Raw genomic sequence first — 65,687 nt, 5'->3', positions numbered from 1 at the left:
TAAACACTAATAATTGCATATTTCATATTGAGCAATATTTTAACACAAGTTATTTAAATAGGTCTTTTATTTAAATGTAGTAACCCAATCAACCCATACTATTTTCGGACCAATTCATAAAATCAGCCCACATTTTAACCCATCTTAATGCCCAATCCACATTTAAATGCCAGCCCAATATTTTAAAAACGGACCAGCCCATTACCTAAACACTACCCGACCCGACCCGGTCCAGCCCATCCCCTATTTTTCCTTAACCCTAAATCCCTAACCCCCCTTCATTTTTTCCGCTGCTTCTGTCTCTCCCTTTCCCCTCCTCTCTTCTCCTTCAATTCCTTTTCCTCCATCTTCTCCGCTCCCCCCACTCGTTCCTGTCCCCCCCCCCCCCCCCACGCTCCTCTGTCACCCACTCATCCCTGTCCCCCGCTCCTCTCTCTCATACGCTCCTTTTTTTTTTTTTTTCTTAAATCAAATGAAACCCTATAAATCTGTGGCGAATAGAATTGCAAAAAGGGGATTTTTTGGGGGGAAGGTGAAACCCCCCTCAAGAAAGAAAAGATTTTCGGATGGTAAACGCCCCCCCCCTAAGAATCAAAGCTTTAGAAATGGAGAAATCCCCTGAAAATAGAGCTCTCTGAGTCATCCGAAATCCCCCTAAAAATAACAAATTTGCAGTGGTTGTGCTAATTTGAAAACATCGAGTCCAAAATATTAGAATATTTGTTTCCTGTTTTTTTGTCTTCTTTGTTTGTTGTTGTGAATTCGAGCATCGCAAACTCTGGCTCAATAGTCTTCGAGGTAGATATCGAAACCTTCGCCTCATTTCGCTGCACCCGAAGAAGGTAATTTCCCCTTCCCCTTTTATTTTCTGTCTTATCTGTTTTTTAATCGCTATGTAGTTTTAGAACAGGCTGATTAGTTAGATTAGTTTGGTTCAACGGATAGTTTGTTTGTATGTTGATGTTAATTCGGGCTTAATTAGTTTGTATGATGGTTTAATTATCGAGTTTGGCCCTGTTTATGCAATTACATATGCTATGTGTGATAACTTGGATTTAGTTAATTCAAATGCATGAGTTAATCGTGCTAGTTGGTTTAAGTCGCATATCGTTACATAAATCTGGACAATTAGTTTGCAGGATATTTGAGCTTGTTTAAGTGTTTGTTGTTAGGTTAGGCATGATTAGTGGTTAAATTTGTGATTGATTTCTGTTTGCTTCTGATTATAACACAAGTTTGTTTAATGCAATCCAATAATGACATAGTAATATGGAGGGCTGAAATTGTAACAGAGAGAAAGCATATCCAGTTTGTACTATGATAAGGGCGATGGTTTGTGGACAAGATAAATAAATCTGGTCTAAAATTAGCATAAGGTAAAATTGATGTGTTGTTCGGAGCTATTAACATCATCAGTTTCAGTTTCTTGGGCTTGGTATATATTGTCTTAAGGAGGTTAGATGTTGTTTCAGATTTAAACAATCTAAAGATGTCTTTTGAACATACTTGACCACCTGGCAGCCTTGATACATAGACATTGATCCCTATTTCTCCCCACCTCAACTCCCTATTCCTGTCGATGTGCAAATTGTTCATTTTTCACACCATCAGTCTAAAAACAGATCTGTCCTATTCCCTTGTTATTTTGGTTTTAGTTCCTATATAATAATAAGTAGTTTGTTCTGTGTTTAGCTATTTAGTTTGCCTTGCTTAGTGTTGAAATTGGTAAGAAACTTGTATTCAGTTATTTAGTTTATTTTTGCTTGGTATGGCAGTTTGGTAAGAAGCCGTATTTAGCCATCTAGTTCGTTTGCTTAGTATCGTAGTTGGTGTGACATCATGTTTAGTCATTAAGTCTATTCTGCTTAGTGTTGTAATTAGTATGAAATTTACATCCAAAGTGTCCTAATTTGTTTGCTCAATTTGAAACTGTAATCATAATTGAAGTAGAAAGATCCTTCTGTTTGCTTGGTATTTGAATCATCTAGCCAGCTTAAGTTAGCTTAATCCAGTGAAGCCTTGTATGATAAGTGATTTTATAATTAAACATGACTGTAAAACACTTGTGTTTCCTGGGAATCTGAATCTATATGAATCTGTCATGTTTGAAAGTGTTCTGTTCATTGCATTCATTGCTATTCACTTACTAATCCTGCTGAGTTTAATCTGCTTAAGCTCACTTATGAACATTGTGTGAATCATATGAGTATACATCCTTAGGAGATATTCGTTTAAAATCTGTATGAATTGTGAATCTGTTGCATCTGGTTTATATGTGGGAATCATGCTAGAAGTATTTATGGGTTCATTCTAGGTTTTCATTCCTAGTTAACTTGGTTAATGATCAGTTAAACATGTATAGTCACTTATTGCTTTTCTAATTGTTTATGTTTGTTTAATTGAGTCCAACTTAAACCAATATAAACCTGTCTAGGTCATTCAGGTTTATTAAAAGCTTGTTTTGGATGATTTCAGCCTAGCCAGTTGTTATATCCCGCATTTTTTTACGTCGGATTATTTGTAAGCTGAGGTGGGGCCCACACATCGAGATTTTTTTTGGACATCTGAAAAGTCATATGAATCACATATGTGAAGTTAAACACAACTCAAGAAGGACCCTTGGGCCAAATCAAAGTGGAAGTCCTCCAAACGAATATTTTTAAGAAAACGTTTTCGGGTGATCTGACTTTTAGGGGCAAAAACGGTATTATAAGTTTGGAATTTGGAAAAATACCAAGAAATAGAAGTTGTAGCTAATTGAATTAGCTTTCCAACCATAGGTCGTGGGTTCTCAGGTGACGTCGGTGCAAGGAGATATGGACGTTTTAAGGTCGAAAGGTCAGTGGGCTAGGCCCAACTCGGGATCAACCGAGTTGGCCCAAAAAAAATAAAAATGAATTAAGGCCCAAAGAGAGAAGGGTGGCCGGCCAAGCCTAAGGCCCAAACCATGATTCTAATATTTCCCATGTGCTAAAATGAATATAAGGGTCATTTATCCATTAGAAAGTTCTTGAAACATAGAAGAGAAAAACAAAGCAACAAGAAGAGCAAATTAGAAGGCCATACATGGCCATGACCCAAGAAAATTCACCCCTTAAAATCTTCTCCCAAAAATTATTTTCTTGTGGTATTCCTACTAATTCAAGGGTCCTTTACAACTTGGTGTAATTATTTTGGAAGAAAGAGCACTTGTTTCTTCAAGTTGACAACTTGGTCAAGTGAAAAAGATTGTTGAAAAAGGTAAGAATTAATCCCTTTTTATTATGTTATGAAGGTTGGTTTATGTTGTAGTATGTAGAAATGAGTAGAATTTATGGAAATATGGAAGTTTACAAAGTGGGTGTGCAAATATGTAAGTGGACATATATGTATATTGTTGTATAAATAGTATGAGTTGAATTTTATGTTGTATTCTAGTTGTGGTTATGGTGAAATTTATATTGGAAATGGAAGAAAATGGTTCAAGTTGGCATGGAAAATTATTGGAAATAGTTATAGGAAATTATGTGATTTTAATGAAGTTTTTATGTAATTATAGAAGTGGAGTTTTAAATGTGAATTATTATGTTAGTTGGTGAATTTGGAAGGATAATAGTTCATATTGGCATGAAAGATTGGTTGTTAAGTGGTTATGAGAAGTTTTGTGATTTTATGGTAGATTTATGTAATTATGAAAATGAAATTATTAAGGTGCAAATTATGATTATGGTTGATGAAATTGGAAGATGGAAATATGTTATGAATATGTAGATTGAAGATTAGAAGTTTTGGATGGATTATGGTTTTGGTGGAAAGTTTGTATATTTTGTATATCTTGTGAATATTTGGTAGAAACGATATGAAATGCTTCCGAAATATATTGTAATGATCTTGATTAGTAATGAATGTAAAAACATTGAGATTGGTTTGGAAATGTGAAGTTGGAATGAAAGCTATTGCATTATGTTGGAAAGAAGACTAGTTGTGTTATATTGTGTTTTGTAGTCATGGTTGTTGTCATTGTGTTGATAGTTTGGCCGGGTTGAATTCCCGGATTGTTGTTGATTAAAAATTGGCTAAGTTGAATTTTGGGGATGGTGTATTTATAGGGGAGATGCTGCCCAAATTTTTGTAGACAAGTATTGGTTAAGATTGAAATCTTAAAGCCTTATAATTAACATTTGGTAATTGTGACCAAATTGTAGATTTTGGCGAACTTGAAACTTGATTTTGGAGACGTGTATGAAGCGGAAAAGGTATGTAAGGCTTCACCCTTCCTTCTATGGCATGTCTTAAACGTAATAAGTTGGGTACGAGCCTCGGGGACAACTCTATTTCCCGGAATCCGCACTTAAAGTTTCCCCTTTTTCATTCAGTAGAATTGAATTAGAAATTGTGTAAAATATTGGAGAAACTTCCTAAACATCTAGAACTGGCATAAATATGACCCGACTACCTTAAAACCCTCACAAGTGACGTCATGAAATATAATGTACGTAAATTTGGTACGCCGCCTCATTTGACCCGAGGTGGGCCCATTGTTCCCGGATTTTCCCTATTGCTCCGTTTGACTTATTTTGGGAGTAGAATCCAAAGGAAACTTTTGATCCTCGTTCCGATTATCAAACGATAAGTACTGTACCATTCTAATGGAAATATGTATATGTATATAAAATATGTATATGTATATAAGATATGTAAAAGTATATAAGACATGTATATGTATATAAGATATATATATATTTATAAAATATGTACATGATATACGTATATGTATACGATGAAAGATCCAGAGCGCTATAGACGCTGATATATGTATATGATACACGTATATGTATATGATAAAAGATCCAGAGCGCTATAGTCGCTGATATACGTACATGATACCAGTATATGTATATGATAAAAGATTCAGAGCGCTATAGACGCTGATATATGTACATGATGTATGCATATGTATACGGGGAAGATGGGAATAAGGACAGAGCGTTATACACGCATATCCACCTGATCAGTTGGCATTACATGACATGATATCGTCCCGGACGCGGGATGTGTATTTATGGCTAAATGGATCGGCTGTCGACGCCTCGGCAATATGACATGTTCTATTTTTATATATATATGAACAAGAAAAGATTTTCAACGGAAAGCTAAGCTATGATATGATACGCTATGCCATGATATGATACGCTACGACAAGCTATGCTATGATATGATAAGCTATGCTATGATATGACAAGTTACGCTATGGCATGATACACTATGACACACTATACTATGACATTGACATGATATAACACGATACGACATGCTGTAGTAAGACATGACATTACACGATATAATATGCCATGATAAGACACGATAGGATACGACCTGATATGCCACGATAGGATACGACCTGATATGCCACGATAGGATACGATAGGGCACGATAGGACACGATACGACAAGATACGACATAATATAAGTTCTATTTTCTACGTTCATGGAGGGGAAACGTTTTTAAAAGGGAAAGACAAGCCATGCATGATAGCCGCCCAAAAAGGGGGCCTTCCTATGTACAGGTTACTTTCTTGCCTCGTTATATGTCATGTGACTCCATGATATTATTAATCGCACTCTATGTTATTGCTTGCATTGTCTTCCATGCCTTACATACTCGGTACACTATTCGTACTGACGTCCCTTCTTGTGGACGCTGCGTTTCATGCCGCGCAGGTCAGCAGACAGGTGGACGTGATCCTTAGAAGCTCTACCAGCCGCACTTGACAGCGCTCCCGTTGTTCCGGAGCCTCACTCCAGCGGTACTATTTTATGCATATACATTCGGGCTTGGTAGCACCCCGTCCCTTTCTATGTATAAGTGTACTATGTCTAGAGGCTCGTAGACAGATACGTACAGTCAGTCAGGTACAGATATATGTATAGTGTTTTGGCATGTTAATATTGTTGTACAAGGTAATAACGGAGTTTATTAGTTTATGTTCAAGGAAAAAAAATGGCTCGGTTTACACGGCTTGCTAAGAGGTACAGGTAATACGATAGATAAGGGGTGCTCGGTACAAGTATCGGGTACTCGTCACGGCCCCTAGTCGGGTCGTGACACCAATATCAATGGTCTGTGTTGTTAATTCACTATCGGGTTTAGTATCTGAAGATCTCGGAATATGTTTCTGTAAAGGGATACAAGTATTTAAACTCAGTTCTGTCCCTTTTGTCTGAATTCTATATTTTAAAGAAGGAAGTTCCAATTTGTTGAGGTTGTTGTCTTCATACCATGATTTTTGTCACTCCCCTGATTTGAATGAAACTTACTTGCCATGGTTTTCATGCATGATGTTGCCTTCCTGTGTTTGTATGAAATCAGTTAACTACTCCAATTCCTAAAGAAGGTCGCTGCTTGTAGTTTTTATGCTAACAGGTGGTTTAAACATAGACTCTGTCCATATCTCGCTAATTTCCACTCTTTGGTTAAATAAGAGTTGATGTTATACCTATAAGTTTCGATTCTGTGGAATAAGGTTATGTTAGCTTTGCCTATTATCTAAATATGAGTCAGTATATTACCATGCTATTTGATAAATCTTAAATGTGTTTGATGTGGGAGCCTGCCAAGCATATGGATGTAGTGAAGTTTCATGTATTTGTTTATCTTGTTGACTGTTGGTTCGTGTATATTAGAATTCATTGCATTCTAATCTGAAAAATACTAAGCATATCCAATAATGGTAGAATTATCTCAAATACCTTGGTCTATGTCCTATGTTGTTTTGTGTTTCTGTTGAAGTATCCCCATGACATATTTGTTCCTATATTCTCGAATGAAGCACTCTATTGGTTGAATTAGGACTGAACATAACTGGGCCTGAAATCTGTCCCTTAAAATTGAGAAGGACAGTTTTCCTTTTTGTTTCCAAAATTAAATCGAGTGCAGTCTAGTTTAGGTATGAAGTTTGTTGTTCGACACTATACTGGAGCTTAAAATCAGTCATAGGATTTTTGAAATGAGATAGTGTATGGTCATTAAACAGTGTTTCTTTAATGCATAGTTGAATTCATGCGTTTAAATTTCAAAATTTCCTTTTTTCTTTCATTCGTTAATGATTGATAAGTATCCTACTCAAGTGTTTCTGAGAGGCTCGTTTGAGTTTTATATTTTGTATGTTTAATACAGTTCATTGACCGCTTACTAACCCTTTTCCTTTCATTTTTTTGCATGACCATCGCATACGAGTCCGAGGGACTTGTCTCCTTTTCCGCATTCGGTGTTGGGTCAAGGCCCAACATTACCTCCTCTCGGGTCAATCTATACCTACAGCAGATTAAAATATTCTGGGCTAAGCCCAACAGCAGCAACGGACCCGCAGCAACATATAAAAGAAATCTGCTGGGCCGAAGCCCAACAGTAAACAGTTTCCAGCAGTCCCAAAACGGGCTGGACCCATTTGACATTATTTGCTCCTTTATTTTATTTTCTGCATTTAATTCATATTATGCAACTGACTCTTTGTTTGTTTTGTTTGTTAACTTAGATGAACCTTAATGAGTTAGTAGGTTTAGTTTTAGTAATGGGTGGTTAGTTTAAGGAAGACCAACAATTAATTCCATAAGTTATTCTCTTCTTTTTACGTTTTATTTTGGAATAATTAATTTGCAAAATGGCATGATTTTATATTTCGAGTTAAGAGAATCGTATTTTATTCTTACTATCCTAGAAATTTCAAAACATCATTAATATGCAAACATAAATTCAAACACATTTTTTAAACTCTTCAAATTTTTTAGTCAATCACGCATATTCTTCATTAAGCATAGTTGATAAAGATAATAAAAAATGGATAAAGGAAATCTATTAGCTATTTTGTATTTTTTATTCACACTTCTAAAACTCAAAGTCAATTAATACCTCATTGCTTAATTTTTTATTAAAACATTGCATAAATCTGCATCTTCTTCTACTTATATGTAAGTTATCATACTTTGTAAACTTCATTTTTATTATGCTACTTTCTTTAAATCTATTAACAACTATTATAAATTTTATTCAAATAGTATTTTAAGATTTTCTTTTATACAAAGTATTAGTCTTATTTTAATAACCTTCTTATTTAAGCCTTAGCAATATGTATAAGTTTTATTTTAAGCAGTTCATATTTTTTCTTTTGAAACATTAGTAGCATTACAAGCCCACTTCTTAAAATTTAAATGTTACATCTTTAACTTCAATTAATTAACCTAAGTTTGGTCGGATAACCGTAAGTTAACGGATTCTAAAGGATGCCTAACCCCTTCCCTTTAGGATAATATAGAGCCCTTACCTAGAATCACACTGGTTAAGCAGACTATTAATTGAGGTTTAGTTTTAACTTTACCTTAGTTAACATTTAGATGTCCTAGTTCATCGTTAAATTAATTAGGTGGCGACTCCTTAAATAAAAAATAAATAGGAATCACCAAAACGTCATACTCCTAAATTTAACTTCCGGGTTAAAATGGGGTGTGACAATAGGAATACCCACTGCAGATGCAATTGAAAAAAGAGTTTCCTTCACAAAGTATGTAGGCAATAAATTTGGGAAGTAAATCTGTGCCATTGTCTTTGATGTTTCTTCATCAACCTTGAAATTCGAATCATAGATCAATGGTCTCATTTGGTACGAGTATCCCTCTCTATCTTGAATGTAGTATACAGGCTTTGATGTGAAATTCACAAAGTCTTCAAAAAGACTTAATCTGATAAGCACATGGCGGTTTCTTAGAAAACCTGTTCTACACTCACCTTTTATTCCACATTGTGCAGGGATTATCAAATGAAGTTGTTCAATATCTGGCTGGCCATATGAGAACTTCCCTACCACAGCATACTGAATAATTTCAATGACATTCATCTGATCAACTTCTGCTTCAGTGTATTTAATGTATGGCACCCCATGTAGGAAAGTTACTGGTTTCATTGGAATTTGGGGCAATGATTGTATCTGACTATGTAATGAATCATTCAAGGTTTTTGGTTTGAACAGATCTGAATATTGTAATGGATTAGGATTGATTTTTGGAACAGTCGTAGTTAGTGAGGGTTGGCCAGCCTCCATCGTGGACTGGCCACCGGCCATCACTTATTCCACAATCAAATCTTCCCTTTGACTACACAAATCCTTCCTTTTCTCTTAAGGGATGCAGATGAAAAAAAAAAAAAAAGGAAGTTGCATAAAGGCAGTTCAGTTAAGTAACTTACTTGACATTTAAGCTGGATGTTTGTAAATTGCCATATTAGAGACCCAAATTGCCTGGACTTGAGAAATTTGATGAAATGATGATGTTGGGTTTCATATGGCGCTTTCTTTATCTCTCTGTCCTCGATCGGAGATCAAGCCACCAGCTGGGATATTCGTGGATCGACAACCGGAGAAGATGATCGGATTTGGATCTAGTTTTTTCTGTTCATTTTTCACTGTTCACTCTTGTCTAAGACACTCAAATAGAACTACTCAATATCCTTACTAATCGTAAAATGTCGGAATATATCCACCATAGCATTCTTATGCCATGTGGATAATTCTTTTTTAGAAAATTTCAGCTTCACTTGCCTTTTGGAAAGTGAGTTCACACATTTAGTTCAGGTGTATTTTGCAAACTAGATAGTGATAGTTTAGGTAGTTTTCTCAACAATCTTCTTATAGTTTATGTATGAAACTAAAAAAAAAGTGATAGTTGAGGTGTGTTTTTGACCCTTATCTCTTATACTATAAGAATTATTCACTTTTTTATTATTCACCTTTTCATCAAGAGAAAAGATCTTTTCTATTGGTTGGAAGGAAATAAAACCAAATTGGTTGTCACTTAACTCGTTATACTATTCCGGAAGAAATCCAAACACGACAGTCATCACTCTTGTACTCGTATTTTCTATAACTGAGAGACCTGGCCTGTCCAGATGACAAAGTTCTACAGGATTTTTTTCTCCTAGAGGTGTCAACTTTGAGGTAGTGGGAAAAACACGTAATTAGACAATACTATAATTATATTTAGCAGGTAAATGCTACGTATTAAACATTACATGGCAAGTTAAGTGTTTTATAGTAAATCAAATTGCTATGTTTAAGGAAACTTAGACGTGAATAACACCAATCCCTATTTTTTTGTTCATAGTTGTTACCGATTCTTACTTCACTTCCTCCATATTCTGAAATATTTTTTCCCATAATGTTTTTCCTTACCTTTTTTACTTCCTCCATATTTTCATCTTCAATCACAGTTTTCATTCAACACGTTGGGGAATAACAGTACAATAACTTTAGTGTTAATTTTATTATATGTAGTATAATAAAAAATTTATACTGAAATAATATTCGTATAATTTATTACACCTTTTATAATAAATTAGATATAACTCATGTAATTTGATTATGCAATATATAAAAATTTATAACCTCGTATAATTTTAATTATATGTTTGTATAATAAATTATATTCTATATATTGAAGGTATTATTTTATCCTGTATATGTGGATGATCATTGTGGTTGGATTCTAAAGTCATCAAGCCTTGATACATTAAATATATTTAGTCTAGCGTAAATCCTCTGTAACTTGAAGCAATTAAGAAAGAAAAATGGAAATGAATGGATAGATGATCAATCTCAGATGGAGAATGTATAGGTTGAAAAAGAGATGGAAGTGACAATAATATAGATGTTGGGTTAAAGAAGAGAGACAATGATAATAAAAAGGGTTTATCCATTAAAGAAGAAGGATAAATGATACTCCCTAATTTAGGGGGATTTTTTTTCCTTATAATATTTAATCAATTTGTATAAATATAATAAATAAGTTCTTTTTGATGAATTTGAAAAGTTCTGTTTTTTACGTGCTAAATTATAATACAGTGACCTATAGTGTAATTTTCTCAATTAAATATTATCAAAATCATATTTTTGCTCAACTTCAAAATTATCTCAGTATTCAAATGTTAAAGTTCATCCTTGAGAAAAGTACTGTAGTTTTCACATACATATGGCAAAATACACTTAACACCACCAAAGGATGTGGTGGGATGAATAAGATTTCCGCACCCTTAATTACAAATGTCGCATTCGAATCTTGAGAATGGAGAAACTCCTAATATGGAGTTGTACCCCATGTAGTCTTATGCACGGGAATCTTAATTAATCAGCCAGTGGTTATCGAATACTAGATGGTTATACAAAGAAAAACATGACTTCAATCATGCCACACAAAATAGCTTATACGCCTTTTGGACTGGTTACAGATCACTGCATTACAAGCACATCTACTCATTATCTCTTATCTTTTCCGGGTCAATATCTCTATATACAGTTCTAAATCAGCAGGTGTCAGGTTCTTGGTACTCCCCAGAAGGTGCAAGAGCTGGATTACTTTCCCCTTCTCCAGCATTTTCATTTCTTACCAACCGCCCTACCCCAAAACCCCAGGACAAAGAAAGAAAGAAACCACCATCGCTTTTCTATTTTTCTTCTCTTCAAATAGCAATCTTTCATGGAATTATACCGCCTATAATATCAAGATTGGTGTTTCAGCCAAGCATAAAACATCACAGATGTGGACCCCCCCCCCCCCCCCCCCCCCCCGCTTTTCTTCCGCAGACGTCTTCCTGTCTGGGATTTTTGAAAGATAAGATCTCGAATCAAGCTTTAAATGCCATTCAATTACATTACATGATCCATCAGCAAACTGAAGTCGAGCTACCCCATGCCACAACATGTGTCGAACATTTGGAATCTCATCCATTCAATAACCAAGACGATCATTCAGTGAGGTGCGTCCATCACCTGATTGTCCTGGTAAAAGTGTCACAAAAATTAAGCAAAATTGTCAACAAAAAAAAAAAAAGTTGAACATCCATTAGTAAGCAACTAAGCTTAAGCATGAACCAAAAAGGTGGACTTACCTTCAGGAGGAACCCAAGAATCATAGTCCTTCTCAATCTTCAGAAATGGTGGTCTCTCTGGACCAAGAACCTTCTTCTTCTTTTTCTTTTCCTTCGTGGTTTGACTTTCATGGGATACATCGTGTCCGCTATATTCCACTTCATCATCAGTAGAATGGTGTCTTTGAGAATGTCTCAACAACAGAGCCACCGCATCTTCCGCTTTCATATCAGCTCCAGAGGATTGTTGAGAATCTTTGAGTTCAGTGACATCAGACTTCTCAACTTGCTTGCGCTTCCTTATTATTAATCCAGGAGCTGCACTTTCAATTCCTGATTCGGCAGTCAACTGTGTAACATCTGGTTTTACCAAAACTTTATTCCTGTCTTTATAATCGACAAATTGATAATTTTCTTGAAGTTCTGCCTGTCGTTCAATAACTGTCTCTTGTTTTTGCTTTTCCTCTACAGCACCAAGCCATTGGGGCTTACTAACAGTGTACACAACATTTTTACCATCAGCTGCATCAGTGCCAATCTCCTTTGTTTCTTGACTGGATGTAGAGATTGCATCAACAGTGTCCTGTTTCTCTACCATGTCCTTAGGTTCTGCTCTGTCTTTTTTCTTCTTCTCAGGTGGAGGCTGCTGATGGGCATCAGTTGTGACAGTTTTGGTCAAACTGGTCTTTGGTTCTTGTACTTTCAGCTCCCTCTTTTTCGCAGCCTCACCAGTAGGATCAGCAATCTTTAGCAAGTAAAGTACCCTGTCCAACTCTGTTTGGAGAGTGGAGAGTTCCTTGTCAAGCTTTTCCTTCTTCTCAAGAGCTGGCATCAAGAACAAAAAAGAAAAAGCCTCAACAAGAAGCTCATGCTAAATTCTGTCAAATATCTATCTTTTTTTTTTTTTTTGAGAAGCAATTGTTTTTTGAGAAGGTCTGTCAAACATCTATCTCAATAAAGGAGTTCAATACAATTCACGGGACACCCATTCTTCCACTGTCAGAAATGATTCTTTGCTTAATTGAATGCTCATACACATAAATATGTAAGTGTTACTGGTGGGGAAGGATGCAGCTACACTGTTCAGCAGATATGCCCGTTGACAACTGAATAGAACTACCCACCGCATTTCTTTTAGATAAATGTTCAATCATCCTTATAAAATATGAACTGACAAACATATCTGTATGTATGTGGAAAGATCAAAAACTTATCAACAACATAATAGTAACAATCATTAGATATGCTATCATTATGAACAGAAGAGACAAAGTAAAAGACTAGTGCATGATAAGATGCCACAAGATACTCCCCAACAAACTTTTCTAGATTTAACTGAAATCTCAAATTTACAATGTCATAAAAAAGAAACCTCAAATGTTACCTCCAAGGAGATAAGACATTAGCATTCAAAACAATTTAGGAGTTCATTTGCTAAAAGAATCACGCACCTAGCTGAGATGAAAGCCCAGACATGTAAGCATCCAGTTCATCTCCAGCTTCAACCTCACCTGCCTGACCTGTGCCATCCTTTTCATCAAGAAATAATCTTCTCTTGTCTTCCATCTCCCTGACAATGGCATCTTTCTTATCAAGAAGAGAATCAGCTGTCTCAATTGATTGATTTTCGCCAGTTTTTCTCTTTGGCTTCTGAGTGCGATCATAGAACTCATCCTCCTCACTGTGTGGTAAGAAATTCAAGTTCACCTTGTCAATGCGCTAGCTCTACTCACTAATGACAATCCAAGTATAGTACTACGTCCAACCTTATTTAGATCAATTCAAGCAACACAGACAGCGTAAAGCATCTACCCCACAATGATATTTGTTGAAATTACTGAAGATCTGCAAGTTACGTACTAACCCCATGTTGTCAATGGGCTAGCCCCCTCACTAAATCAAAATCACAACAATCCCAAGTGTGGTACTAAATCTAACCTTACTAAGACCATTTCAAGCAACACGTATTGCGTAAAGCATCAACCAAAACAATTAAGTATGTCGAATATTTGAAAATCTGCAAATTACGTACTAACCTCGAAAGCTCTTCTTCTTCAGGCTCCTTTTTCTTTCCACGGGATGTCCTTCCAGCACGTGCACCAAGACTTTCAAGTATGCTCTCATTTAAAGTCTCTTCCAAGTTTTCAAGCTCTTCCAATAACTGATAAAATTTTCAGAACATGAATTAAAGAAGTGGCCTTGCTAAACTTAGAAATTGCTAACCAATAACATTCTGTGTACTGGAGTATTATTAATACTTATAAAAAAAGGAGTTAAATGAACATGTGATATTCATTGCCGAAGAGAACAAAAAAAATATCTTCTTGAGTTTTAAGGACACAAAGAGAAAACGCGGAGGAGCTACCAACCTGTGATATCCTCTGTTCATTACGAGCAATTTGAGTTTGCTGTCCCTGTGTCAATCCACCTTGAGAAATATCCTTAGCCCGAATAGCATCTATCTCTTTTTTCATATGAGCAATCTAAAATCAAAAGGAGTTACAATAAGAAACGCATATGTTTGCAAAGGGTTACCTTTCCTGATGAGATCCTTAGGGTTAACAGTAACATAGAAAACTTAAGTAAACTGCTACCTTTTCAAGTCTTTTCAGAACTTTTTCACGTGTTTTTTCCTGCTTCTCAGTAAGTTGTCCCTTGTAAGTTTGCCAAGTTATTTCCTCAACTTCATCCTGGCATCGAAATCAATTAGGATAACACTCTATCAGAATTCCATCACATGCTATAAGAATTTAAGATTTTGGATGATTAATAGCCGGAAAAGATGACTGTGCAGTGTGCAAGGGGCCAACGCTCGGACAAAGAGTATAATTCATCTATAACAGGCGAAAGCAATCAAAACAGGCAGCTACTTGCACAACCCAGTCAAAGGTGTTGGAATATCTTCAATATTTTTTGTTCAATACATAAACAATTCTTTTCAAGAAAAAAGGACTTTTTGGGAATTGGGCTCTGCATCTCTGCCAGATCTAAAGCTGCCTAACCGTCCACAGAGAGGGAACACTCGGAAAAAACAAAGAAAAAAAATAACAATAAAAGCCTTGTCGGTGGAAAATTCCTTGATATGTGTAGGTGAACATATCCTAGAATAACTCTAATAACTGTTATCCAACAAGCAATATATCATTCCTCAAATACCCTAAGGAAAATGAGACAGAAACTTACATCGTTCTCCTCAATAGCATCATCGCGCATTCCCCATGAGATTCCATCTGCACGAGACGCTTCCAATTTTGCACGGAGAAGTGATGCTTCCATGTCATGCATCTCTTCCCGGATCTTCGCTTGTCTCACCCTCTTCAGGTCAGCTTCCTACAACATAAAAATGAACTAATACTTTTGAAACTAGTTAAGCCCAATGAAAGTGTTCTGTTTGTTTAATTTTGCCCTTCAATTGTTAAGTTCATGTCATTTGTTCTGTTAATCAATTCAAAAGGTTTTTGACAAATAATACTATATTGCACTAGCAAGACAAGCAGGAGTAACTGTATAAAATGTTTAAAGAGATAAAGAGAAAGGAGATGCAATAGCATAACGGTCATACCGGCGGCATCAGGTCAGCTGGTCCTTGAAATATGTATAACCGCGACGAGCTGTAGAAAGTGAAGAACATCAGAAAAACAACAAAACATTATAACACCACTAGTAGGAAACTTGTTTCTTCCAATCAAGATGATAAAGCAGAGAAAAGACCTTTTAACAGTAACCACGCCTAAACATAAAAAACCAATACTAGGAGAAGAGAAGAAGATTCTACTGAATCCTGATTTCACAAATAAAAGATGAAAAGATCTATGTTCTAAGGGAATATTCCATATCAATTTGACGAGGATTAGTTACTGGACTCGACGAGGATATACAACAGAGATAGGTTGAGAATGAATAGGAAACAATGTCGTTTAGCGACAGTGGTACATACATCTAGAAATAAGGCGTTGGAAGTCAATCTACTGGCTGAGAGGGCTAACTGTGACGTCCCTCTACTTCATAACATTCCTAGCTCAAATAATTCAAATCATGCAGGCACCCAAGGCAAAAATATACTTGCAGGTAGGATGTCCCACTAGCTTGTACCACCTACGTAGATCCGTTGCTACCATTGTGCTATGTTTTTAGCTACCTGCACATTGAATCCGAGATATTGTAGGTCATTTCAGACAACCTCCCTCCCTGCAATTCTTGGTCTACATTGTACCCTCCTGATCAAAAGGTTTGCCTCATACCCTTTTAGCACCATCATTATTATATAGCAGCACCTATTGACCAAATCTAAATAAGACAAGGTCAAACCATCTTAACAAACTTCTTTCATTTTATCCTCTTGTGTATGTTTTTTGCATCTCCTTCCAAGCATGATCATTTTTAATCTTTTGCAATTTTGAATGATTGCACCTCCATCTCAACGTTCGTACTTCTAGGACACTCTTCTTGCGAATGATGCATCCTAAAGGCCCAACATTCATCGCCATATTACATTGTTGATCTTTAAAGTGTTTCATATAACTTGCCTTTTCATTCGGAATGATGAAATTTTATACTAAAAAACATAAAGGGCTCTTAGTGGAACCATAGGATCATAATATCAGAATGAGGCAACCACCGATATGAATGTCGTCTATCCGAGGATCTCAAATATACATGATCATTGCTACAATCCTATCAGATGGATAACGTAACAACATAGAGAGCCATTTTTCTTTTCAGGAGAGTCAACAAGCTGGAGTTAATTACTTACTGTCCAAATCGAAGGACATCACCAACATGCAGCTCCACAAAAACTCTCTTCTTCACCTAATAATTTGCAAACAGAAAGCCATTAGTACATACGTTCTTTACTGATTTAAAAAATGAAATCACACCATAATAAATGACAAGGGTGGAAATAAGAATCTGACAGTAACATGTAATTGCTGAAAGAAAAATAATGGAATAGTTATCAATCATGGGCAAGTTGTTTACACCAATTCAGTACTTGATAGGGACATGTGACAAACAAAAGAAGAGTTGGAGAAGTGCTGTAAGAGACTAAAACTATAACTGCAGTTGATAGAATAGACAAATATATAAAAGGCATGAAGCGTAAGCTGAAAGGCATGCAATTGATTATTTGGACCTACTCAGCTGTAATTTATTCCTAGTTAACTGGAGTAACGGATAGGTAAAAAATGATACGTTAAAGTACCTCATTTTTATTAATGAATGTCCCATGTGTACTGCCAATGTCATAAACATAAGCATCGCCATTTCCCTTGAACTGCAAAACTGCCAAGAGATGGATGGATGTTACATAATCAACGCTAATCAAAATCTTAAGAAAAACAGAACAAAAACTCGCAAATGAATTGTGTTCTTTACACCAAGAAGATTACCCATCTAGCACAACACCACAACGATATAAGGAAACAAAAGGCTAGTAGAGTGAAGAAACGATACCAGCATGAAAGCGAGAGATGGTCGGGTGTTCAAGGACAAAATCGCAAAGATCAACACGCCCAAACATGTACGCCCCCTTCTTGTGGCTGGATAACAGTAAAAGGTAATAATATTCCGTTAGATAAAATAATAGCCTAGCAACTGATACAAAAGATGAAGCCTTGCAGAATTTCAGAGTCAATGCAAATGCGCCGAATAGTAAGAGAACTACAGAAACACGTGCAGAATGTTATAACTGCAAAATTTAAAATTGTACAAGTTCATTTGTTGGTAACTAGCAAAATAAAATATCACTTGATTAGAAACTTCATTAACCCTTACAAAAGAATACAATATATATGAAAGTCAATTTAAAACCAACAAACTAAACACTAGACAATTTCACCAGAAAAACAAAACACTACTCAAAAAATCCCTTAATGTGTTAATCAAGGACAAGTATTATTTGTTTAGTCAATATAGTCCTAGAATTTCTAACCGAAGGACACAGTAAATTTCTCCTTTTTCAATTCATTGGATTGTGTACCAAAAATTGAACTTAAAGACTAGCATAACAAAAGAATAAGCGTATGAGGAAGCAAACATGAATTGAATTGAAGTTGTTAGAAACGTACACGTCAAATTTATCAATGATGGAGCCATCTTTAAGGACTTCAAGGTAGAACTCATGACACGGACGCCCACTCCACGTTGGAATGGTATACGGAACAGCAGCAGCACCAGTTCGTTGTTGGTCTTCTCCATTGGTGTCTTTACTTTGGGAGATAGAGCTCGAGCTTGAGTCATCTTGAACATTGCCCCTTTCAGTAGGTTCTGCACCGCTTTGAGAAATAACCGAGTCTGATTGGGACTTGTCTTGATCGATTTGCGGTGAATCCGGGTCCGGTTCGCTTAGAAATTTAGGAGGTGGGGGTTTCATTGAGTTTGAAGTTGAGGGCTGAGGTTCCTGGGCCTCGGCAGTGGCGGTGTTAGGGTTCCGAGGCGGTGGCGGGTCCATGTCAGTCGTGAACTGGGTGGGGCAAGGAGGAATGTGGAGAATCGAAGAGGTTTGGACCCAAATCTTGAACGCCTTCGGATCCGGGTCTAAAGCGTCCCACAATAGAGAAAGTCGCAATATGATGAACTAGAACCTAGAGGTACTAACAAAAAGTTCTTAAACTAGCTTGTAGTAGAGCAAATTTGAATCTTAGCTGCCGTTTGACCATAAATATCAAAAACTTTTTCACTTTTTTTTTTTAATTTTTGAGGTTAGAGTTAGAGTTAGAGTTGTGTTTGGCGATAATTTTTGAAATTGTAGTTTTTGATGAAATATAGTGTAAAAAAGTGAAAAAATTTCGAAAAATAAGTTTTTCTTATTTTTTGTATTTCGGAATACAACTCTGGAAAAAAGTGAATAAATTTTATGATCAGACGCTAAAAGTAAAAAAAGTGGAAAATTTTTCGAAAAAAAATGAATAATTTTTATGGCCAAACACCCACTTAGATTGTTTAGATTTTAAGTATTGAGTTATTTAATTTTTAATTATGAATGTTAAGTATTTAAATATCAATCATTGTGTATTTTTCTTTTACAACTACTTTTTGCGAATAAGATATTTTACTACTAATCTATTCACCGCTTTTACTATTACACCAATCATGTGTTTGTGTATGAGACCATCACTCACCACCCATAACGGCCATCCTCGCCTAGAATTACTATAGTTGTCGATTACCATAGTTAGTTATTACTATCACCAATTACAATCATCAATCCCGCAATCATCACCGTTAGTGTTAGCCATAAATACTAACCACTATTATCAATTGACACCATCTTTATATACCACCATCATAATTATTAACCTCACTACTAACTACCACAATCAGATGTTGCCTTTAATCGTTGTTATTAACCGCAATCATCAACTACCACTCTAAGTGAGCATCTACGACTACTCGTATAAGCTATTACCGTCATGAACTAGCTTATATTTTCTTGTACTATTAAATTAATTAATACGTTATTTGACTTTTGTATTTATTTATTTAATTTTAATAAAACCAAATTTTATATATTCAAATGTTGCTAAAATAATTGTAATATTTAGATCTAATACAATATCTTAATATTCAAATATGCATATCCCTTGATATTCTAGTGTAATATTGAACGATAATCAACCGAAATGCATAAATATCCGATTTTGAGACCATCATTTAAGTCATATCCACATGCAAATTTGTTTAATGAATCTATCCATTTCAGAACAAGTTTAAATATTTGGTATTTGAAATTACATATGATTGAAGTTTATCGGTATATACTTAAAGTTTAGTTGTTTTAATTTAAATTTAAGCTATATATTATTAAATTCAGTCATTTGTACATGAATTTCAGTCATTTTTTATCTAAAGCTTTGAAATTCTATCATGTGTAGGTCTGACAATGCATGTCTAAAATTATTCTCGAACTAACTAAATATGTCAAAAAAAATAAAAAATTAGATACAAGTTAAATAACAATATCCAAATAAAATACCCTTTAAAATTTCTAAATCAATCGTTAAAAAAATAAACGGGCCTTAATAGAATTTTCTTCTTAATATACTTACACAACATGAAGAAAGAAAAGGAGGAGCATATTGAGGACAACGAAGAGAGAGAGCACTGGTCTGAGTGGGCATAATACCCGGCTACAGCTAAAATCCAACCAGCACAGCAACAAAATTTCAGTAATGAACCGGTTCCTTTTTTGTTTTACTACCAAATAAGAAATCAGCAACAGACAGGGAGGAATAAAAACTGGAAAAAAATGACTAAATTGGGAAACTGAAGATGAATTATTCACTCGCCGTTGAATTTTCAAGCAGCCTGATTCCGGTATGTCCTTATAATCCTCTATTTCTCTTCGTTAAATTCTCAACACTTGACTAAAGTCAGCACGATGACAGTATCTAGATGAACCCTAATTTATACTCTGCATTCAGAAATTTCGAATCTGTATAGCTGACTCAAATTAGATTGGGATTGATTAAAATTTCCAAGTGTTGTTCTTTTCGCTTTCATCTGAATTGGGATCATGCTTAGATACAAAGTGGACAGTTTCTACTGGATATGAAATCTGAAGTTTGCATTTGCATCAAAGTGGTGTGAGATTGTGAGAAAGAAAGAAGAAATGAAGGCTGGGAGTGCAGCAAAGCTGATTGTTGACGCATTGCTTCAGAGGTTCCTTCCCCTTGCCAGGCGTCGAATTGAAACTGCTCAAGCTCAGGTACTGTCTAATCACACTTTTCCTGTTTTCCCCTATTTTCACATGTTGATCCTATTTTGTGCGGTTATTTGTATGTTTATGATGTACCGTGAGCCTTAACTTCTCGTCAAGAAAGATATTTGCTAAATGCTCATCATATTAGTTGGGGAAACAGCCTCTCTACCTCCCAAGGTAGGGGTAAGGTCTGCATACACACTACCCTCCCCACACCCCACTTGTGGGATTACACTGGGTATGTTGTTGTTGTTGCTCGTTGGGAGCATAGTTCCTAACACTAAGAGAGAGCTCAAGATGGATTTTAGAGTAATATTCTTCAAAAGATAAGCTTCCCAAAGAGTGATTGTCATAAGGGCCTTATAATTTGTTTTGAGGAAGACCTTGATATGTTGCCTCTAGCAACCAAAAGTGGAAAGGAGAAGTATGGTCCTGCTTAAGTTGGTCCTCTAGTACCACAGAGGGAAAATGACAAGCATAGTCTATTTAAGTTGGCTCCACTGGAGGTGGAGTGGTGCTGTTTTCGTTGTTTACGTGTTTTACATTCATTAGTTTGATTCTGGAAAATGTGATCTTTTACTTATTTTTGATGCAAAAACAATCCTTTTTTGTGCTTAATTTTCCCTTTTATATTATTTTTTTAAATTTTTTTTTTTGATAGGTGTTTGTGCTTAATTTTCTTTTGACTTGGGTCTGTAACGTTGTCTGAAATTTCTCACTTGGGGAAATACAGGATGGACAGTACCTTCGGCCATCTGATCCAGCTTATGAGCAAGTACTGGATTCATTGGCCATGGTTGCACGTCACACACCTGTTCCTCTTCTGGAGGCCCTTCTAAGATGGAGAGAAAGGTGCACATTTTCAGTTATAATTTTTACCCTAGAAAGTTTTCCATTTGAATTTTGCTTTATTTTTGTGTACAGACTAAGTCTAAACTCTGATGAAATCTGCCATTGCACACAATTTTCCTGTCTTATATTATTTCTGGTATAGTACTTCCTTACAAAAACCTACTCCTACTACTTACCAGAAACAGAAAAAATATTTAATACATTCTAAAGTGTAGGTCGTTACATCCCTTTATTGGCTGTTTATGCAAATCGCCATGCCATCAATCTATTTTTTATCTTTAATAAAAGTGAAGCTTTCTTAATGTGATGTGGATTACACTGCATAAAGGTGTATACCAGATTAGGGAATCTTCCAATGCTATGAATCTAATGTATTATGATTGGTTGCAGTGAATCTCCCAAAGGTGCAAATGATGCATCAACATTTCAGAGAAAGGTTTGTTAATCTACCAACTTTATTGTTCGTGACACCTTTCTTGACAAGGATCTTTTTTTGTTTTTTTTTGAGAAGGAAGTCTGTGACTCCTGTCTTCATTCACATCTTTAGCATTGAAGTTGCTATCAGATTGTTCCTCTGCACTTCCATTTTCTGGTTATTGAACAAATTGATTGAAAATGACTTATCACTTAATTTAATCTATGGAAGAGCAAATGAATGGAACTATAGGAGTCACTGCTATTAAATCACATATCTTGTAGGCTAAAGTTACATCTGAGTTATGCATCCCGAACTATTTCCAGGTGAAATACCTTGCTCATCCTCTCACCTTTAGAGAAACTTAACTTTCCTAGTATAGAACCTCATGCAGTTGGCTTCCCTTGGGGACATCCGGTAAAACTGGAGAACCTCATGCAGTTGGCCTTATACATATACATATATATAAAGAGAGAGAACCTCATGCACTTGGCTGCAGGAAGTTGGAAGAAACCAGAAAGGGAGAGATTATAAGAAAATAAACCAAAACTGTTCTAACTGAAGTATTAAAAAAAGTAGCCATTATAACCTCAACTGGCAGAGTATCGGGCATGAAGACATTGCTGATGTCTAATTTAGACCAGTATTCATTTCATGCTTAGTGATCCAAATTGGTATTATACCATAGGTACTTTATGTGCATATTTTGAAGGGGAGCCTTGGAACAACGCTAAAGTTGTCTCCGTGTGACCTATAGGTCACGGGTTTCGAGCCATGGAAGCAGCCACTAATGCTTGCATTAGGGTAGGTTGTCTACATTACACCCTTGGGGTGCGGCCCTTTCCTGGACCCTGCTAACACGGGTGCTTTGTACACTGGGCTGCCTTTTTAAAAAAATAAAATAAAATTTACATGCATATTTTCCTTTTTGAAGTATCTGATTAAGTTTTGTATGGTTTAGCAACTTAAGTATCTTTTTTTAAGCTCCTGAGGAAGTTCTTCCGTGGTTCTTAGCATTTCTCATATCCTATCAAATAAGTAAGTTCTTCCATGGTTCAGCTTGCGGTGGAGTGCATCTTTTGTTCTGCATGTATTCGCTTTGTGGAATGTTGTCCACAAGAAGGGCTTACAGGTAAGTTCACAGATTCAGCAGGTCTACCTTTCTCTAGGAAGCTAATCCACTGCTAGTTGATTTTAATGTGCTTTCCTGAACTGCAGAGAAGCTTTGGATTGGGCTTGAAAATTTTGTATTCGATTGGCTAATAAATGCAGACAGGTAGGTTACAAATCCAGTTCATAACTTATGGCACTCGGGTTTCCTATTTGCTTTTTTTCCAGAATAATAGTATAAGTTATTAGCAACTGCTCTGGTCCACCTTTTAGTTCAGTGATCCTTATTTGCTAGAGCCATAAATGTAACTTCGATATGATTTTCATTCCTCTTCCTGGGTTTTATTTTATCTTATTTCTTACTTTAATTTGTTGCTCTTATCTGCCATAACATATTTAAAGGACAACTTTTTTGTTCAAGACCTTGTTCTTGTACAACATCCAAGCAACATGGTTTACAAACTTCTGCTGTATTGGAATTTACCATCCATGAACAAAAGAATTGCCTTGTTTTTTGAGAGGCTATGAATGACAAAGCGCAGTAATTCTATTGTATTGGAATAGTGAAGTAGTGGAAGTGAATGCATATAGTATGTATTACCTTCCCCATCTGTTAAAAAATATTGTAGTCTTAAATGGACTTCTATAAGATTACAATACGATAGCTAGGACAGATTTGTAGTCTGTATCTTTCCAGGTTGGATATACTGATATTTATCATTTTGGCATGATTTCTTTTATTTGGCACTTACAAAAAAATTGCTTTTATTTTGTTTCTATAGCTATTTAGACAGCCAAGAGAGATTATCTAGTCCAACCCCCCCGACCAACCAAAAAAAAAAGAAATTATCTAATCGACCTTGATTCAGTCAAATCTTGACTCATACTCAAATTATGAATTTTATAAACTTTGTAGTCTATATGCTGAACAATTTTATCTGTTGCAGGGTTGTTAGCCAGGTTGAGTATCCTTCATTGGTTGATCTGCGGGGGCTTCTTCTGGACTTAGTTGCTCAACTCCTTGGTGCTCTATCTCGGATCAGGTAAGTAAAGGGAATTCAATTTTTTGTAGTCCAATCGTCAAACTCGATCACTTGATCGTTTGATAGTTACAGCTTAAATTGGAAATGTTATTCCACAGATAGAGTAAAAAAGTGGAAAGTAAGAGGAAAAATTGAAATAAACCCTATGCTTTACCCCGATGCTTGTACAAGTGTGGTAAATCTTTACCCTGTAGACATTGTAGAATTTGCAATCTTTGCTTGCAACAAACCATGTTAGTCAATGAAAATGTGACTTTGAGCCTCATGGTTAGTGTATGTGAGTGCTAATTTTTCCCTTTGTCTGTCAACAGATTTAGCTCGGTGACAGAGCGCTTTTTCATGGAACTCAATACCCGTCGTATTGATACTAGTGTTGCTCGAAGTGAAGCACTTAGTATTATAAATGGAATGCGCTATCTGAAGCTAGGGGTACGTGTCATGTTTTCTCGCTGAATAGATATGCATAGAAGCATCGTAATGATATGTTATTTCCAGGTGAAGACAGAGGGTGGATTGAATGCTTCAGCTTCCTTTGTTGCTAAAGCTAACCCTTTGAATCGTGCTCCTCATAAACGAAAGAGTGAACTTCATCATGCCTTATGCAATATGCTATCAAACATCCTAGCACCTCTTGCAGATGGTGGAAAGGGTCAATGGCCTCCTTCAGGCATAGATCCTGCACTAACTCTATGGTATGAAGCTGTGGCACGAATAAGGGCGCAGCTCGTGCATTGGATGGATAAACAGAGCAAACACTTCTCTGTAAGCATAGAGAGCTTTTTATAGAAATTCCACTTGTCAATATCATCTTTATTTGGTCATAAGGATAGTTGAAATGACCTGATTTATTAATATTTAAGGAAGAATATCAAAATTAAAAAATCGTTGTTTGCTGTCAAACTACCTCAAGTTTGTTCTATATCAAGAGAGATGGTTTTATTCTTCCTGCTTGTTGACCAAGTTAGCTTCTTTATCATTCTTTTCTCCATAGAGCATGAAGGCATTCTTACATTTTGGTTTTCAGTTCGGACTCGTCATTAATGTTGCTGTCTCTTTTCTCGATTATTAACAGATATTTTATATCGTTTGTACCTAGAATGTCAATTAAGGTGCCTACCCTCGACAGGATGCATGTGTTAGATCTTCTATATTAATACTTCTGGTATTTTAGCAAGAAAAACTTGGAACCCGGGGACTTGCAGGAATTTGAAATACTTGGTTTCCTTCATTCAGCTCGAGGCACTGTATAAGTTGGCATCTAGAGGACGAAGTGTAGTGCTTACCACATTTATATACTAGCAAGGAAGAAGTTACAATGGAAAATGACCACTCAGCTTGTCTTGAGCTTCATGTGGATTTAGTACATAAAAAGCTCATGCCCTCTCAAAAAGCTAGAAGGAACCCAAGAACATACTGAAGAGTCCTCTCTTAAATGCTAATATTGCATTCATAGTTAACACCACCACCCCCCCACCCTGTTTCCCCCTTTATTGTTGTAATTACTTATTTCTCTGTTCTTAGTTTGTTGGTAATTTCTCCAATTTGTATGCGATCTGCAACTCTAGGTTGGCTATCCTTTGGTGACTCTTCTTCTGTGTCTTGGTGATCCACATGTTTTTCTCAGTAACTTTGGTCCTCACATGGAGCAACTGTATAAGCATCTGAAGGTAAGCTGTAATTAAAACTTTATTGGCAAAAAAGTAAAATCTTGCTGTGACTGCCTTTTTGAAGATTTTCAGCACACATGATATTTCCTTTTTATAGGACAAGAACCACCGATTCATGGCTTTAGATTGCTTACATCGTGTGCTGAGATTCTACCTGAGTGTTCATGGTGATTCCCAGCCGCCAAACCGTGTGTGGGATTACCTAGACAGCGTGACATCACAGCTCCTTACAGTTCTCAGAAAAGGCATGCTTACACAGGATGTGCAACATGATAAGCTCATAGAATTCTGTGCGACTATTGCTGAACATAACATTGATTTCGCTATGAACCATATGATATTGGAGTTGCTGAAACAAGACAGTCCAAGTGAAGCGAAAGTTATTGGTCTTCGTGCTTTGCTTGCCATTGTCATGTCTCCTAGCAGTCAGCATGTTGGCTTGGAAATTCTCCATGGTAATTGATAATATCTTCAGTCTCATTTGCATTCCTTATACTTTTGGTCTTGCTATTCTGGACTAGTGACTTTCTTTATCACATATATGGCAGTTCGTGGTATTGGCCATTTCATCCCAAAAGTGAAGGCTGCAATTGAGTCAATATTGAGATCTTGTCATAGGACATATAGCCAGGCTCTTCTTACTTCTTCAAGGACCACTATAGGTAATTATCTACAGTACAAATAGCACTTATACTCTTGAAGATTAATGGGAGGTAACTTGTGTATCTGTGTTACTTGAATGGTATACTGTCATTGACGTGCTTATTTGTGCTTCGCCTCTGTATTGGTTTCAACAATGCTTTGTTCATGTGGCTACTGGCTATAACTTACAACCTTCCTCACCATGGGAAAGGGGTGAGGGTCCAGGGCATTATCAAGCCCTTTTCCAGCCTTTTGTCTTGTAACAACTACTTAGCAAACATATGATTTCTGGTGTCAGTTAAGTTTCCGCATTGCTATCTTTCTTTTATGAATTCTGCTCGACTGATACCCTATATTATTTATCTGCCTGAGCAGCTTTTTGAACTTTGCTTATTTGCTCATCAGCATCAAGCTGTCGCAGCTTGATTTCTTTTTTAATTTTTTTTAGCTTGAAGTGCTCTTCCTGTACTTTTCTTTTGTAATTCCATTGAACTGTATGATAATTATGTAGCACTTGTTCAATCTTCTTTCTTCATTTAATGCTGCAAGATTGACACTCAGTTATCCCTGCTAACTGCTGCTTGCCTTTATACCTGCTTTGTGCTATGTTTATGGTTTACAATGTAAAATCATAACAGTAAATCTTGATCCACCGTCCACATCTTTTTTAGGTTTGCTACTCAATAAACTAGCATGTTTACATTCCATCAATCCCCTAAAAATATCTGTCTTTTTGTTAGATTGAACTGCCCCTCTACATTGTGTGAAATAGTGCTTTTATATACAAAACTCTTTGTTGTGCCAGATGCTGTAACAAAGGAGAAGTCTCAGGGATATCTATTCCGTTCAGTTCTGAAGTGCATACCGTATCTGATTGAAGAAGTTGGCCGAAGTGATAAAATTACTGAGATAATACCTCAACATGGCATCAGTATTGATCCTGGTGTGCGTGAGGAAGCGGTACAGGTACTCAATAGGATCGTGAGATACCTGCCACATCGTCGCTTTTCAGTTATGAGGGGGATGGCAAACTTCATTTTACGCCTTCCAGATGAGTTCCCTCTTCTCATTCAAACTTCGCTGGGGCGCCTTCTGGAGCTCATGCGCTTTTGGAGAGCTTGTCTAACTGATGATAAGGCTGAGTATGATGTTTCCGATGCAAAGCGTGTGCAGAGAACTGAGGGATTCAAGAAGTCTTCGTTCCATCACTCTCAAGAAACAATTGAATTTCGTGCTTCAGAGATAGATGCAGTTGGTCTTATATTCCTTAGTTCTGTGGATAGTCAGATCCGGCACACAGCACTGGAGTTACTGCGCTGTGTTCGTGCTTTAAGAAATGATACAAGGGAACTCTCATTGCATGAGCGATCAGATCATATCTTGAAAGATGAAGCTGAACCCATATTCATAATTGATGTTTTAGAAGAGCATGGGGTGGGTATCATTCTCTTTCCATCTTAACGTATCCTGACATTCTCTTATTTTTTTAATTAGGAAATTCGAGCGCATATCTAGTAAGGATCTTTGCTTCTGCAGGATGATATTGTTCAGAGTTGTTACTGGGATTCGGGGCGTCCATTTGATCTGAGGCGAGAGTCTGATCCTGTACCCCCTGATGTTACTCTCCAGTCTATACTCTTTGAGAGCCCGGATAAGAACAGATGGGCCCGCTGTCTTAGCGAGCTTGTCAAGCATGCAGCGGAGCTGTGTCCAAGTTCAGTTCAGGAAGCAAAGTAAGCAAGTTGTGGAAATATAGACATCCGAAACACATGAAAATGTGCCGAGCTTCCTGCTCCAATGTGTCATTTATCTTTCATGAGTACTTTTTGGTATACCTGGGGAAGCCAAAACGACCCTGTTGTGGAATTATTTGCGTGTAATGGTAGTCCATCTACAATTTTGCAAATAACTTAATGTAGAAAACTTAAATGTAGCAAATGTAATTCTTTACTTGATCTTATTCACAAGTAGTTTTTCCTCCTTTCTTCAGCAAAAATATACGAATGTCCATTCCATTAGGTGATAGTTTCTGCTGATTTTTGGTATATGTTCATGCTGCGCATTGCTTCTTGTTTGATGGATTTCAAAGTTCTTCCATAACGCATGCCTTCTATAGGAATATTTTATTCATTGTTAAAGCAATTGAATATTTGAAGTTTCATTTTTTGATCATTCATGCAATTCCTTATTTTAAAGTTTCAAGCTTTAGTAATTCCGTGTAGAACGTTTGAAATTTCATGTAATGTTGATCTACTTGCAGATTGGAAGTTATTCAGCGACTTGCTCATATCACGCCTGCTGAGTTGGGAGGAAAGGCCCATCAGTCACAGGACACTGACAACAAGCTAGATCAATGGCTGATTTATGCTATGTTCGCATGTTCATGTCCATCTGATAGTAGAGAAGGTGGTGGTTCGGCAGCAATAAAAGAACTTTTCCACCTCATCTTCCCGTCCCTAAAGTCTGGTTCTGAAGCAAATATAGTGAGTAGTCACTACCAACAGTCATTCTGATTTGTAGCAGAATGGTTGGTCCTATGTTGTCATTGTTACTATATTTATAGGTCGGAGTAACAATAATGTCGGAGTAACAATAAGTATATAAACAATCCCATGATAACATGTAGGAGTTTTTGTAATGGTGGAAATATGCACATGACATTAGTGTGATTAACTTGGCTTCATTTGTCTCTTACCTTTATTTTTCACTGGGGATACTTTAGCATCCAAGCTCCAGCTGTATATGGTTATCAAAGTTATTAAGAACTAGCTAGATGCTGCTAGTTACTTGCTTAAGAACAAAGACTTTATATTGTGGAACTTTGAAGATTGTTAAAACCAAGATTTAATTGGTAATCACTGGAAGAATTTCCATAGGAATAGCTGAGATTCTTATATCAAATATCTGGGGTTTGCTTAATATTGCTTGAGCGGCTCCCTATTTGACAGTTTTACTGATAAGCGTCATGTGCACATCAAATGCTGTGGTATCGGTACTTCTTGAGATAAGGTTTTTGGATTTTATATTCTCCACAACATTTTATATTAAATGTAATCGTCCAAAGAATTAGGTTATGGATAAGCTCTTGTTTTTTTTACTTCATAAGAAGTAGCATGGTTGAAAGAGTAAAAGGAGTGAAATAAACTCTTCATTGAGTTGGTGTCCAAGTTGAGTGACTATTTCTTTCTGCTTGTTTTAGCATGCAGCTACAATGGCTCTGGGACACTCCCATCTTGAAATATGTGAAGTCATGTTCAGTGAGCTTGCATCTTTCATTGATGAGGTCTCTCTGGAGACAGAAGGGAAACCAAAATGGAAGGTAATTTTTCAAACAATTTCTTGTCATTGTAGTTCTCTTTTTGTATTCACTTGCTTTATATGTAATGTCAGTAACTGGTGATCTTGCTTTCTTTTTCTTTTTTTTTTCTTTTTTCTTTTTCTTTGGATGGATTGAGCAATATGATGTTTATCCATTTTATGTATTACTAAGTAGGAGTTCTTTAATGTGCGCATGTGCTAGTATTGAGATATAAAAAAGTTAACTCTACAGTAAGAAACCGATCTGGCATAAGGTGTTAGTAGACAAACGTGAAGTAGTCAGCAAGGAGATGAAACTTTTAAGGAACAACAAAATACTTGAAAAAGAAAATAAAAATGACTAAACCCCAGTCCTAAGCTAGTTGAATATTCATTTTGCTCCATTTGGACCCGTTTTATTCCAGTATTTTAAAAATTTGGGTGTTCTCTGACGCTAGAGGCTCTCTAATTTTTGTTTTTTTTGGATGAGGTAAATAATCTTAATAATGTTGGTGAAACCCCGTATACAAGGAGTATACCAAAAAGTAGAGAAACATACACCTAAATATGATTCTCTATAAACGTCACCCACTTGTCTATACATGTTCTACTGGCATCCATATTTCTGAACAGACAAAAAGCTCCTAGTAACATTGGGCATATAAGCATACTTCAAGACTAAGCATTATCCCAACTAGTCAGTGTCGCCTACATGAATCTTTTGCTTCCAATTTGTCTTATTTTTTGCCAAATCTGCATGGATTCTGGGAGATTGTAGGTCTCTTGAGTTTTGAGACAACTTTGTTCAATGTGATTTTATGTGTACTTTGTCCCCATTTAATACCTTTAGGGCTCGTTTGGTTAGAAAACAAGTTATCCCGGGATTTTTATTCTACCCTCAATGTGGGATAAAATAACACTATAATCCCGGGGATTAGTATCCCGGCATTTTATTCCAACCAAACGTGGGATAAGGCGGCACTAATTTTTTAATACCAGGACTATTTTTGCTTATCCATCATACCAAACGAGCCCTTAATCATTTGGTTTAACGCCTACCTGCTGGAGGTCTACGTGGGACATTTATGAACCATCTCAAGCGACCTCTCTTACTTTATCCTCTATGTATTCTACTGGAGGATAAAATGGGACAAGATTGTTTGAGATGGTTTTGGTCATAACGTACGTGAACTTCCAAATGCACCTTCTACATGTGAAAAACTAAAACCATGAAGATTGAAAGATAATATCGTTAAAAGATGTGTTCAATGGGAATCAAGAAGAATTTGGAACAAAGCAGAGCCCAATATAAATATGGAGCAACTTAGACTATGCAAGTGATCCAAAACTGGAGTTCTTTTCCTTCTGGTTTTTTGTTTCTCTCCCCTAGTGCTGTTGGGCCAGAAAAGAGAATAGTTATTTTGAATCATCATGAGCTCTTTGCTTCGTCAGGTTACGAGCTCATGCACACTTACTAGGTACCTAAATGCTGAGGAATAGCAATGTGCTTAAAATAAGCCATATAACAAATGCCAGGTTAAAACTTTTTTGCTTGAATGAATGCTAATAGTAGGGCATATGTAATTGATGATATTCTATTTACCTATATTTTTCCTTACAAAAAAAATAAATAGTTGATGATTTGATGATATTCTAATCGCAGCTTACTCTGCTAAAAAAACTTTAATAATCTTCTACAATTGATGTTAAGCAAGAATGAAATCAGATGGCAAATTCATGTTTTGTAGAAGTATACTGCAGACACATGTATTTCAAGCACAGGAGATTTCCTGATTTATGCTAAAGAGAATCACAGGCATGAAACTTGCTGAAACTGCAGCTACATAGTCCTTTGAGATCCCCTATGCCAAAGTTTGTAAATTGCTGATTGTGTCATTATCAGTATAAATTCTGTGCTTGGATCTTTTTAGTAGAATTTCAATCCTTTTATTGCAGAGCCAAAGGCCCCGTCGAGAAGAACTTCGCGTCCACATTGCAAATATATACCGCACAGTTTCTGAAAACATCTGGCCTGGAATGCTTAGTAGGAAACCTGTTTTCCGCCTACATTATTTGAGGTTCATTGAAGAAACAACCAGACAGATATTAGCAGCGTCTGCTGAGAGTTTCCAGGAGATGCAACCATTCCGTTATGCACTTGCTTCTGTACTGAGATCTCTGGCTCCTGAATTTGTTGAGTCAAAATCAGAGAAATTTGATATTAGAACTAGGAAGCGGCTTTTTGATCTTCTGCTCTCCTGGAGCGATGATGCTGGCAATACATGGAGTCAGGATGGTGTTAATGATTATCGACGTGAAGTAGAACGATACAAGTCTACTCAGCACTCTCGATCAAAAGATTCTATAGACAAACTCACATTTGATAAAGAACTGAATGAACAGGTAGAAGCCATCCAATGGGCTTCCATGAATGCAATGGCTTCACTGTTGTATGGACCCTGCTTTGATGACAATGCAAGAAAGATGAGTGGTCGTGTAATATCTTGGATAAATAGCCTATTCATTGAGCCTGCACCAAGGGCTCCCTTTGGTTATTCACCTGCTGATCCTAGAACTCCATCTTATTCAAAGTACACTGGTGAAGGTGGCAGAGGCACAACTGGCCGCGATAGGCACAGAGGAGGCCATCTTCGAGTTTCACTTGCAAAATTAGCTTTAAGAAATCTTCTTATAACAAATTTGGACCTGTTTCCTGCTTGCATTGATCAGGTACTTCTTTTTCCTACTGCTTATAGGAAGTTCATGCACTACATTTTTTTTTTAATCAAAATGCATTCCATAATCATATTAACCTTCTCAAAAATGAATTATATGTGACTTGTCAATATTGAGGGTGTGGGTGTGTGTAGTATAGTGATTTTATGTGCTATTTAATCCCCCAGTGGTTTCAGGAGGTAAACCGTTTAGTAAGTATTTAATTTTTTACGCGTTTTTAATTGGAAAGTGAGTTGCCTCTGTTGTGCCTTTTCTTTAGTTGGTACGGCGGTGGCGATCTTATATCATCTTTGTTGTTTTTCTTTTTAGTATCAATATATATGGTTGAAAATTCAGATCCTCTACTTTGGATTTTTTGACATGGAGCAAGTTATATCACTTTTCTTGCCCTAGGGAGATGTTTAGCATATATGTTATTATACCTATGAAATACTTACCAAGTCTTTATTTGGCACAGTGCTACTACTCCGATGCTGCAATTGCAGATGGCTACTTCAGTGTGCTAGCTGAAGTCTATATGCGTCAAGAGATTCCAAAATGTGAAATACAGAGACTCTTAAGTCTGATCCTCTACAAGGTGGTGGATCCTTCCAGACAGATTCGTGATGATGCCCTCCAAATGCTTGAGACGCTTTCTGTCCGTGAATGGGCTGATGATGGGATGGAGGGGTCAGGAAGCTACAGAGCTGCTGTAGTTGGAAACCTTCCAGACTCATATCAACAGTTCCAATACAAACTCTCTTGCAAACTTGCTAAAGATCATCCTGAACTGAGCCAGTTGCTTTGTGAAGAAATCATGCAGAGGCAGCTTGATGCTGTTGATATTATTGCACAGCATCAAGTCCTCACCTGCATGGCTCCATGGATTGAGAATCTCAATTTCTGGAAACTGAAGGACTCTGGCTGGAGTGAGAGATTATTGAAAAGTCTCTATTATGTGACATGGAGGCATGGTGATCAGTTTCCTGATGAAATTGAAAAGCTTTGGAGCACAATTGCCAGCAAACCCAGGAACATAAGTCCAGTTTTAGATTTTTTGATTGCAAAAGGGATTGAAGATTGTGATTCAAATGCATCAGCAGAAATAAGTGGTGCATTTGCTACATATTTTTCTGTTGCTAAAAGGGTTGGTCTGTACTTGGCTCGTATCTGCCCCCAACGTACTATTGATCACCTGGTTTACCAACTGGCTCAGCGTATGCTTGAAGATAACATAGAGCCTCTGAGGCCTAGTGCAAATAGAGGAGATGGTAATGGAAATTTTGTATTGGAATTCTCTCAGGGGCCGTCTGTGGCTCAAGTTTCACCAGTTGTAGACAGCCAACCTCATATGTCACCTTTATTAGTTCGTGGATCTCTTGATGGTCCTCTAAGAAACACAAGTGGGAGCTTGAGCTGGAGAACAGCAACGGTTGGAGGCAGAAGCGCCTCGGGCCCCTTGACTCCTATGCCTCCTGAGTTGAATATTGTTCCTTTAACTGCTGGTCGATCTGGCCAACTTCTTCCATCACTGGTGAACATGTCAGGGCCATTAATGGGAGTACGGAGTTCAACAGGAAGCCTGCGAAGTCGCCATATCTCTCGAGACAGTGGGGACTATCACATTGATACTCCAAATTCTGGGGAAGAAGGGTTGCACTTGGCGGCTGGAACACATGCTGTTAATGCAAAAGAACTTCAATCAGCATTGCAAGGTCATCAGCAGCACCTACTCACCCATGCAGACATAGCCTTGATTTTACTTGCAGAAATTGCCTATGAGAATGATGAAGATTTCCGGGAGCATTTACCCTTGCTCTTTCATGTCACTTTTGTCTCTATGGATAGTTCAGAGGATATTGTCTTGGAGCATTGTCAGCACCTTCTTGTTAATCTGTTGTATTCCCTTGCTGGGCGTCACTTGGAATTGTATGATGTTGAAAATAGTGATGGTGAGAACAAGCAGCAAGTAGTGAGCTTGATAAAGTATGTTCAATCTAAGCGAGGTAGCATGATGTGGGAGAACGAGGACACCACAGTTGTGAGAACAGTACTGCCAAGTGCAGCACTCTTATCTGCTTTAGTGCAGAGCATGGTGGATGCTATCTTTTTCCAAGGAGATCTACGGGAAACTTGGGGAGCAGAGGCACTTAAATGGGCTATGGAATGCACATCAAGACACCTGGCCTGCCGCTCGCACCAGATATACCGTGCACTGCGGCCTCGTGTAACTAATGATGCTTGTGTATCTCTGCTACGTTGCCTTCACAGGTGCTTGAGTAACCCTGTACCAGCTGTTCTAGGCTTTGTTATGGAGATCTTGTTGACATTACAGGTGATGGTAGAGAATATGGAGCCAGAAAAGGTGATATTATATCCCCAGCTTTTCTGGGGCTGCGTTGCCATGATGCATACAGACTTCGTTCATGTGTATTGTCAGGTGCTGGAGCTCTTTTGCCGTGTAATTGATCGCTTATCATTTCGAGATAGAACAACTGAGAATGTGCTTCTTTCAAGCATGCCCAGGGATGAGCTTGATTCAGCTGTTAGTGACAGTTCTGACTTCCAGCGTCTGGAATCACGGAATGCTAGTGAGCCATTACCCTCCAATGCAAAGGTGCCAGTCTTTGAAGGAGTGCAGCCACTGGTTCTTAAAGGCCTTATGTCAACAGTCAGTCATGGTGTTTCCATTGAAGTTCTATCTAGGATCACTGTGCCTTCATGTGATTCAATCTTTGGTGCTGCAGAAACACGCCTACTAATGCACATAACAGGCTTACTTCCCTGGCTCTGTTTACAGCTTAACCAGGATGCGGTTGTGGGTCCTGCTTCACCGTTCCATCACCAGTATCAAAAGGCTTGCTCTGTTGCAACCAATATAGCTGTCTGGTGCCGAGCAAAATCAATAGACGAATTGGCTACTGTGTTCATGGCTTACTCCCGTGGTGAGATAAAAAATATAGAACACCTTCTAGCTTGTGTTTCACCATTACTATGCAATGAATGGTTCCCCAAGCACTCGGCTCTAGCATTTGGGCACCTCCTACGTCTTCTTGAGAAGGGGCCAGTTGAATATCAGCGTGTCATACTTCTTATGCTGAAGGCATTGCTTCAGCATACTCCGATGGATGCTGCTCAAAGTCCACATATGTATGCAATTGTATCTCAGTTGGTAGAGAGCACTTTGTGTTGGGAGGCACTTAGTGTATTGGAAGCCCTCTTGCAGAGCTGTAGTTTACCTGGATCACATCCGCTTGAGCTTGGGCAATTTGAGAATGGACTTGCTGGTGCTGAAGAGAAGATTCTTGCACCTCAGACCTCATTTAAGGCTCGGAGTGGGCCATTGCAGTTTGCAATGCTTGGACTTGGAGCTGGTTCCACACCAGTAGCCCAACCTAATGCATCTGAATCGGGTTTATCAGCCAGAGAATTAGCGCTGCAGAACACGAGGCTGATGCTAGGGAGAGTGCTTGATAGTTGTGCACTTGGGAGGAGAAGAGATTACAGAAGATTGGTTCCTTTTGTAACTAGTACTGGGAATCCGTAGAAGTCCATTTTGCACATTAATTTGGTAGCATAAAGTTTGAATATCCACGAACTGGGTTTTGTAAATAGGTGTAGTCCCTGTTTCATTATATAGAGTTAGTTTAGTCTCTGTATTCAGAATGCACCAAAGCTAGGTTTGTTTCAGCATCTAATCAATCAAATGTTAATTATGCTTCACTTGAATTTCTTCCAAAAATAGTCTTCAGAAGATGAAATTTGTTTGCTTGATGGAAAAAATACAAGAGAATGAAAACCATCCACGGGTGTGTAATTACCATTGCTAAAAGAAAGCAATAAATATAATAGGAGAATTTTACAGAGTTCCAATCAGTCCTTTATCCTTAAAGATCTCTTATGAACAAAAGCACTGACCCAAAGAAATTGAAACAATACAATAAGTTGAATTCCAAATACCAGCCAACTAAAAAGAACGCCTGGACCTGGAGATTCGTGACGCAAAAAAGGACCAGCATGTGAAAAAATCAAACCCAACCAAGGGAAACGAATAACAAAAAATCAACATACAGACAACTGAAGCCAATCCAAGTTGAAGTTGCAGTTTACACATCACCGTCTATGTAAGACAACTCCACTGGATAGTATACAAGACTGTCTAGCCATGTTTTATACATGTTGGGCAAAGCTACTCAAATTTTGATATTTAGCAGTATTTATAAACTTATTAAAACTCGACTTCAGCAGCTTACGGGAAAACCACCATTTCCTGAACCAGCATCATCCTGCCTTCACCCTAACTTCACTAAGAGTACAGCTGATACTTCCATTTCCTTCAGTCGCACAGGTACATGAGGAATCACTCACGCGGTGATGAATTCTTTTTAATCAAGGCATAGGCATCACTATATATGGCCACCAGGTTTGAAAAGACAGCAAGGACAATCATAAAAATACACAACATCTTGTCCCTCTTAGTTGCTATGCCATACCGATCCCTGCAACAAAATACAACCAATTTAATAATTCTCCATCACCCGCGGGGAGGGGTTTGAAAGCTAGGAGAAGAAGACCTATTGCAATTATACACTAAAAATTATATTCCGTAATTCTTAAAATTCAGACATCTACAATGTTTTAACTTCCAAACAGTAAACAAGGTAAATTTTATCCAATTGTCAGAGATTTTACTGTTGTACGTACCATTCCAATAGTAAAGTCAAAAGCACAGATATCAGTTCGAAACTCTAAGGTCTTGAATGATGAAGGTCTTATTAGATACCGTTCAGTGGATCAGCAAAGAAGTTTGAGAGAAAAAGGATGGATTAGGGAAAATCCAGTATCAGTAACTAAAGCAAGTTGTCATCAATTTACAGAGTCATCCTCTGACTGTATTTAACCATGAGATATCCAAGCACCTCCATCTATACTACCATTGAATTCTCAGATGTGACTTGACTCTACTCTTTCCCAAGAAGTGATATATTAGCAACAACTCAAATGAGTCCTTAATGCAGGTGGGGATTCTCTTTTTTGTTTTGTTTTGTGTGTGTCTGTGGGGGGTGGGGGGGGGGGGGTGTATCGGTTATGTAATACTTGAAATAAATGTGCAACAGAAATTTGTTTACCTAAGAGTAACAGCAGCAGGAAATATGAACCCGATGCAAACAGCAGCAGTTGCTCCAGTGAATTGGAAAGCATCCCAGATGCTTGGGATGAAATTTGCCCCCAAAAAGATGACAGCAATGAGCCCACTGCTGATTAATGCAAACCTCGAATTATCGAGGGTTAGAGGCCTAGCAGAAGGAAAGAGAAGGCCATCCATGTTAAGCCTCAGTGGGTAGAAAACAATGGGAAAGACAAGCATCAGGTGGGCAGCATAGCTGACACGCACAACATCATTAAGCAAGGAACCAAATGGAATTCCAAGATCAGCATCGAAGTTGGCAAGCACATCATCAAGAGTTGCATCGCCAAATAGGAGAAATCCAAAAATGCTTGTCAACACATACACACTTGAGCAAAGAGCTAGCGCGCTTTGCACCACTGCTCTGATCTGCCTGCTGTCTTCAAGTTCATTTTCTATCGAGTGAACTGCACAAGTAGACTTTTTAGTCTAATGTTGTTTTAAGATGGATGTACAGTTAATTTTGCATTAACAGCTGCATCATCCAATCAGATATAATATATGAAGTGGAGTAGACAGTTGAAAGAAGAAAATTTTCTTCCTTCATGCACATCAAGGAAGAAAATTTCACGTAGGATATTATATTAGGTCAATCAGATATAATATATGAAGTGGAGTAGATAGTTGAACGAACTGCATCGAGGCTAAACTTCTTATAAGTAGAAGCATGAGCATTTAAGATAATATTTCACTATCATCCATAGAATGATCAAATCAAGAGGGATGGACTTACAAACAAAAGTAAGAAAATAAAGTCATAATGCAAGCAGTAGTAATCTTGAAATATGATATATTTGTGTAACACATACGGTAATCATCAACTAATGCACCAAACAACCAGAAGTTTGCATTAATAGTACTTCTAATGTAATAAAACTGCCCGCACTTAATCTGACATATATATGGTTGTCATGACAAATAAAAGATTTATATGATTATATGGAAGACTCCTTCTACTTAGAAGTCTGAAAGCATAAGAATACAAAACTATGGAAATGAATGATTCTTAGTGCGGGTTTTGACATCAGTAATACTTAACCTTTCAAAAAAGAAGTATCTACCTAAGAATAACGAAGAGCAATTACCATGGACAGCATAACATAGATGTTTCTACCTTTAACTTTGGTCGAAACTATGTATACCCCCTTTTCGTAAAATATTAGCAGTAAAACAAAACAGCAATATCCGGATAAAAATAAAGTTGGGCCATTACCATTATAGTGACAAATGTATGCAGTGACTAGTATAGGAACGACAGTGAAGAGCTTGAGGAATGATGTCAGATCATAAAAATTGGGAAGCAATCTGGGCATAAGAATGGATCCATTTATCAGCTTGAATATGGTGATTCCCACAGTTACGACCAGAAATACAACAGCCAGGGCAACTGATAATGCAGATGTATATCTCAATGAATCTGCAAAAGCAAGTTGAGGAACTTAATGTCGCCACATTGCACATGTAACAGTGAGTAATACAGAGAAATAGAAAGAACTTACCTATACGCTTTAAGCAAGCTAATGGTGCAAATACGCCAAGGGTGGTGACAAGAAGAACGAAGAATCGTCCATTCCACCAGTGAACTCCGAACCAACCTTCCAGGACACCAGCATGGTGGGTTCCACTTGAAGTTGTTCCGGAAAGCACGTCACCTTAAAAAGGAGAATATAAAGAGTGAGTATCACAATGGTCATGGAATTAAAGGTGGATCAAAGGTAGTAAACTTGTGCACCTGAAACTAAGGTGTGTTTGGCATGGAGGAAAATATTTTCCAGAAAATGTTTTTCAATTTTCTCATCCCCGAACACCCACTCCCCACCCCCATAGTGTTTTGCTAGATTACATATAAATGCTCTTAGGATAATATTTTCTTGCTTGCTTACCAAACACTCGAATAAGAAACCCACTTGTTTTTCAAGAAAACATTTTCCTTCATACCAAACACACCCTGAGTCTTTAAGGGGCTGGTAGTCAATTAGAACCTACCTATGATAATCATGTATACAACAAGAACACCAATATTATTAACTAGTATACATATTTGAAGCAACATCTTCCCATATTTTCCAAAAGCATCGCCCATAAGACCTCCATAAGAAACTGATTTCGAAGTCCTACTAAACCTGATTAACAACTCAATTGAAGCTTCTGTAAGGAAAGCCATCAAGATGATCATAATAATCCCAGGAATGAGTCCCAACACCTTCATAGTTGCAGGTAAAGCCATAATTCCAGCACCAACGATTGTGGTCGACAAATTAAATACAGCTCCACTAAAAGAAGCCCCATTGAACTCATCGAATCCGCCATCTTCCTGATGCTTTTTAGGCAATAATGGTGATTGGTCATCAACTACTACTTGTTTGCTCTTTCTTGATTTATTCTCTTTTACAGGATTAATGCTTCCAATCGTCATGTTGGAATTCTGAAGCTCTTAGAGATCAAAAAATGGAAACTTTACCAACTATATGCGGACCAGCTTACGCTTTTTCGATCCTTATGAAAACAAAATTCTGCACATAATGCTTAACAAGTATCAGTCTTTACATTCTATGACCTCCTGAATAGTAAATTCCATAAGCTATCCATCTCAAACATTCTTATAAACCAGTGAAATAAACTACTGGGGACAAAATTCAATAATTTACATAAGTTAAGAACCAAAACTAAAACCCTTTAACTGCAATTTACCACCCTACGTGGCCAAAAATAATTTCTATAGAAAAAAAATCAATCTTTTTTTTTTTCTTTTTACCAAAAAAGAGCAAACAAGGAAGTAAGCAATAGACACAATCATACAGAGGTACCCCAAATACTCAATTTTGTTTAAAGTGTACAGATTACTATAAAATCATACCTGAAAGAAGACTTTGAGATAATTCTTTTTCTGCAATAGTGATGCAAAAATTGAACAATAAATCAAGAACCCAGAATGGAATAATTTGATATCTCTTCAAGAAAAAATAGAAGAGCAAGAACCAATAAAATTTAATTCAGGCAAAACTTAAATGGGGTTATGTATTAATACAAGAAGCAGAGAGGAGAGGTAGAAGAAGATAGCTTCACGCAATGGATGATTGAAATATTCCAAATTATACAAATGTATGTATGTATGTATGTACAGTTTAATTGACTACGACTTCTTAATAAAAAATAGAAAAGTCGGCCTTTAGTAATTCTTATCTTGAAAAATAGATGAAAGAAAAGGCGTGTATCCTTGTCAGTAATTTTCATGAATGAACTTTTTCCTTTTTTAGTTTTCCCAAATGAGATGAAAGGTTATACCCTTTACAATGGATATTTCGACAATAACTTGTGTCCAATATTTGATTCATTTCATTGAGTTGAATATTTGTGTAATGTAACTAACTACGCCTTATCAACTCCAACTCTATGTCTACTCAACACTTATACCATTTATATTTGAATTTAAACTCGTAATACTATAATTTAAATGATATTAGGACTATTAAATTGATGGCCTAAAATTGGACTCGATATTTCTTTTTTTAATATTAGTTAATAATAATAATAATATAGTGATTAAATGGTTAACCACTACTTTAACAAGCACCTTTATTCTATGATTATGAAGTGAGTGTTATTATTTTATTTGAATAGCCAAAGTAAAATATTCTTGGTCTTCGTGTGATTAAACAATAAAAATATCGAGTACTATATCATCCGAGCTGTAAAACGATTACTCCATTAAGGTAGACAGAAAACACATGTTTAAGGTGGCCTCAGGTTTCACACGTGCAGAAAAAATCCTTTTACGTTCATGATACTTGGTTAGGTGAAGGTAAATACCTATTCGCTAGTGTTTACCAATTCACTGTATCATAGTTAAGTAATTTATTAAAGTAAATATACAACAATAACATATTCAGTGTAATCTCACAAAGTAGTCGGGGAAAAGTAGAGTGCATGCGGACCTTATCCCTACCTTGGGAGATAGAGCAATTGTTTCGATAGACCCTGACGCAATTTCAAATAATACATAAACAAATTTATCCTTTACCACGAGAAGTTAGACTTAGAGCCTGTTTGGATGGACTTAAAAAAAGCAGCTTATAAGCTGCTTTTTTTAAGCTAAGCCAAACGGATCAATTTATTTTTTTAGACTTATTTTAAACACAAAATGACTTATAAGCTGGCCAGCTAAACACTCAAAAAAACTGAAAACAGCTTATAAGTTGCTGAAAACAACTTATAAGCTAAGCCAAACGGGCTCTAAGTCGAGGTTGGGATTGTGACTTTATATCTACTAAAGTGTCCCTTTGGAACAATAAAAGCCAAATACTCCATTTCTCTACTTTGCTAGTATTTCCCAAAAATTCCGTGATCATATATTGACAGCCGCGACCAAAGGCATGGCCATTGAGAAATGGTGAATTGCCAGTTTTTAGACCCTTATTTACACGTTGTATTTACGCCAACCAAATAAATACATAATGTGTGTCTTCATACACACTAATATCACTAAATCATAACTACGTACTAATATGTATTCTCATCTCAACTTATCACTCAATCATAATAAATTAATACGGTTTGATGTAAAATTATAAATATAGAATGGGTAAGTTTTTATCTAAATGTCAAATAGCTCACCAACCTCCCAAGCAATTTACCTGTTTAAATTTGGTCACTATATATTAGTTGAACTAATGTTTAAATCAAATTATATTCATAGTCAGGAAAAAGCAAAAAGGAAAATGAAAAAGAAATAGAAATCAAAGTCCGATTCAAGCATTCATTTCATCAAAGTCCGTACTCCCTTCCTTATCAAAGGTAGGCCATTGATGTGTTTGTCACGTAATCATCATAGTAAGACGACAAAACAAATACAAAATATGTCAATGACCCCAATAGTTATATAACAAAAATTAGAGTTGGCCATGGTAGGTATATTATTTTAAATTAATCACACGGTAATCAAGCTATTAGTCTAACATAAACGTAGGGATGAGGTTGTGACAAGTGCTAATTGAGAACGTGAACACTGACTAGAATAGCAAGGAATCTAGGCGTTTTACTTCATTGGGTAATTGTGATTCATTATAATTGGCTTATTCTAGTAAATAAAATAATCTTCTTGTTGTTATCTTCAATTAGCTAGCAGAGAATTAACAATAGCCAAGCATTTGAAAATTTTGAGGAGCTCAAATCAATTTAAACTTGTATGCCTCAACAGTCGGACCACCTAGTATTCGTGTTAGTTTTCATAAGTATTATGTTCATTCCAATTTAAGTGAATTTATTTTCTTTTTAGACCGTTTTGAAAACAGTGATTCATTTCTAGATTTAAAATACATATAATTTGTTTTTTTTTTAATTAATTTTACACTAAATGAAAAGTTTTATAACCGCGCAAATGTTATGACATATTTAAAATCATAATTTTAAAAACTCTTATACATAAACAAATATTATAACATATTCAAGATCGTAAGTTTCAAATGACTTCATTTTCAAAAACTCCGTGTCCAATTTATAAGTTGACATAAATTTAGAAGCAAGGAGTATTATTTATTACTCCCTCCGTCTATTTTTACTTGTCCTGTAGTGATTTAGCACACCCCCTAAGGAGTCATAAATAGAATGATAATTTTACTATATCACCCTAATTATTACTAAGTCGTGTAATTATTGAATTAATCAAACATACTTTAAAAGGTGTGCAGCCACTAAGAATTTCTTGAATTTTTCAATCAATAATTAATAATAAACGTAAAATAGATATGAAATGATGAATTATCTCTTGATTTTTTAAGCTGGACAATTATTTTTAATATAAATGATAAGTAAAAATGGATGGAGGAAGTACTATTCCATAAACTACATTGGGATTTTTCCATCAGAAACGAAAGAGACCATATAAAAGTGGATGTGGCACGACGGTAACATAATCTTGCATCAGTTTGAAGTTACGTGATGTCCAAAAGCGTTTGTTTGATTATTTGTCCCTGTTGTAAAAAGCTTTTTTTTAATGACCTTTTGAAGGAAAAGTTCTTCGCAAATCAACAATATTTAGATTTGATAGATTTAATTTTTAAAAAATTTAATATCAAAGTTATTAGATGTTTAAGTGATTAGTTTATATTGGAGATGTTAAAGTGAGTGTGGAAGGAAAAGAGCAATAATATTTGAAGTCTCCCGAGAAACGTGAAATCGCTAGAGGATTGTGTTATGAATGAGCTTAGACCAGTAATAACAAAGCAACCCAATACCACATTAGTTGGTTATGTGTGGGATCCGGGTTGATAAATGGGGCATTCCAGGAGCAATAGACTTATGTGAATTATGTTGAAGCTTTGGCTCGGTCTGTTATCCCCTCATCCCCTTCTATGTTCTAGTATCTCATCCCCTTCTGGTTACCTTCTTCCCCTGTTATTCTTATATTTCCCCATTAGTATTGTTCATTATTACCTTATTGTTCCAATTCTCAGTTGTAATTTGGATTCCGTAAGTATAATATATGTTAGTGTTGTGTTGATAAATGCGGGTTGTTACAGATTGTTAGGCCCCATAATTTTATTTCACTACATCTTATGTTCATTTTTAAGTTCAAAGTAGTGCAACTAGGTGCATGACTTGTTGCGAAGGTTTGAGCTAGTTCAATCTTGTGTTTGGAAGGTTTTAAGAATGTTTGGGAATGAAGAGAGTTAATATAGAGATACTTTTGTCCAGATTTTATCTCGAAAAGTCCCAAAAAGTGATCATCCCACCTATTTTTTCCTTGTCACGTGGCGTATGCTTCGTTTAATCAAACAGCCTCCATGATTAATGAAGTCCGAAGTATCGAATTTCTACCATTAATAAACTCTTTGTCGAAATGAGTCTCAAACCTAAAGATATCCTACAACTCCAGATGGGCTATTAGAGAATTGAATACGGGTTATTCGCGCAAATGCACCTATTTCGGGTGGTCTTTAATTTTTGCTCTTAAAATTTGTGGTCTTTATTTTTTGACCTTTAGCACTTTTGGCGCGGCATAAACTAAATTCCGGCCAGCATAGTTAGCGTTTAGCTTTGGCATATGTATCAGAACATTCCACAAGTTATGTTGAACAAGGCAAAACTTTTAACATTCAACATAATCTGAAAAAGGCATAAGTTTAGATTTCGCTTGGCATAGTTAGTGTTTAGCTTCCCGCGCATAGCGGGAGCTTAGTACACCGGGCTGCCCTTTATAGTTAGTGTTTAGCTTCAACGTATGTCATCACATCCACACAAGTTATGCCGGAAAAGACAAAACTTTCAACACTCAACATAATTTGAAATATACTACATAGCTTATACCGCATAACTTAATTCCTACAGAACTTGTGCCGAGCAAGGCAAAAGTTCAGTTTCCGAATATAAAAATATTATAGAACTTATGCCGAGTGTCGAGCCAAAAATATATGTATATATTTTCTCATTAAATAAGCAGCAGAGACAAAAATTAAAGACCACAGATATGAGGGCAAAAACTAAAGGGTCATTCGCACAAATGCCCCTATCTTGGGGTGGTCTTTAATTTTACCCCTGAAATTGTTGGTCTTTAATTTTTGTCCTTCAACACTTTAATTAACAAAAAAGTGTTTGAAAATATTCCTGACACCGAAAAAACAAAAATAAAAAAAGTTCGGTCTACCCGCCTAATTTTACAAGGCATAAGTTTATAGAAATTTTACCTTGGACGGCAAAATATCTATAGGAATTAAATTTTCCGACATAAGTTGTGTAGTAACTAATTTGCTCGGCACTAACAACTTATGTCGGAAAATTTAATTCCTACAGAAATTATGTGGACAAGGCAAAGCTTTTATAAACTTATGCTTTGAAAATTAGTTACTACATAGCTATGCCGGATAATTTAATTCTTATAGAACTTATGCCGAACAAGGTAAATGTTCTCTAAATTTATGCCTTGTAATTTTATTTTATTTTTGGTAAGAAACAACGAATTCATCGCCTCTACCGAGGATCGAACCCAGAATCACCGATTCCGTAGACCAGCAAATAAAGTACTTTGACCCACAATTTTTTATTAAATGAGAAGCAGGCACAAAAATTAAATACAAGCGATTGAGGGACAAAAATTAAAGATCAGTCCGTACGAAGGTCAATCCGCGCAAAAAGAAGGAAAATTAAAAACCAGTCCATACGAAGGACAATCCATGCAAAAATTTCAATGAATACAGATATGGAAAATTTTCATGGGCTGGGGGAATGATCGAGAATGAAATAAACAGCCCAATGTATCATTTCACCATTTTTCATTCTTATGGTTGGTTATTTAGAGAGTAGAAAATATCTACCAAAATAGTAGTAGTAGTTAAGTTACTGAAATTCCTACTTGTTAAATTTAATCGAAACTATGAAAATAAAGAATATTTAATAGGAACTGACATTTGCAAGTATAACTTTTGCATTTTTGGTCTATTTATAAAGTTTGATGTAACTTTTAAGGTGCAATTTATGTTATTTTGGTCTACTTTCTATGTTTGATACAATTTTGGAGTTTCGACGAAAAATTCTTGATGTTTCTGGTTAAATAGTTTTTGTTCACGGTTCCTATTGAATTAACAATCAAAGTTTCGTAAATATTCGATAGAGACTAAATTTGCTGACTTTTGATAAATTTAAAAGACCAAAAATGCTCAGTTGAGACTTAAAGGACTACTTTGAACCTACTAGCAAAGATAAGGGATCCATTTTGCAATTTCCTCCTGAAAAAGAAGGCAAACTATAAATTTGAAGAAAAGATTACAAAAGACGGCAAAAATCCCGTAACTGATTTATTTATACGAACAAGCAAACAACTGAATTTGAACTGAAAATTCTCCACTTTTTATTTCTTTTTCTCATTCTTGTTTTCCAATTCAATGCTTAGCCATCAAAGTTTCCACATTCAGACAACAAACAACTACAACTACGTTAGCGTTTCCGACAACGATGATGAGGTTGACCCCACAACCTTTTTTATTCCCTCATTTGATGATTTTGACCCGGGCCCCGATTCCGGATCCGATCGACCCGCAAACCCTAATTCCCCTTTCAATTGCAATGAAGATCAAATGGACTACGCAACCGATTTGTTCGATACCCGAAATGAAGATGTTACGGATCATCCCCATGTTGTTCACAGCAATTACAGTGCTAGGGTTTTGCCAGAGGGTGAAGAAGTAGAATTCGGGTCTGAAGTTGATGGGCTTCGGGTCGTAGGGGTAGAATCCGAGTCCGATTCAGAAGACATGGAGGTAAATTCGGGGGTTGTTCACCAAATTGGTGATCCCAGTGTGCCGGATTTATGGAGCTGTTTTCAGGTACAGGTAGCAAATGGGCGGGTCAAATTGGGTCTGAGATGGGTAAAATCTGGGTCATAGCCCAACTTAGCAAGTTTTAATTAATTTATTTGTTTCCATATGAATATGAGATAATGGTCAAAAACACATCTGAACTAGCACTTTTTCTAAATTGATTTATGACTTTGAAATATCCCTTTTATTGAGAAGTGATATCGGCTAATAAGCCATGATTGATGATTGTGAGTTTCCTACCCGAACTATCAGGTGTGCGAGTTTTCTGAATATTAAAACACACCTCAACTATCAGTTGTTCATTTTCTTACACGAACGGCAGTGATAGCTCAGGTGTGTTTTTGACCATTAACTCTACCAAATAAGACTTTTTTTTCTTTTCTTTTGTTAGGGCTATTTATATAACATATAAAACAAAAAAAAATGTTTATTTTAAAAATATTTTGACAAAGTTACTCATGAGTTAATTTGGGTTAAATTAGCCCAATTTTAAATGGGCTAAATTGGGCGGGTCAAAATGGTCTAAGCAAATGGCGGATCAAGGTTTTTTGGGCCAATTTTGACACCTCTATTTTCAGGTTGATGATGAGGATGAAGATTTCGAGTGGGAAGAAGTTGACAGGGTTGAAAGGAGAGACAATGTGAGTTATCTGATTGGTCGAATGGAAGAAATTTCAGTTTCTTCTGATATTTCTTCTATAGAAGGAAATTCGGGTTTGGGTGATGGTGGAGAAGAGGAGCAGGTGAGGAATTTAGAATGGGAATTTCTCGTGGCGGTTAATAGTCTCGAAAGGACCCTTGAATTGCACAATGCTGTTATAATTGAAGATGATTTTGTGTTTGACAATGTTGACTTTGTTGGAAGCGAAGAGAGGTTAAAAGGTAGTCCACCAGCAGCTAAATCTGTACTGGAAAATCTTCTTTTGGTGGTCGTGAGTGATGAAGATTTGAAAGCAAGCAATGTAGCTTGTGCAGTTTGCAAAGATGAGATTTTGTTGACGGAGAAGGTGACTAGGTTGCCTTGTTCTCACTATTACCATTGTGATTGTATTGTGCCATGGCTAAGTGTCCGTAATACATGTCCTGTTTGTCGCCACGAGTTGCCCACGGATGATGCTGATTATGAGAGGGAAAATGGAAGGGGTGCTGGTCCTGCACTTATTAATGATTTTCAGGTTAGATACAACTTTGAACCTGTGCTCTGACACTGTAATTTCTGTACTCTTGACAGAGAGAGTATAAATCCCGTTTTAGCTGAGCATGTTGAAACAGTTTTCATATCATTTTCCTTTTTCTTCCTTACAGTTTAGTTTTGGTAGAATATATGTAAAGTTGCCAACTTTTGTCTATGAGTATCACATGGACAGCTAGTTTGATTACCGTTGAAAAATAGTGAAAAACTCTTAATCTTAGAATATTCAAAGGTTAGTACTATTTTGGAAATTGATTAAAGTTTTGGGAAATTTAGAGTTGGTTTTGTCTTCTCAATGAGATGGGTGGTGAAAGTGTACTCCATGGAATTAGGAAATTTTCTTCTTCAACTTGAAAATATTGGTTGCCAAATCATTAACTTGGTAATATGGTAGGTTACTTTTCAGAATCTTGACCTTGAAGTCTGCTAATTTTTCTAATATACGTACTTGTACTAAAGCTCTTGAATTTATATATTGTTGCTTACCTTTTTAACAATATTCACATAATTATCAATTATCTGGATTTGTAACTTGCAGCATGCTGTCTTCACATGTATTTAAACATATATATTTGCATTCTTTTCTAAACTTCTAAAGCCATTTTAATTTCTACTTTCTTTTGACAAGTAAAAGAATTTCATTACATTGGCAAATTCAGCACCAAGAGGGTGCTAGTTCTACAGAGTGGATGAAAAATAAATGAGCTCCCTATACTTCCTGTATGGAGCTATAGAATTCAAGTAAATTATGTTCATTGTGTATATATTTCAATTTGAGCTAACAGATATAAGCATTTCTACCCTATATATTACTGTTAAAACCTTGCGTTGAAGCATCTGTCGTTTGTCTCTTTCCTAACAATTCATAAAAATGCAAGCTGGAATCATGGTCCAACCCTTTCAGTGCTGCTTATCAATAATCCTTCCTTACCAACTAAAATAAGTTTCCTTAATTTAAAGGCATGGGCATCATAAACTTGGTGTATATAAAGGAGCATATTCGATAACCGTGTCACGAGGCACAAAGCTTAAATAAATGATTAGCATCTTTCAACTCTCTGGCACACATTAGCAGCTGTTGTACATAACCATACCCCTTATCTGGAGATTAAACTAAGTCAGACAAAAGTCATGTATAGCAGTCCAGCCTAAGTAAACCACCTTAAGAGATACTTTGTTTATTCAGATCTTCCGGGGCCGGTTTGTGCTGACACTCTTAGCTATTTTTAATGCATTGTAGCATGGGTTGACGGAGAAAGATCCACATTTACTTAACCCATCTCAGGGAGTCACGCTCATATGTTAGCTCTTACACAATATCAATAACTAAGACGATAGGGTATCAAATTTCCAATTATAACAGTTTCTCAAATTTTGGTTGCACCATGATGTGTTTGATTATTGAGCTATTGCAATCATTGTTAACTTTTAGGCTGAACAAGGAAAACCTTCGTATGATCTTTTGGGTATATATCCATAATCATTTGAACAAAAAGCTCTTGATATATATTTTCAACTTGCAAGGACCAATAATGTTTCGTCCTCATTCCCCCCTGGGTGACTAGAACCACCAACCCTCTAGGTTGGAAATATAGTGTTTTTACCACGGGAGCAACCTCTCTTGTCAGTTGCCCGCAGAACCTTTTCCTATCTGACCATGTGGAAATTATTCTGCTTGCTCTTTTCTTCCCATAGGAAATTTGTTCTTAGTTTTTAAAACTTCACAACCACATCTACTACTGTGAGTGGAGACAGAGTAGGTGGATATTTGTCCATGAGCAATAGATTGAACTTGATCAACTCTATTTTTGATGGATGCCCATCATCTCTTTTTGATTAATACAAAAAAGTAGGTAAATATGCTGTCAAGAGACTTATTGATTTTGGCTTATCTCATATACATTTCAACATGGAGGTTCTTGTTTGGTATATTTCACTCTGTTCCTCACACTTTCCAGAGCTACGTTCTCCATACAACCAAGTGGAGATTATTTTGCTCACTCTTTACTTCCCATAAGATCTTACCTCCACTTTGTGTGATTTCTGTTCACTCTCCACCTACTTTATGTCTCAACTTCCAATTGTATTCGCCTGTTTTATGTTTCAACTCTCAATTGTAAATGTGATTGTGAAGAAGCTGGATAAATTTAGAAGAGAATATTTGTCGTTGGGTGGTACATTGGTCCTGTTGACAGCACACTTAGTTATTTTTTCTGAATAAATAAAAAAGCAGTTGATTACTTTATCTTGAGAATGATAATCAAGACACATTACCACCATGGACAAGTGCCACCTTCTCCTATCAAATAGTTTTTTTGCTCAAACATTTTTAAAGGTATAGCAAGAGATCCAGAAGGAAATTGACCACAAAATTGGGGGATGTGCTAACATGGTAGTCACTGTGTGATTACTTTGAAGTCCTCCATCCTTTTTTTTTTTTTTTTTTTTTTGAAATGGTAATAATTTGTATTCATAAACAGCACAAGTGCTGGAATTTCCCGATCAAGTGAGCAAAAACCCAGAAGTGTATATATATATATATATATATATATATATAGCCGTCTTCTAATTTTAGAGGGATTATGAAATCTAATAAAGTTTCTATCTTATTTACATATTCCTTTTTACGCCAAAAGTGGAAGTGAAATAACAAGATACGATGTAATTTAATCCTCTAGACTGATTTTTGTTTGCCTTCAAAGCATTTTGACCTTTCCCTCCTTCTCATCCACCAGATACAGGCTGGAATCATATTCCACCAGCATTTCTAACTTTGTCCAACCTTGCCTATACCAACGACTCCACCGAGATTGTGTATTCGCAGGCATTGACCATTTGGTTCCGGCGACGTTGAGAACTGGCTGCCATAGCTGGTCGGTTATGGGGGACAAGGCAAAAAAGAGAAGAAGATGAATAGTGGTTTCTGTTTGGCTGCCACATAAATAACATCTGTTGGGGTAACCCTCTTTTATGAAGGTTATCAGTAGTGAGGCGAGGCCTCCTTGGCCACAATCCAAGAAATAACATCACTTAGGTGGACTTCTTAACTTCTTGAGATACCATTTAGGAGAACATTGGAATCAACAATTTTTTGATATGGTGAATTTTCCCTTTCTCTAGATTTCAAGCGTTGTCGCGTTCAAGATGTGATTTCAAATATTAAAACAGTTCTCTGATACAACTTAATCAGTGTATAAAATGAACTGTAATTACAAATGAATAGTATAGAATAGATGGGATAAAGTAGCTTTACATGGAAATATGTAATCATACGGATGAATCTAATACTTGCCGGATATTTAGTTATACTTCTTTAACTATATGATTTGGATGTTGCCAAAAGAAAAAGGAAGCAAAGATAAGAAAAAGAAATGTTTTATGAACTAAAAGTTAAAAAAACAAAAGAAAAAGGAGTCAAAAAAGCAAAATGTTCTCCAAAACTGTATGCTAGAGCTTTATTGTGGAAAGACACTTTCTAGTATGGCTACTTTATTTTGCTTTAAACGTTTTTCTTCCCATCTGTATCTTGTTTAACCGGGTCACTATTAACGAACATTTTTGGTGGAGTTAATTGCTTCTCAAATACGACTCCGTTTCTACTGAGATGATGCTTGAATTTGTGCAACTTTCGTCAGTTTTTTGATCAGGGATCAGAGTCACATGACCAGGTTGGGTCAATTTTGAATCATCAGAATAAATTGAGCTGAAAAAAATGAAATAAGTCATTTAAAGTTTGAGTTATAAGATGGGTTATGCAAAGCATTATACTCTACTCGTATAACCTCAGCAGAAATAGTGTCTACTAGTCACTTTTCGGCGTTACTTTGAAAAATAGCTACTTTTATAGAGTCAAATTTCATGACAATGACTATCTTTTAATTATAAAAGCTGAAAAATAATTATTTTTGAATTTCCCCACTAACTTAAGCTTCAACAGAAATATAGAATAATGAGAAAAAACCTTATTAGCATATGATGTTTGAACCAAGTAAAAGAACAAGACACGCATCTTGCATAGTGATATGTTATTTCACTTTAATTTGTAACTATTAACGTTAAATGACTTGGGGAGGTGGAAATCAAGTGCCGTTAAGTATTTTTCCCTGATGAACTCAGAATTTTAGGCTCTTTGATTATCAATATTCCAAGAATGTCATTGTGGATTTGTGGTCCGTAAAACATTAATTAACACTCCAATTCAAAAGTCTTTTCTGTTAAGACTACATGAATTATTGGTTTGCATGTTTTTTCAGAAAAAGGAAAATCTCTTACAAGAAAGAGATCGGAGTATATAGTTATCCCATCACTTACTGACTTATCTGAGTGGAAGCATATAAAAGGCCTAAATGCAAAATCGAGATGGTGATATAGCTTAATAAGCACAAAATCCTTGTTGCTTTTGATCTAGTTTAATGACTTTTTGGCTAACAAACTGACCTCTTTCTATATCTAAGATATTTTCGTTGTTTTCCTCCCCTTAAATAACTTGGCACTGTAGTTATAGTAATGTACCACTTGCCCCCAGTAAAATTTAGATTAGAAAGGATAAGAAAGAAAAAGAAGTAATATAAAATATACCAAGCCGTCATTTTAAAACATTAGAGGGGTAAATTCTGGCTCTTCAAATACTCGTAGAGGCAAAGCAAACAAAGTAAAAATCCTCTAGAAAACTTATTCTCGCATAGGCTCTTGCAAGTGGCCTCTGGTTCAGACATTCTACCGCCCTATTTTTGTCACAAGCGTATTTTTCAAAACAGTGGGGCACTGAAAATTGTTTTTCCAATCATTGTGGGATTGAATATCTGAATGCCTGGGCAGTCAGTAAGTGTTAGATTTGACAAATCAAATAACAGTGGGGAAAAAAAGTAAAAAACCATTACAGAATACAGCCAAAATCCTGACCTCTTAGCAAAGAATTGAAGGACTAAACAAGATGGTTCGTTTTGGTGGTGCCTAAAAGATTTAGAAGATGAAACCCAGTAGCTCAGAACAACACATAATAAATTTGCCATTTTAGTCATTGTAGTTCAAGGTATTGTAAATTTAAAGTCCCTAAGTTGACCAAAACATGTTCAACTATTAATCAGGCAGCAGCTCCATGACCCTAGTCAGTTGCCAAAGATAACCCCTTGTCTGGAGCTATAGATAAGTTTTTATACTACACCAAGTTGTTAGGATTTTGCGCTGACTTTCTTATCATATTTGAATTTTACCTTTTCTTGAAGGAAGAACAACGAGTTTATCATATTTGGTTTTACTTTGAAAAAAGGAAAATTTAATATTCCATATTGGATAGCCTTTTTTTTTTTGTAGGAAAAGGTTTTGAACCTCAACAAATTAAAGACTTTGTTTCATACAACATAAAAACACAATAGCATCCACAATGTAATCACTAAAGAGTCTTGTTTATGGGGAGATTATTCTCTCCATAATTTTTAATGTTTTCTTTTAAATTAAGTTTTTAATATGTAGGTCACTTGACCAAATCATATTATAATATTATGCTTTTTAGTATATTTTCTTTGTTGTCCGATTTATCGTCGTTCAAAATTTGCAAATTATTAGCTTCCGTATGACGCCCTGATTATTTCGATTCCAACAAGTGGTATCAGAACTAATGGTTCAGCCGATGTTTCAACAAGTGATATCAGCGCCAATGGTTTAGCCAATGGTTCAACAAGATTGATGACAGGTTCAAGGCGGGTTCAAATTAAGAGCAACCAATTTGGCGATAGTGAAGAGTTTGTCAAAAAAAAAAAAAAAGAGTTTGAAGTACTACATGTGGAGACGAAGTTTCAATCATATTTTCAACATTTCTGCTGCTTCATCTTTGAAAATAAAAACAAAATATTTTTTAAACCATTTTTAACCTATAGTATTTTTAACCATGGCAAGCAGTGATGAAGATAATGTGAAGAAGACGGATCAAGTTTTGTCAAGAAAAAATCCAGGACAAAAGGGGAGATTGTTAGGGTTTTGCCCTGACTTTCTTACCATATTTGGATTTTACATTTTTTTTGAAGGAAGGACAAAGAGTTTACCATACGGAAAAGGGCCAAAATTACCCCTGAACTTTGAAAAATAGTTCATTCATACCCTTCGTTATACTTTAGGGCCAATTATACCCTTACAGTTATACTATGGGGTCAATTATACCCTTATGTCTAACGGCTGCCACGTGGCATCATCTCAGCCCTTCAAAATTATTTTACCCTCAAATAATTTTTTACCCACTAAAATAACTCAAACGATCCGAATTTTTTTTTCTAGCAAAAATAATACGGAATTATTTTTCCAGAAAAAATATAAAAATAATTCTGTATTATTTTTGCTGGAAAAAAAAATTCGGGTCGTTTTGAGTTATTTTAGTGGGTAAAAAATAATTTTGAAGGGCTGAGATGATGCCACGTGGCAGCCGTTAGACATAAGGGTATAATTGACCCCATAGTATAACTGTAAGGGTATAATTGGCCCTAAAGTATAACGAAGGGTATGGATGAACTATTTTTCAAAGTTCAGGGGTAATTTTGGCCCTTTTCCGTTTACCATATTTGGTTTTACTTTTCCCAAAAGGAAAATTTTAATATTCCATATTGGATAGCCTCTTTCTTGTAGGAAAAGGTATTGGACCTCTATAAATTGAAGAATCCGTCTCATACAACATAAAAACACAATAGCATCCACAATATAGTCACTAAAGAGTATTGTTTATGGAGAGATTATTTTCTCCATAATTTTTAATGCTTTCTTTTAAATTAGACTTTTTAATATGTAGGTTACTTAACCAAATCATATTATAATATTATGCTTTTAGTATATTTTTTTTATTGTCTAATTTATCGTCGTTCAAGATTTGCAAATTATTAGCTTTCGCATGACGCCCTGATTATTTCGATTCAATACAAATACCTTAAAGTTATGAAGTTGCAAGTGATGAGTTGAGATTCTCCAAATCAGCGTTAAATTTAGACTAAACGCAACTGGTTCGACATAACTCACTTGTGTTTTCTTAGACAATATGGACGTGGACGCGTACAAGTGTAATGAAAAAAAGATTCCACATACATAAATAGTAGAATCTACTGACTCTAAATTTTGGATTTGTCATTGCTTCAAGTGGAGGCTGACCATGAATCACTCAGGTATATTGTAAATAAAAATATGAAGATTATAGGTGAAACAAATAGGTGAAACACATAGGTTAAGCTAGTTGGTGCCGTATCCAAATACTGCCTTTCATCAGCCGCGCGGTCCCGTGATAAATCTCTCATAATTTTTTACTTTGAAGTTGAATCGACAAACGGTTTGGCGGAATTAGAAACTAGACTTGTAGACCTTCAATTTGATAGGTGGATCACCCCCTAACTCTAAATACATAGGTCGCAACACTCACTGGAAGTTGGATCAACTCCAATTTGAAAAACTTAACTAAGAGCGACCTCACTTTGACTTATGGCGTTGACCTTTTCTTATAGTGAAATTTTCATGAATTCACTTACATAAATCCCAAATCTCTTACCCCCCTGTTTGGATGGTGGTTTCCCGTGGTTCATTAATGTATGGTTTTGTATGAAATCACGTTTGTTTCTATTGTTTGTAAAATTATGTGGTATGGTGTTGTAAACCCGTGGTTCATCATGGTTATATAACCATGAAAAGTCTCAATTTTTGTAATCACGGATTTGGTGGTTTTTCCGTGGTTACGTATTTTATTTCCCCATTATACCCCACCCTCTACCATCCATCCCACCCCACCCCCACTCTACCACTCACCCCCACCCCACCCCTACCCTACCCTGCACCATCCACACCACTCCATCCCTCCCCACCCTGCACCATCCACCCCACCCACCCTTACCCTACCACTCACCCCCACCCCACCCCCATGCCCAACTACCCCACTCTTCTACCACCTATCCTCACCCCCCCTAACCACGACCCACTACCCCTCCACCACCCCCACCCACTATCTACTTATTTTTTAAAGTTCTTATTTTGTTTTACTAATATATATAAATTAATTTCTAATTAAGAGTTAAGGGTATTTTAGTAAACTTACAAGTTATTATACAGTACCATACAGTCAAACCAAACAATACAAATGTTATTAAACCACAACAAACGATACAGTCTATCCAAACATCGTGTTCATTAATACAATACAATGCAATACAACACCATACTATATCATACCGTATTGTACATTAATGAACCACGAGAAACAACCATCCAAACAGAGGGTTAGGGCTTGGATCTCATGACATTCGCTGCACGGTTCAAGTCTTAGTTCGAACATACGGGGTCTTACATTATCTGTTGTGAGGGATAACTCCACCAATAAGACAACTAACTCCGAAACAAAAATGAAGAACCGAGCTGAAAAGCAAGAGGTGGGAAAATTAACTGCAGATTTCGGGATGGACTAATCATAGAAGGTAGGCCTCAGCTAAACATAAAAAAGATAGCGTAGTTTCATTCCAACACGTCTCTTAGGGAAGCCTTTGAATGTCCAATATGAAGATTCATTCCAAGATCTCAAAAAATTGCACAAGAAATTCACATAAATATTTTCATCATTGTCATATTGAGCATAGTTCTATTCTAATCCTATCAAAGAAAAAGAAGTAAAGATACTCTAAAATTTCCAAATCGAGTAGAGTAAGAGGCACTAAAAACAAGCCATACAAGAAGCAGCCACACTATCAACAATGTCCGCGAAATTAGGTGCACATCAATTCCACTTTGAAGCCTACTGTAACTAAATTTCCAGTAGACCACAAAACACATTGAGGTAACATAATCCCAAGATTTTTCGTCAGAATCCTTTTTGGATAAACATGTCGGCAATTCATCGAGCTGTTTGTCACAGCACAACTTGACATAATTGACAATGTATTGACACAAAATCAGTCAGATTTATGTCGACGTATTTGAAATGTCTTTTAACTTCCTTTTCTTTATTGCTTTTCCTCTCCACCTTAGCGATTTAACTATTGTTTTCCGTTACCTTAAGGAACAGTAGAGTTTAATGCAAGAGTATCACGTAAACAGGGTTTAGAAGTATAATAATTGGCTCTGACAGTTCTAAGTTTCATTAATACTTATACGTATGGCAAAGACTAATGTTATTAGAACAATTTAAGATAATGAGCTTTACGACAGCAACAACAGTAATCAAAACCGTGAGGATAACGAATAATTAAAAAGATCACCCATTTGCTTTAAATAATAAAACACCTTTATTCTCCACATTCTTAGTGGATCTAGACCTTGTAACAAATACGTAAGCACACTTCAATGATATGCCCAAATCTCCGAGTAAATAGTAATGAAATGTAGCACCATCACACAATTATCAAACTTCATGCTTTGCACCTTGAGGTGTCAATGTTATTAAACATTTTAAGCAACAAAAGATACAAGCATACAACTAGGGAATAGTTTAACAGTTACTTTTTGCGTTACTTTAAGCTGAAAAAAGAAAACAAAAGCAAGGTGATGAAAAAGGGGTAAGCACATGAGGAACTTATCCTGTCCTGACCTTTATTGTCAACGACCTCATTAATGATACATCTAACCAAGTATCTGTTTGGATCAACTATTTATGGTGTTAAATATAAAGCTAGAACAGTCACAAGAAGGAATTCTTAGCCTGGTAAACTTTCTTAACAATTAAATATATTGATTATGCATTTAGACTAAAATAAAGCCATAACAAAAAGGATAATAACGATTGTTTACCCCAAAAAAGGTACAGCTAAATTAATTAGTGGTTTAAAGTATACATGAATTGATTTGCTATAAGTAAGTAGAAAATAATATCAATTAGTTATGAAATAAAGTAAATATAAAGGAGAAAAGGACATAAATGGTCCCTTAACTATGAGAGTAGGTTCAAAATAATCCCTTAACTATGCACTTATCAGTTTTGGTCCTTAAGTTTGCCACAAGTTAACAAAATGATCCCTTAACTATGAGGGTTGGTTAAAAATAGTCCCTTAACTATGCACTTAACCGTTTTGGTCCTTTAAGTTCGCTAAAAGTTAACACTTTTAGTCTCCGACAAAATATTCATCAAACTCTGTTTGTTAGATTTGACGAGAACTGTGAACAAATGAAAAAATTAACGAGAACTCACATTTAGAGGTACGCATTACTAAAGAAAGGCCAAATACCTCGAGACAAAATCGATGAACGTTAGTCGGTTATAGGAAAAAAACCAACAGACTTGATAATGTCAGAAAATAGTGTCTCGGAACACAAAGACCTGGACTATGTCGATTAAAACTGAGGGAGTATATAAGCTAAGTAAAATACACTAGCCCTTAGAAATAGCAGAAACTACAAAAATTGTCACTACTAAAACCAAGCGAAAAAACGATGGACGGAAACCGAAGGATAAAATCGAGGGACACTATTTTTTTAATTTTTTTTTACGAAAACCAACGGACATCTGTCGGTTATTTTCGAGGAAAAATGCGCCGAAACTTTTTTTTTTTTAAAGAATCACTACAATGGAAGTATTTATTTTCGGATTTTCAGTAAAAACGAGTCTAATGTATTTTACTTAGCTGATGGACTCCCTCGGTTTTAATCGACAGAGTCCATAGGTCTTTGTGTTCCGAGACACTATTTTTGACATTATCAAGTCTGTAGATTTTTCCTCGATGTTTTTCTATAACCGACTGACGACAGTCAATTTTGTCCCGACGTATTTGGCCTTTTCTTTAGTAATGTGTACCTCTAAATGTGAGTTCTCGCTAATTTTTCTTGTTTTTTCATAGTTCTCGACAAATCTAACAAACAGAGTTCGATGAATATTTTGTCGAAGACTAAAAGTGTTAGCTTTGGCGAACTTAAAGGACCAAAACTGTTAAGTGCATACTTAAGGGACTATTTTTAACCAACCCTCATAGTCGAGGGACCATGTTTGTTTACTTGTGGCAAACTTAAAGGACCAAAACCGTTAAGTGCATAGTTAAGAGACTATTTTGAACCTACTCTCATAGTTAAGGGACCATTTATGGCCTTTTCTCAAATATAAAGTAAGAAAATAGTAAAGTAAACCTAGGCCGTATGAGCTTCCGAGGAGATTCTTTATTGAATATCACTTTGGTGGAACACTTGGCCTTGAAGAACTTTTATTAACTTGGAACAAAAAGAATAGCAAGAAAACAATTTTGCTTGTAATTAGAATGGAATTGTATAACTGTGTGTAAGATGTATATTTTAGATGATTTACAATAGAATGAAAAGCTCTATTTATACTAAAATTTTGGGGTGCATGATCCACAAATCATGCCCCCCTTAATGACCAATATTAATGTTGCAATAAAAGAAAATTAAAAGATGATAAATGATAATAAAGGGTAATAAAGCCTAAGAAACGCTAATAAAAGCTGGAGGAATCTTGGGGTCTTTTATAACATTTCTATAACGGTCATTTTGAATTGCTTCTTATGCGGCACAGGTTTGCATCTGGTGTCATCATGGTTGAGTCACCACTGACTAGCCATCCTTACCATGTGTCACTTCCTAACTCGCCAACTCTTGAGACCGATTTTTACCATATACAACGATTCTTATATAACAAGCAATGAATAGTACAGAGAAGTCTATATAACCAACAATCAATTGGCAAGCATGTAATCCAGAAATAGCATTGTTTTAATACTATTAGCAATGACGAAATTAACTTGTCTTTGTCCCATAATAGTTTCAAAGTGGCCCTATATTTTAAAGCAAAAAAATTATCAATCGGGTCCAGGATCACTAGTAACTAACAGATGTACTTAGTCTCATGCGTGACGAAATGAATCATAAAGTGACTTTGCTCTCTACTTTTATCCAACACAAACCCATTCTTATCCATAACCTGAATTTTAAAGCTTGATTTGCATCACCAAAAAGGCCAAAACAGTTATACTAAACAACCACAACTTTTAAGTAGTATATAACAAAATATCAAAAATTGTCCCTTTCTAAAGTCTCTCTCTGCCAATTAGAAGATCTCAGTACTTTCCACAGAGCTTGATGCGCTTGAAGGAGCCATCATTACCTTAACAAAATCCGTTTCAGCATTCATGACGACCCGAACAATAAATGAAAGGATAATGTCAGGCTTCAACAAACTCCTCCGTTTATAAGTGAAGGTGTGCTTCCTAGAGAGCCACCTTCACTAAGTACTCAAATGGAGTAGCCGTTTGCACATTATTTTATGATGATCAACCAGTCAAATAAATAATAAAACTAACACTTGATTAAAAGATAATCATTTATGGAGGCTTAAGGATGAAGAAAAATAACCAAAAGGGTAGTAAAACTAGGCCACAATTCCCAGCTAGTCGGGACAAAAACTTGATAGGGTTGAACAAATGATTGTTATGTAGAAATTATGTGCTGTCACTACCTTTTGGAAGGAGAAAGGAAGGGGAAGTTGAATAGGCTACGTCAGTGGGGTGCAATAATGGGCTATCAGGTACAAGTGACAGTACCACAAATTGAGTTCCCCATCATGATGACCACGGCACCTGAAGCATTCAACAATTATGGTTTCTGCTTGAGGTGACTGGTAGCCAATTGGCAATAGGATTGCACACGAAAGCCACGCGCACCCTGTTGGCAGGGTCCCTCTACAGAGACCTACCGTGCATCTCTATTTTCTTTGTCTTCCATCTTTTGTACTTTCTTTAACAGATAAAAGGCATTTGGTATCAAAGGGGCAAATGTTAAATCAAGTATCCCTCCGTGCAAGACCTTGGCCGATAGTTTAGGGCAGTATCCCAATTACTAGCATTCCTGTGTATTGCTGTATTACCAAAACCCCCAGTTTTTATGAGAAACGTTTACTATTTGAAGGGCATAAGGGGTAAATAGGGGATATGGCCATAATTACGGAAAGATAGGTAAGATATGCTGACATGCACCAGCTTCTTAAGTGGGCAGTATTCCTACCTTTTATTTACGTTTCACTATTGCAAGGAGTTACCAACCTAGCAAGCTTTTCTTTTCTAAAGACGACAAGAACACATAATTTCATAAAGTAGACTTTTTTCAGGTTGTCTTCTTTATCATCGTATTGTTTTAGAAACACAGGAAGTGTACCGAACGAGAGTACATCAAATAGATTTTCAATCAACATCTGAGGCATACATTATCTACAAGAACTTCAATTAAAGATTTAAAGGTATAAACATAAATCAAACTGGAATCTTTTCCACTTTCCTTAAGGATGTGTAGTATTCCCACCTTAGTTAATTTCCATGAAAGTAGAGAAATTATTGTCTTCCTTGAATATTGGAGAATTTAACCAATTGAGAGTAACATGTGTTAGGAATATATACTATTAACCATGTGTTTGGATATAGTATTTATTATATAATAATTGTTTATTCAATTTTTAATAATGATTTTAATAGATCATGTATTCGTATGTGTGTCATTTACTTATATACTATATGATTTAATGTATAGAGTTTAGTTTATACACGGAAAATTAATCATCGGTTCTTATAAGTATAAAGTTTATGTTCACAATCTAAGATGGAAATTGGACAAAGCTATCGGTATGATTGTAGCACAAGATTAAATATAATCATCTTCATTGTGGGAACGGTATAGTTCCGACTTCTTATACTAGTATATTTTGTATGTATTGAACAGACCAAGTAGAGATGAGTGTTTTTGTACTGAATATATAAGACAACCTCTCTAGCTCATTAAATGTACTTATACTCTTAATCTTGATATGATTATTATGATCAATGTGATTTGTTCATTATTTTGATTTATTAAAAGGTACGACTCAATTGCGGGTCTATATATTCCTGGTAAATTGGATAATGGAAAAATACATTTGAGAAATAATAATTAGTTAATAGAATCCATGTTTCGACTTTGAGATTGATGATACGCCTTTATGGATGCTTACAAGTTTTCATGTGAAAACCATGCAGGTGGATTTTGTATCCGTCACATGAAATAAGTTAAGCGGAAGTATAAGGATTTAATTAGCCAATGAATTAGATGGTCAGTAATTTAATTTAATTGATTGGTATTTGTAGTCTTAACATGGAGAGTTAAATAAGATTTAATGAAAGATTCAAAATTGAACTGAGGAGTGCAATTACGAATTTTTAGTGGAATAATTCGTAATTTATTATAGTAGAATTAATTCAGATATTTCGAATTAAATTCATAATAGGAAGCCTCGTAATTAAATTTTGTGGTCCTTGCTGTGCCCGAATAAAAAAGAATTAAATGGAATCCTATTTTTTTGGTGGAAAGGAAAGACCTGGCAGGTTTGGGAAAAGGGTGTAAACCCTAAAACCTGTAGTTATAAAATGGGCCTTATTCCATAAAGAGGTGATGGCCATTACAACCTTTTCCATAGAAATTCGCTCACACGAATTTCGCAAATTCTGGTATTATTCGGGTTACACAGCAGAAGACTGTCGAACTGAAGGATGAACGCGTGGACAACTTTTGCTCGTGCTTGAAGGCTAGATACGTGATCGCATTCATGCTTCAAGATATAAGTATCACTTTTATGTTTGATTAAGATCTTGATTATGTGTTGTCTATATTACATGCAAATTTAATCCTGGCTATTTGCTTCCGTTGTTTATGCCTGTATAACTTGTCTTGACTCTCCAATTGAGTTACACGTTGGTTCAATGGAATTAGGGTTCATTAAAGTGATATTTACCTAACTTAAATTAGCAATTTACTCTCTATCTGAGTTGGTCCTATTTAAATTTATGGGGTGAATTATCTGGCATGACTCATATAGTTTGCATGAATAGTTAAGTTTCCCTATCGAATCTAGCTATTCAGTATGCATGGTTGTATGTGATGTGTGTTTTGAATTTATTATTCTTACTACATAACTAACGATCTATTTAATGATTATATCTCAAATTCTCAATAGATTTTATTCACCCCACTTACTACTAATCATGAATTTCTTCTGATAGTGATAAGACATTAATTTAAAGAATGCATTATGTGTACTTTCTGTTAGAAAGTTTTATTTTCAGTTTCTAACCAAACATGAGATGGATGAATAGTTTATTTTTCTAGTAACTCTTGTGTTATTGAGTTTGATAAACATTTTATCTCTTGTGGTGCATTGATGCGTGAACACTTTATAATTAATATCTCTTCTGAACTGAATAATGTTAATCTGTCCCATAAGAGATTTTTTTTTGGGAATTAAATGAACTTATATGTGGAACTTGTCTCTTGGTCATTTTAATCTTGATAGGATTTCGAAGTTGGTCAAAGGATGAACCTTTAGGGGTCGTTTGGTAGAAGGTATAAATTTATCTTGGGATAAATTTATACCTTGTACCAAACATGGTACAAAAATTAGTGTTGGGATATCCCAGCTTATACCTTTTTATCCCACTTATACTGGGATTATTTTATACCATCTTTTAGATTTAGATGGTATAAAATAATCCCAATAGATGGGATAAATTAGTCCCGGGATTATAATCTCATGATAATTTCGATTATCTACCAAACGACCCCTTAAGGTTCATTGAAAGTGGAGGCACTACCAACTTGTGAGTCTTATTTAGAAGGAAAAATGACTAAGAGACCTTTACTCTTAAAAGAAAATAAAGCTAATGATAAGTTGAGCTAAACCATTCTGATTTGTGTGGTATAATGAACTTCAAGGAAAGAAGTGATTTTGAGTATTATGTGACATTCATAGAAGATTACTCATGATATGAATATATTTATTTGATGCTCTATAAGTTCGAATGCTTTGAAAATTTCAAGGTATTTAAAGCGAAAATGAAAAGCGTCATGGAAAATATATTAAGTCACTGCGATTTGAACGTAGTAGCGAGTACCTCTTTGCAGAGTTCATTAGTTACTTATTAGATAGAGGGATTGCATTTCAATTGTCTACACCAAGTATTCTACAATAGATTGGTGTGGAAGAGCAAAGAAATATGACTCTTATGAAGGTGGTAAGATTAATAATTGACTTATTCATATTTGCTTTTTCGTTTTGGGATATGTCTTAGAAACTGCTAGCTACATTCTTAATTTAATTCCTTCTAAGAGCCCGTTTGGATTGGCTTATAAGTTGTTTTTAGCTTTTTTGAGTGTTTGACTGACCAGCTTAAAGTCATTTTGTGCTTAAAATAAGCTCAAAAAAATAATTGAGTCCATTTGACTTAACTTATCTAAAGCAGCTTATAAGCTGAAAACAACTTATAAGCCAAAAAAAATAAGTTGGACTACCCCAACTTATTTTTTTTGGCTTATAAGCTGTTTTCAGCTTAAAGGCATAAGCCCATCCAAACATGCTCTAAGTTAGTACCTTTGATACCCATAAAATAGTGGATTGAAACTTGTAAGCCAAATCTGCAACATGTTCGAATATGAGGTTGTCTAGCACATGTGTTCAAAAGGAAAACAGATAAGTTGGGACTCAAGAGCGAATGTACGAATGTTTATTCTATATCCAAATGGAACGAAAGAAGGTTTATTTACTATCCTAAAAGAAAATAAGGTAATTGTTCATACAAATGCCAGATTTTTAGAAAAGGACTTTTTAATAAACCAAGTTCCTAGAAGTTTACTAGTTTTATAGGAACTGAGCAAACAAATAGCAAATGAGTCATATAAAAATTCAGAAGTTCAAGAACATCTAATCGACAATTCAGGATTGACGTTCCATTGCATTTAAGTAGTGGGAGAAATGTTAATAGACGTAAGGAAATTCACTACACTTAGTCGTAGTGGGAGAATAATAATCAAGATTGGTTTGGTAAATACTCTTGGGATAGTTCATGATAGGATCTCGAAAAGAAACACTTTTGGGAGAGTTTCATGATGGGATCCCTGAATATCTTAGTACAGAAGCACTACTAAACGAAGTTGCATCACAAAACAACTTGGCAAGTTCTTTTTGCAAAGAGCCTATTGGCTAAGACTTTTGGTAGTTGTGCAAAAGAAATACATATGAAAGTTGTAGATGGATGGTTAAAAGTCTAAGTGGAAGATTGTTAGGGTATATACCATTAACCATGTATTTAGATATGATATATTCTAGCAATTGTCATGGTTAAAAGTGTAAGTGGGAGATTGTTGGATATATACTATTAACCATGTGTTTGGATATAGTATTTATTATAGAAGAATTGTTTATTCAATTTTTAATAATGATTTAAATAGATCATGTATTTGTATGTGTGTCCTTTACTTATATAGTAGATGATTTAGTGTATAGAGTTTAGCTTATACACTGAAGGTTAAATCATCGGTTCTTATAAGTATAAAGTTTATGTTCACAATCTAAGATGGAAATTGGACAAAGCTATCGGTATGATTGTAGCACAAGATTAAATATAATCATCTTCAGTGTTGGGAACGGTATAGTTTGGACTTCTTATACTAGTACATTTTGTATGTATTGAACGGACCAAGTAGAGACAAGTGTTTTTATACTGAATATATAAGACAGCCTCTCTAGCTCATTAAATGTACTTATACTCTTAATTTTGATATGATTATTATAATCAATGTGATTTGTTCATTATTTTGATTTATTAAAAGGTATGACTCAATTGCGGGTCTATGTATTCCTGGTAAATTAGATGATGGAAAAATACGTTTGAGAAATAATAATTAGTTAATAGAATTCAT

General features: G+C 35.9%; 4 protein-coding genes across 7 annotated transcripts; 2 read left to right on the top strand and 2 right to left on the bottom strand.

Annotated features, from left to right (window-relative positions):
• Window positions 1–10,943: 10,943 nt before the first annotated feature.
• Window positions 10,944–18,508, bottom strand: LOC132621628 (uncharacterized). Its single transcript, XM_060335964.1, has 12 exons — window positions 17,956–18,508; window positions 17,342–17,427; window positions 17,091–17,170; window positions 16,644–16,699; window positions 15,453–15,501; window positions 15,074–15,220; window positions 14,485–14,580; window positions 14,260–14,373; window positions 13,927–14,051; window positions 13,342–13,571; window positions 11,912–12,715; window positions 10,944–11,801 (listed from the first exon to the last, which is right to left on the bottom strand). Exons 1-12 carry the CDS (start codon window positions 18,336–18,338, stop codon window positions 11,752–11,754), a joined length of 2,220 nt encoding a protein of 739 aa, XP_060191947.1. The 5' UTR covers window positions 18,339–18,508; the 3' UTR covers window positions 10,944–11,751.
• A 1,401-nt stretch (window positions 18,509–19,909) lies between these two features.
• LOC132622412 (uncharacterized) lies at window positions 19,910–36,058 on the top strand. 2 transcript variants are annotated; one of them, XM_060337019.1, is made up of 18 exons: window positions 19,910–20,203; window positions 20,469–20,594; window positions 21,322–21,440; window positions 21,831–21,876; window positions 22,915–22,987; window positions 23,074–23,131; window positions 23,913–24,008; window positions 24,320–24,437; window positions 24,504–24,770; window positions 25,574–25,675; window positions 25,773–26,130; window positions 26,224–26,337; window positions 27,123–27,751; window positions 27,854–28,050; window positions 28,578–28,800; window positions 29,517–29,636; window positions 31,571–32,344; window positions 32,808–36,058. In XM_060337019.1, the coding sequence occupies exons 1-18, from the start codon at window positions 20,159–20,161 to the stop codon at window positions 35,874–35,876; spliced, it is 6,534 nt and encodes a 2,177-aa protein (XP_060193002.1). In that variant the 5' UTR covers window positions 19,910–20,158; the 3' UTR covers window positions 35,877–36,058. The 2 variants fall into 2 exon arrangements, with proteins under 2 accessions (XP_060193002.1, XP_060193003.1); XM_060337020.1 differs by having other exon boundaries at window positions 19,911–20,203; window positions 20,411–20,594.
• Window positions 36,059–36,186: 128 nt separating this feature from the next.
• LOC132622413 (amino acid transporter AVT6A-like) lies at window positions 36,187–40,566 on the bottom strand. Its single transcript, XM_060337021.1, has 6 exons — window positions 40,375–40,566; window positions 39,504–40,030; window positions 39,017–39,169; window positions 38,731–38,934; window positions 37,459–37,924; window positions 36,187–36,828 (listed from the first exon to the last, which is right to left on the bottom strand). The coding sequence occupies exons 2-6, from the start codon at window positions 39,931–39,933 to the stop codon at window positions 36,690–36,692; spliced, it is 1,392 nt and encodes a 463-aa protein (XP_060193004.1). The 5' UTR covers window positions 39,934–40,030; window positions 40,375–40,566; the 3' UTR covers window positions 36,187–36,689.
• A 5,712-nt stretch (window positions 40,567–46,278) lies between these two features.
• On the top strand, window positions 46,279–48,262 carry LOC132622575 (uncharacterized). Of its 3 annotated transcripts, none has more exons than XM_060337195.1 (2): window positions 46,279–46,840; window positions 47,407–48,262. In XM_060337195.1, exons 1-2 carry the CDS (start codon window positions 46,394–46,396, stop codon window positions 48,031–48,033), a joined length of 1,074 nt encoding a protein of 357 aa, XP_060193178.1. In that variant the 5' UTR covers window positions 46,279–46,393; the 3' UTR covers window positions 48,034–48,262. The 3 variants fall into 3 exon arrangements, with proteins under 3 accessions (XP_060193178.1, XP_060193177.1, XP_060193179.1); XM_060337194.1 differs by having other exon boundaries at window positions 46,279–46,876; XM_060337196.1 differs by having other exon boundaries at window positions 46,280–46,834.
• Window positions 48,263–65,687: the final 17,425 nt, after the last annotated feature.

Source organism: Lycium barbarum, chromosome 12 (assembly GCF_019175385.1).
Source record: "Lycium barbarum isolate Lr01 chromosome 12, ASM1917538v2, whole genome shotgun sequence".
Taxonomy (NCBI): Eukaryota; Viridiplantae; Streptophyta; class Magnoliopsida; order Solanales; family Solanaceae; genus Lycium; species Lycium barbarum.
Note: the sequence above shows the minus strand (reverse complement) of the source record. Positions and strands in the feature narration are given on the sequence as shown.

Bases quoted from the DNA above. Each gene is read 5' to 3' on its own strand.
- LOC132622412 (XM_060337019.1), top strand. From the start codon at position 20,159: ATGAATTATTCACTCGCCGTTGAATTTTCAAGCAGCCTGATTCCG. The intron at 27,752-27,853 runs GTGGGTATCATT...TTGCTTCTGCAG, and splicing joins ATGTTTTAGAAGAGCATGGG to GATGATATTGTTCAGAGTTG. The intron at 29,637-31,570 runs GTAATTTTTCAA...CTTTTATTGCAG, and splicing joins AAGGGAAACCAAAATGGAAG to AGCCAAAGGCCCCGTCGAGA.
- LOC132621628 (XM_060335964.1), bottom strand. From the start codon at position 18,338: ATGGACCCGCCACCGCCTCGGAACCCTAACACCGCCACTGCCGAGGCC. The intron at 14,052-14,259 runs GTTGGTAGCTCC...AAATTTTATCAG, and splicing joins ATGAACAGAGGATATCACAG to TTATTGGAAGAGCTTGAAAA. The intron at 11,802-11,911 runs GTAAGTCCACCT...CACTTTTACCAG, and splicing joins TTCTTGGGTTCCTCCTGAAG to GACAATCAGGTGATGGACGC.
- LOC132622575 (XM_060337194.1), top strand. From the start codon at position 46,394: ATGCTTAGCCATCAAAGTTTCCACATTCAGACAACAAACAACTACAAC. The intron at 46,877-47,406 runs GTAAAATCTGGG...CTCTATTTTCAG, and splicing joins TCAAATTGGGTCTGAGATGG to GTTGATGATGAGGATGAAGA.
- LOC132622413 (XM_060337021.1), bottom strand. From the start codon at position 39,933: ATGACGATTGGAAGCATTAATCCTGTAAAAGAGAATAAATCAAGAAAG. The intron at 39,170-39,503 runs GTAGGTTCTAAT...CTCCTTTTTAAG, and splicing joins TGTATACATGATTATCATAG to GTGACGTGCTTTCCGGAACA. The intron at 36,829-37,458 runs GTAAACAAATTT...ATTTTGTTGCAG, and splicing joins CCTGCTGCTGTTACTCTTAG to GGATCGGTATGGCATAGCAA.